Genomic DNA, 72089 nt, shown 5'->3' on the forward strand with positions numbered 1-72089 from the left:
GACCGATTAATAAAAATACTGTCAAGTAAACGTCACAGAGGTGCTGAAGAGGTCTAGATATTTTCATTTTGTTAAACTTTATTGTTAACTGGACTCGGCGCTACTGCGCCTGCGCCAAGCCGTCTTTTTCCGCGCATGCGAAGTGGGCCGGAATTTTCTGCTACCTTCAGTCGTCTTCTTCGCGCATGCGCAGTGGTGTGAACGCGCCGAAGGTAGCATAAAATTCTGGCCCACTGCGCATGCACGAAAAAGACGGCCGAAGGTAGCAGAAAATTCCAGCCCACTGCGCATGTGCGAAGAAGACGATCGAAGGTAGCAGAAAATTCCAGCTTCGCGCATGCGCAGTGTGCCGGAATTTTATGCTACCTTCGGCTCCTACTGCTCTTGCGCCGAGCCGTCTTTTTTAGCGAGCCGAGGGTAGCGGAAGATTCCGGCCCACTTCGCATGCGCGGAAAAAGAGGGCTTGACGCAGGCGGCTGTCTTTTTCGCGCATGCGCAGTGGGCCAGAATTTTATGCTACCTTCGGCGCGTTCACACCACTGCGCATGCGCGAAGAAGACGACCGAAGGTAGCAGAAAATTCCGGCTTCGCGAACTTGTTGTCTGGTACACGAGAAGCAGGAAATGTAGCATCGAGGAAGTTGTGGACGGAAGTGTTGACATCTGACGGCGCGGACCCGGGATTATACACGGTATATAAGTGTGTGACGTATGTGTGGCGGTGAATGGTGACATGTAGATGTCTGGAGCAGGTGACCGGGTGCTCTGTGTATGGTGGCACCACTTGTGCTGCACTCTGCCCCCTGTCTGGAATACTCTATGGATGAGGAGACCATGATAAACTAGTCGTGTACATTATTGGTCTGTAACTTTAGCTCTCCAGCTGATGCTGAGTGCAGTTATCCCCTGCCCCAGCAGTAAGACCCCCACTGATCAGGAGAATGGAGATCCTGTACCCATTGGAGCCCTCTGAAATGAACCAAGCAGCCTGTGGGGCATGCACCCTGGCACCGTATCTATGGGAGTTCTGGAGATTACTGATAGAAATGAATAGAGCAGCAGCACGCATGCCCGACATGTCGCTCCATTCATTTCCAGGACCCCCACAGATCTAATAGTTATCCCCTATCCTGTGGACAAGGGATGACTTCACACAAGCGGAATACCTCTTGACTCCCAACATGGATGGCATCGATTGTCAAATAGTAATATTTGAAAATAGGTAAAAATGTTCAGTGGGGATTAGTGCGCCTACGAAGGTTCCCATTATGTCGGTGGTGCCAAACATCTGCCATAACATTGAAACCACCGACCCGTGATATAACATTGATTGTCTTGCGACAGTGGAACCTGAAGTAAAGTAGAACTGCCTTAGTAGCCCATAGAAACCAATCAGATTCCGCCTTTCATTTTCCAGAGCTCCTTTGGACAGTAAAAGGATCAATCTGATTGGTTGTTATGGACGACTAAGGCTACTTTCACACTAGCGTTTTTTTGCGGATCTGTCATGGATCTGCAGAAACGCTTCCGTTACAATAATACAACCACATGCATCCGTCATGAATGGATCCGGTTGCATTATGTCTTCTATAGCCATGACAGATCCGCCTTAAACACCATTGCAAGTCAATGGGGGGCGGATCCGTTCTCTATTGTGCCAAAGAAAACCGATCCCGTCCCCATTGACTTACATTGTGTGCCAGGACGGATCTGCAGGCAGCTTTTTGGTGTCCGTCTCTAGAGCGGAATGGAGACGGAACGGAGGCAAACTGATGCATTCTGAGCGGATCCTTATCCATTCAGAATGCATTAGGGCAAAACTGATCCGTGTTGGACCGCTTGTGAGAGCCCTGAACGGATCTCCCAAACGGAAAGCCAAAACGCCAGTGTGAAAGTAGCCTAAGCCAGTTTTCCTTTATACTAGTTTTTCTAAATCTCCCTCTCAGTTCCTGAAGTTGATTGAACCAGGAAAAATAGGCAAGTGTAAGGATCTGGGCAACTTGGACAGAGACCAGATTGCCATGGCTAGATGTCAGACGTCTCTAAAATGACAGGTCATGTTAGGTGACCCTGGCATGCAGAGATTAGTACCTACCAAAAGTAGTCCAAGGAAGGAGAACAACTAGTGAACCCATGACAGTTCCATGGACACTCTAGGCTTATTGATGAGTGTGGGGAGTGAAGGCTAGTGCATCTGATAGAAGTGGCTGTAATAGAAGAGTGCATTGCAGCTTTCAGTGTGTGTGGGGCAGAGTGGCGGCAGACTGGTCAGAGTGCCCATGCCAGCCCCTATCTGCTGCCCAAACATCATATAATGGGAACCTAAGCATCAGATCGGAACCATGGAGCAATAGAAGGAGGTGTCAGGTCTAAAAAATCATGTGTTCACCTGAACACCTTCTGGGGCACTTCAATACAAACCACTCATTTAAGGCTACTTTCTCACTCGCGTTTTGGGCGGATCTGCAAAAACTGATCCGTTACAATAATACAACCATCTGCATCCATCATGAACGGATCCGTTTGTATTATCTGTAACATAGCCAAGACGGATCCGTCATGAACTCCTTTAAAGGGAACCTGTCATCAAGATTTTGTGTATAGAGCTGAGGACATGGGTTGCTAGATGGCCGCTAGCACATCCGCTGTGCTTTTATTGTGTAAAAAAACAGATTTGATACATATGCAAATTAACCTGAGATGAGTCCTGTACGTGAGAGGAGTCAGGGAAAGGATTCATCTCAGGTTAATTTGCATATGTATCAAATCTGTTTTTTTACAGAGTAAAAGCACACAGAGCTATGGGGACTGGATATTGCGGATGTGCTAGCGGCCATTTAGCAACCTATGTCCTCAGCTCTATACACAAAATACCGGTGACAGGTTCGCTTTAAAAGTCGATGGGAGACGGATCCGTGTTCTATTGTGCCAGATTGTGTCAGAGAAAACGTATCTGTCCCCATTACATTGTGTGCCAGGACGGATCAGTTTGGCTCCACTTTATCAGGTGGACACCAAAATGCTGCAGGCAGTGTTTTGGTATCTGCCTCCAGAGCGTAATGGAGACGGAACGGAGGCAAACTGATGCATTCTGAGCGGATCTTTTTCCATTCAGAATGCATTAGGGCAAAACTGATCCGTTTTGGACCGCTTGTGAGAGCCCTGACGGATCTCGCAAATGGAAAGCCAAAACGCCAGTGTGAAAGTAGCCTAAGCCACATTCCTATCAGCTTGATATGAGTTTAGCCTAAATGAGTGTTTATGAGCTGTCAGGAGTTCAGAGATAAGAGCTACACATCCAAGCGTCAGAGCAGCTGCCTGACGGATTCTCTGTAAAACAGAAAGCAAGATAGTCTGCAGATAAACTGTGAAGGCTGTAAAACAGAAACGGTTGAACATTTTTAATAGAGACCACCGGAAAAAATTATTTTATCTCAAAATGAGTAAAATGCATTGCTAAAAGATATTGCTATGTGTTCACAGCTAAGGATTTCTATACACTTAGTTGTCGGCAGGGCATACAAGTGTTTCAATTGTAAAAGTAGAAGTGGAGAATTAATCAAATTTATTTAATTAATCTCCATTTTGATCACTCTCCATTTTGGTAACTATCAATTCTGATTTTATCAAAATTGTGAAATTGGTATTAGCCCCGCCCCTACAGATGGGGCTGATATCAAGCCGTACCAACACTTATTGGAGCCTGACTGAAGATGGGAATCATAGATAACTCCAGTCCCAGCCGTTTAACCTCCTAGATGCTGGGGTGAATAGTGACTGCAGCGTCTTTCCAGTTGGAGGAGGCTCCCTCCGTCCCCATTGCTTCCCCACAAACGCAACCCCAGTGGTGTTCATGCGTTGCCATGACAGCCAGTGGCGGCCCCTAGACCCGCCATGACTGTATGCCTATTTGTCTTACAGGTACAGCCTAAGGGCCCATTCTCACAACCGTATACTTCTGTCCGCATCCGCTCTGTAATTTTGTGGATTGGATGCAGACACATTCATTTCAATGGGGCTACAAAAGATGCGGACAGCACACCGCATGCTGTCCATTCCGTGGCCCTGCAAAAAAGATAGAGCATGTCCTATACTTTCCAGTATTTGCGGACAAGTATAGGCATATGGAGGAGGATGTTCTAGTAACATAGTAACATAGTACATAAGGCCGAAAAAAGACATTTGTCCATCCAGTTCGGCCTGTCATCCTACAAGTTGATCCAGAGGAAGGCAAAAAAACCCTGTGAGGTAGAAGCCAATTTTCCTCACTTTAGGGGAATAAAAAATTCCTTCCCGACTCCAATCAGGCAATCAGAATAACTCCCTGGATCAACGACCCCTCTCTAGTAGCTATAGCCGGTAATATTATTACACTCCAGAAATACATCCAGGCCCCTCTTGAATTCCTTTATTGTACTCACCATCACCACCTCCTCAGGCAGAGAGTTCCATAGTCTCACTGCTCTTACCGTAAAGAACCCTTTTCTATGTTTGTGTACAAACCTTCTTTCTGTTCCGCAAAATGGATAAGGTCGTGTGAAAAGCCCTTTAGGCTAATTTCAGATGAGTGGACACTGGTTGTTGTGCAGGACCACACGTCTTTCTAGCGACTTATAATGCTGCGTGTTGTCTGAGTGTGTCACAGAGGCATGTCCAGTAGTCAGCAATCTCCCACCAAGAGGTACACTACCCAAAAGTAGCTTCTGAGAGCCTTTTGAAGCACTTTTACACCCTCTTGTGGCAAGACTAATCAGACCACACCTCATATAGATAGTACCACGGCACTCGTAAATTTATATTATTAAAGAGCTTTTACTGGTGCATATAGTCACAAAAAGTCCGGACAAAAGTAGGTGCGTAATTGCCAGAAATACTCATTACAAATGAACGTTCCGGTCATAAGACCTTTATTGGCTCAATGGGGGAGATTTTAATACTGGGGTAAAGGAAAACTGGCTTAGTTGCCCATAGCAACCAATCAGATTCCATCTTTCAGAGCTCTTTTGGAAAATGAAAATCTCTCCCAATGAGTCTTAGGTCTCAGGCACACGAGTGTGTGTGTCCCGTGCCATGCACTGTGGACCGCAATTTGCAATTCAGGTCAATGGGTCCGCATTCGCAAACGGAGTGCACACGGCTGGTGCCGCAGCACAGGCACTGAGCCATTACGCTCGTGGGCATGAGCCTTAATACGGTACCTGCAAAGTGAATGGGATTTACCAAATGTCATATACAACTTGCAGATTTTTTACGTTTGCGGTCTGCAATACGGGCACTGAGCCATTATTTTCTTCACAAAAATCCACTCAGAATAAACGTGAGTAATCCTTCAAACATGTTGTGGACCTGAAAATCAGCTCCTTTCAGTGATGCTTGCAGAAATCCATGTGCTTGCCAAAACATCCCTATTCAGAGGAATGGAATGGCAGTTACAGAGAGAGCGGAGCCTCTAGGTGTAACGGTAACGCCCTCGCTGTCCTAGAGGCTCATTTGCATATATTAAATTGTACTTTTTCTCAGCAATGCTGCACATATGAACATGGGACCAACACAGACGCCTTCAGCTGCCAAGTGCACATGTAACAGGTCAGCCAGTTTGCGGACAAGAATAGGCATTTGTATCACAGGGCTGGCCGTTCCGCTCCGCAAAGTGCGGTATGCACACGGCTGGTATCCATGTTTTGTGGATCCGCAAATTTGAGGGAGGACCGCAGAATAGATACAATCATCTGAATGTGCTCTTAGAATGATTGGCCAGTGTAAGCATAACAAGAGTGATTGGAGTAGGGCTTTTTATATGTATTTTTAATATTATTTTTTATATTTTTTTTATTTTGTCTGTCTCCTGTCCTAAATGAGTTTTTCAAGTTATCTTTATTAATGACCTATCGTCAAGATGGGTCATCAATATTGGATCGGTGGGGGTCCAACACCTGACACCCCCGCCGATCAGCTGGTTGAAGAGAAGGCGTGCGCCTTGCCAGGATATCCTTCCCTTCATTGTTTACCTGCTTGCTGTCGCAACCACAGCAGTGAGCAGGTGTAATTACAAGAAGCCCTCCCATTCACTTTAGTGGGACCAGGGCCGTTTCTGCCATGAGGCAAGATGAGAATCTTGCCTCAGGCGGCAGATTTTAGTGTTTTTGAGGGGGCGGCATCCACACAGCAGTTAAACACTGCTGGTGGATGCCACCAGTGATCCCTTGAAGCTGTGCGCCCCCCCCTCCCACTTGGAGCGATGGGAGCTGCGGTCCTGTCACTCACTCTCTGCGTTCCTCTCCTCCTTCAGGCTTTACTACTGTGAAGGGGCACAGTGGGCATTACTACTATGAAGGGGGCACAATAGGCATTATTACTATGAAGGGGGCACAGATGTGTCTGTCCCTGTGTGTGTGTGTGTGTGTGTGTCACCATCACCATGCCCACAGTGTTCCTATGTCTTGACGCAGCTGCACCAGGACGTTCTGTGTGGGGGAAGAAGAAGAAGAAAGAGGAGGCAGCGCCACCAGCACTAAGTCCCGTGGGAGAGGCACAGGGAGGCACACTAAGGACGTAGGTAACACTACCACATGATCACACTAGTGTTATCTGTGGTTTTACATAGGACTGCAGGTAACACTACCACATTATTAGCACTAGTGTTATCTGTGGTTTTACATAGAACTGTAGGTAACACTACTACATTTTCTGTACACAGATTGCCATCACTGTGTTATCTGTTCTGTTACACAGTTATCTGCAAGTAACATCTACTATAGTATCTGTACTCAGAGATTTATCACTGTGTTAGGCCTCATGCACACGGCAGTTGTTTTTCGCGTCCGCAAATTGTGTGTCCGTCAAAAAAAAGTATGCGTTTTTTTTGGAGGATGGTTTTTTTCCACAGATCCCTTGTACTAAATGCCTATCCTTGTCCGCAAATGTGAAAAAAGTAGGACATGCACTATTTTTTTTTCTGACGCGGAATACAAACGGATGAACTATCAGCATTTTTTTGCTGACCCATTGAAATGTATGGGTCCCCATCCTATCCGCAAAAAAACCGGAACGGAGGCCGAGAAAAACAACTGTCGTGTGCATGAGGCCTTAGGCTACGTGCATACGAACGTTGTTTGTTTCCGTGTCCGTTCCATTTTGTTTGCGGATAGGATGTGGACCCATTCATTTCAATGGGTCCGTAAAAAATGTGCTATCCGCATCCCTATGCCTGTTCCGTAGCCCCGCCAAAAAAATATAACATGTCCTATTCTTGTTTGTTTTAGGCGTTGTAACAATGGATCCGCAAAAAAAAAAACGGATCTCATACGGATGTCGTCAGTTTTTTTTTGCGGACCGCAAAACATACGGTCGTGTGCATGTAGCCTTACCTGTAGTGTTACATAGGACACAGATCTGAACAGTCTCGGAGTTCAGTGACTACTTGGCTTTCATACTATTTTTTAATGGGAGGGGGGCACTATTTAAATTTTTGCCTCAGGCAGCAGAGGAGCTAGAATAGGCCCTGAGTGGGACGGCTCATTCCTATTCAAGTGTATAGGAAGAAGCCGTCCAATTGAAGTCTTGTAATTACACCGGCTCACCGCTGCTGTTGTGACGGCGAGCAGGTAAACAATGAAGGGAAGGCTGTGCTGGCACGGCGCGCGCCTTCTCTTCAACCAGCTGATCGGTCCGGGTGCCGGGTATCAGCAGAGAAAACAAAAGCGGTAAAACTGTTTCTGTCTTCTTTCCAGGGTTCACGGACGTCTATGAAAGTAGGAAACCTGACATTCGGCTGCCTGGCTGCCTAGGCAGAGGCCTCAATCCTGTGCTAGATATACATTATGCATGGGTTTTAAATATTAATTGATTCTAAATATATTCCTAAATACCTTTCATTAGTTAAAATGGCTTGTTTCGTCTAGGGAGCAATCATCAGGGGAAATAAAATGGCTGCCATCCTATTAATACACACAATACGTGTCCTAATCACACAGCAGGACAAGTTACTTCACAACACTGAGGTACGGAGCTCCCTCATCCTCCTCTTGAGCTGAATCTCTGTGGGAATGGAGGTCATGAGGAGACATGAAGTACAGAGAGGACAGACAGGACAGACTGTGGTAAAGGAGACTACCTACAAGTGCTGCTGCTCATTATCCACCCCCCCACCTCCTCTCTGTACTTCATGTCTCCTCATAAACTCCATTCCCACAGAGATTCAGCTGAAGATCTTATCAGCTGTATTCAGGATCATAATCCCTGACAAACAGAGCAGAGAGGAGGATGAGGGAGCTCTTAGGCTACTTTCACACTTGCGTTTTGGCTTTCCGTTTGTGAGATCTGTCTAGGGCTCTCGCAAGCGGTACAGAATGGATCAGTTTTGCTTTTGCCCTAATGCATTCTGAATGGAAAAGGATCCGCTCAGAATGCATCAGTTTGCCTCCGTGGTGAGCGCGGGGATGTCAGCCCAGGTCCTACTGAATGAAGATAGAAGGTCCTTTTCCAGGTCCTGAGAGAAGACAATGCCGGCTGCGCGATCAAGTGGATGAGGTGAGTTAATTTTTTTAACCCCTCAAGCAACATTTTACTAAGCATTCTGTATTAAGAATATAACCTTTTTATAAGGGAAAATAATAATATCTACACAACACCAAACCCGAACTTCAGAAGTTCGGGTCTGGGTACCACATTCAGTTTTTTATCACGCGCGTGCAAAATGCATTGCACCTGCGCAATAAAAACTGAACAAAGCAATGCAATCGCAGTCAAAACTGACTGAAATTGTGTGCGCACTCGCGCGGGCTTCCCGCAATGCATCCAGGACGCCTCCAGAGCAAATCTGGGATGCTCGTCGGAAAGAGGCCTTAAAGAGATTTTTTCTGGGATTTTAATATTGATGACCTATCCTCAGGATACATCGTCAATATCAGATCAACAGGGGTCCAACTCCCGGCACCCTAGGCAATCAGCTGGTTGAAGGGAAGGCCGCGCCCCGTGCATTAAAGGGGTATTCCCATCATAGACAATGGGGACATATTGCTAGCATATGCCCTCATTGCCTAATAGTTGCGGGTCCCACCACTGGGACCGCACCTACCATATCGAGAACGGAGCGGGGAGCGCTGTGGCTGGAGGACCCCAGATTTCCCGGGGTCTGTTCACCATCAAGTGCTAATCCCCACCTCTCCCATAGAAGTGAATAGGAGCGTACCGCGCATGTGCGGCCCATGCTCCCATTCATTTCTATAAGGCCTACGGGCTCGGCTATTTTCGGTGACCCCATAGAAATGAATGGAGGGCGTCTGCGCATGCGCAGTGCACCCTCCTTCACTTTCGGGGCTCGGTTCTTGATATAGGTGCGGGACCCGCACCTATCAGACAATGGGGGCATATCCTAGCGATATGCCCCCATTGTCTGAGATAGGAAACCCCTTTAAGTGAATGGTACGGCTTGTAGTTACACCTGCTCACCACTGCACTATCGGCCGCAAGCAGGTAAACAAACAAGGGAAGGCTGTGCACACACGGACCGCCGTCTTCCCTTCAACCAGAGGATAGGTCATCAATATTAATATCTTGGAAAACTCCATTAAGCTCAGTGTTGTGAAGTAACTTGTCCTCCTGTGTAATTAGACAAACACCTACAACAACCTCATAATCCTCAAACAACACCCATAGATCATAGATTGCTTCACAAAAACGGATCAATGGGACTAATATCATAAAATATATAGAAATCTTTATTAATCTAAATTCATAATATAGATCAAACATTAGACAGAAAGACGACACAATGGCAAGTTGATACAGAAAAATACATGTGGCACATTACCAGACAATGTCTATCAGAATCATTATTGTAACATTAATATGGTTCTAAAGATACACTGTCCTATGAGGAAATGTCTCAATGAAAGCCTACTATATTATTAATGGGCAGTGCACCAGACCAACAATGTAAAAGGCTGCCAAGATTATACATGGATAATACGCAGGTGTGCCTTGAAAAATTGCGCAATTAAATAAGAAATGCCACCTAGATAGGTGTATTAAACTAGATGTAATATCAGTCCTAATCCGCAGCCTCTATGCAATACATATCTTTATATAGCCATCCCTAGGTATGGACATGACCATAATAAGTCTAAAACATACCCGGAATCATGATGCACAGAGACTGGAATGTCGCCCCACGTACTGACGCCTCGACACGTGTTTCGCCTCACCAGGCTTCGTCAGGAGGTGATTAGGTGAATAAAAAGAGGGGTATATATAGGAGGAAGAGGCGTGTAATAACTAAATTCCTAACTAGGATCACCTGAAGAGTGTCAGTTTCTGATGGACATTGCCTGGTAATGTGCCCCATGTATTTTTCTGTATCAAATTGCCATCGTGTTGCCATCGTGTCGTCTTTCCTCCTGTGTGATTAGGACAGGATTTGTGTGAACTAATAGGAAGACGGCCATGTTATTTCTCCTAATGATTGCTCCCTAGACAAAACAAGCCATTATAGCTAATGTAAGGTATTTGGGAATATATTTATAATAAAGTAATATTTAAGTATTTTTATTTTCTTAATTCTGGAGAACCCCTTTAAGGAACTGGCCACCCTACAGTATATACTGTATGTTGAGAGCGGGCGGCAAGCAGTTAATTACAACAGTGGTGCTAGCAAAAACAAATAAAAATACTTGAAAATCTGAATTTTATGTGTTTGATGAGGCGGCACAATTTATTTAAACTATCTACTGCAATTAAGTCATTTGGCAATACACCCGAGTTATTTGTGAATACAAAGCTGTACGGAAAGATGCAGAAAGCGTTTATTGTCCAAATCTCTTCTTGAATACTTTTCTATGCACTGCTGGGAACTCGGCAGGTGTGTACTTATCCAGAAGTACAAAACCTCTCCTCGCACATATAAAGCATCTCAGCTGAAGATAAAGCAGCATATTCAGTAGTAAAGGGACAGACATGATATCTTCAGAATTAAAATTGCAGCATGTTTTTGTGGAATTTCCTGTTAAATTAGAAAGTTAACGGGGTTATCCAAACCCTATAATGACCCCCCCCCCCCCCATGCCTGGGCACCTCGATAAATTATACTACCCTGCTCCCCATCGTTCCTGCACGGCCGCCGCTGCGTCTCCTTAGCGTCACCTGCGATGCTCAGGAGAATCGTCCCCGTCGCTGGCTGCTATTGGCAGACCCGATTATGTTTTGATCCGCGTGATGGGGAGATGCTTTGGTGGCCGCGCGGGGAGCAGGAGCGACGCGGGTGCCGGGGATCAGGGTAAGTATAATCTATATGATGTGCCCGGGCATTGGGGGGTCATTATAGGAGGTTGGATAACCCCTTTAAGTATAATCCCCAGTGGACAATTGTCCATATTAAAGGGGTTTTCCCGGGAGTTCGATACTGATGGCCTATCCTCCAGGATAGGTCATCAATATGTAATCACTGGAGGTTCCACACCTTGCACCTTCCCCTCTAGCAATCAGCTGTTTGAAGAGGCCAGTGACGTTGCATTCATTGGTTGCATGGTCTATTTGCAGCTCAGTCCAATTCATATGAAAGGAGTCCAATTCACCAGAGTGCTTTGACCTCTTCAAACAGCTAAATGGCGGGGATACCGGGAGTCGGACCCCCACTGATCAGATATTGATGACCTGCCCGGAGGATAAGCCATCAATCCTGAATTTCTGGAAAACACCTTTTAAGACCTTTATTTGCAGCAACACCATAAAAATACCATATACAGGGTTTTTACTCTTGGTTTGTTTTTTTGCATGAGGCTTGCAAGCTTTAGGACGGTCTAATGGCACTGTTGTTTTAACAAATTTTCATAAATACAAGCAAATATATGAAAACTTGTAATATATCTTATTGGAGAAAAATGCCATTGTTCTACACGTTTCAGCCACTTCTCCTCACGCACCTGCTTCCTGCACTGCTCATTAACTCTCAATTCACTGCTAAAATTCTACTTTAGATACAAAATGGACTACGAGCTCACAGGTTTTAGGCTACACGCTGCTCGTAGATGTCTATGGAGAGGGGAGGAGTGAGCTGCAGGATGGGGACAGAGACACACAGAAAATGTCAGTGATGGATTCACAGCTACACTGCTCAGAACTGCTGTATAATGTCATCTACAGTATACTGCTGCTTCTTCTGAGAGAATGCCACAAAGAGATAAGGGAGCAAGATCTGTTCTCTGTGTGTGCTGTGTATTGGAGACATTATAGCAGCTAATTTCTGCCTCTTCTGGAACTGAGATGAGGGAGAACTGGTTATAAATGCAGATACAAGTTGGACTTTTTCTCGGTATAATGTGTAAATTGCATAAAAGTTCCTTTGTTGAAAATAATACAGTATATTAAAAGAATGTCTAAATACTTCATAGGGAATGCCTAAAGCGTCTGCCCTGTATGTCCCACCCGGGACAGACTCTCCAAGAGTTCCAGATTATTGGCTTTACAAATGTCTGCGGAGATTCAGCGGCTTTGTGGCGCACATTATTGCACTTGGTTTCACCATCTTCTTAGTCATTCTTGCACGGCCTGGAACTAGTGAGTACTATTTTTAATTGGTTAAACGTATTACTAACCTGACACTTTTTATATACTGTTATATATTTTATAGTACTAAGCATGTCTTATACTCATAGTCTGTTACAAATAAGTAGCTGTGCCTTGTAAAAGAATTCTCTATCAGTCCGTCTGTCTACTGATGTACCAATTCCTGTCTTGATACTTAAAGGGGTTCTCCAGTCTACGCCAGCCTGTAGCTGGCATAGACTTCAGTTTCTGGCACACGGCAGGACAGCGATGCCCCTGATTTGTTAAGAGGCTTCTGCTGCTGAACAAATCAGGTGCATCTCACGTTTATCATGTAGAGAAAGTTAATACAAGGCACTTACTAATGTATTGTGATTGACCATATTGCCTCCTTTGCTGGCTGGATTCTTTTTTCAATCGCATTATACACTTCTCGTTTCCATGGTTATGACCACCCTGCAATCCAGCAGCAGTGGGCGTGCTTGCACATTATAGGAAACAGCACTTGTCTCTCTGGTGGCCTCGTGGGAGCGCACATAGGCATGCAAAATCAGCAGCACCTTGTTTCTGCGCTGCAGCAGTGGCCGTAATCACTGGAAACAAGCATGTATAATGTTCATCACAAGTGTATAATGTGATGGAAAGATTTATCAAGCCATCAAAGGAGGCAATATGGACAATCACAATACATTAGTAAGTGCCTTGTATTAACTTTGTCTACATGATAATTGCCATTTGCAGAAGTGACACAACCCCTTTAAAGGGGTTGTCTCACTTCAGTAAGTGGCATTTATCATGTAGAGAAAGTTAATACAAGGCACTTTATAATGTATTGTTATTGTCCATATTGCTTCCTTTGCTGGCTGAATTCATTTTTCTATCACATTATACACTGCTCTTTTCCATGGTTACAGACCACCCTGCAATCCATCAGTAGTGGTCGTGCTTGCACAATATAGGAAAAAGCACTAGCCTATGTGCGCTCCCTTGGTCCTGGCCAGCAGAGAGGCTAACGCTTTTTCCTATAGTGTGCAAGCACGACCACCACTGATGGATTGCAGGGTGGTCTGTAACCATGGAAAAGAGCAGTGTATAATGTGATGGAAAAATGAATCCAGCCAGCAAAGGAAGCAATATGGGTAATCACAATATATTAGTAAGTGCCTTGTATTAACTTTCTCTACATGATAAATGCAACTTACTGAAGTGAGACAACCCATTTAAGATCAGAACTGAAACTTGGCCTTTGCGAAACATAAATTTTCTTAGTTTTTTTTGCCATTCTATAGTTTGTACTTGTGTACTTTGGGTCATTGTCTTGTTGCATCACTCAACTTCTCTTCAGCATGAGGTCACCGTCTTCTGCCCTTACATTCTCCAGTAAAATGTGTTGCACACCAACATCTCATCCCAATTGTGAAGTGTTGCGGAGGGAGTATCAAAGATTAGGCCTGTTTGCCTCCTTAGGGTCTGGACACCTTGCAATAATTGAGGGAATAATGAATTTAAAGATCTCTTAATCATTTTTGTGGAGAATTTAGAAAATGAACAGATTTTAATAAGAATTTAAAGGGTATGGACACCTTTGAAGGCATTGGTCGTTATTATTAAAAAATGTGGAGCCCCATTCTCTGTACAGCCTTGAGATTGTCTAGTAGCAGGCTCTGTACTTTTTGTAGTTTCCTGTGGGGTTGCTCAGCACGGCTCCTTATTTCTGATCCCGGACATCCTAAACATTTATTATAGCTCATTCCTTATCTTACTGATAAGAATGTGGCTTCAATAAGTGTTCATGACCTTTTAATAACTTAGAGATAAGGTTTATTAGATGAACTGCACAAAGTGAAAGTACCAGTCACACAGCTAGACAGTTAATTCTTTATGACAGAACGCCTGAATATTTTTAATAAAGACCATTTGTAAAAGTGATTTTAAGCCCAAAATGAGTAAAATGCAAAAAGAATGCCCCTGAAGGTGTACATAGCCTTTAAATAACTTAGGAAGTCAAAAGTTAAAAGGAATGTGTCATTTGAAAATGATCTGCTGTTTAACCCTTTCACGCCCAATGACGTACATGTACGTCATCGGGCCGGTCTTTAAACATGGCGCGGGTGCCATAGCCGCCGGGTTTCTGCTATATTAAATAGCAGGGACCCGCGACACATGTATGTGATCAGCCATAAGGCTGATCGCATACATTTTCCCCTTCAGATGCCGTGGTCAAATGTGACCTCAGCATTTTCGCAGTCCAGAAGCGGAAGTTGCGCACTTCCACTCCGGTCACAGAGTTCCCCTGACTGAGATCAGGGAATCTGTTATATCTATTAAATCACCCGAAGCCTCAAGCAGGCTTCGGAGCTTATTTCAGGACTGTACCAATACAGGCCAGTCTGTGGCAGCATTGTATTGGTATAGTGCAAATGAAGTGTTCAATGATGTCTATATAGACATCAATGAACACAATGGTCAATCTAATGATTGCCAGTTATTGTCACCCAAGGTGACTTAAAAAAGTAAAAAAAGTTTTTACAAATCTAAAATAAAAATAAAAAAACATAACAGTTCAAATGACCCTCCTTTCCTTAAAATAAAAATACTTTTCCTTAAAAAAAACAAAAAAAAAACATGCCCATACTATTAAAATATAACAATATTAAAGGGCTGACGGCAAATGGCGTAACGGGAAAAAAATAAAAACAGCCAATTTGCCATTTTTTGTCACTTCAACTAACCAATCATTTTTTTTATAAACAGTGATGACAAAGTCACACACACTTCAAATTGGTATTACTGAAAAGAACAGATTGTCCCGCAAAAAATGAGCCCTCAGACAGCCCCTTACACATAACTACAAAAAAGTTATAGGGGTCAGAATATGGTTATAAAATGTATTTTTTTTCCCCTCAAAGGTTTAAAAAAAATACTCAGTATTAAAATGCAAGAAAAATTATACAAGTGTAGATAACAGGTCAATTTTACCGCATAGTGTACAGTGTAATAAAAAATTAAATAAAAACCTTTATCAGAATTGTGTTTTTTCCCAATTCTACCCCATTTGGAATTTGTTTTCCACTTCTTACTACATGGTATGCAACCGTAAATGGCGCCATTAGAAAGTAAAACTTGTCCCTCAAAAAATAAGCCCTCATAAGGCTATGTGAACGGAAAAATAAAAAAGTTTAGGACTATGGGAAGGCGGGGAGTGAAAAGCGAAAATGAAAAATGGCCCGGGCCTGAAAGAGTTAAATTAGGGTTGGACGATATCAAAAATTTTCCCACGATAACGATATTTTTATCGCGATAACAATATATATCGCGATAAATGCCCATTTAGAAGAAAAAAAAACACTTGGGGCCACAAGGAGACATTATACTGTATGGGGGCAGCCACAAGGAGACGTTACACTGTATGGGTGCAGCCACAAGGAGATATTATACTGTATGGGGGCAGCCACAAGGAGACGTTATACTGTATGGGGCGGCCACAAGGAGACGTTATACTGTATGGGGCGACCACAAGGAGACGTTATACTGTATGGGGCGACCACAAGGAGACGTTATACTGTATGGGGCGACCACAAGGAGACGTTATACTGTATGGGGCAGCCACAAGGAGACGTTATACTGTATGGGGCAGCCACAAGGAGACATTATACTGTATGGGGCGACCACAAGGAGACGTTATACTGTATGGGGCGGCCACAAGGAGACGTTACACTGTATGGGAACAGCCACAAGGAGACGTTATACTGTATGGGGGCAGCCACAAGGAAACGTTAATTGTTATACTTTTATATGTAATTTTTCACCATTTCGGGTATCTGTAACTAGTCAATTGACTTCTTTTAACAACAAAAACATTACAGGGTTAATTCATCCCCCCAGCCTCTGATCAGCCCCCCAGCCTCTGATCAGCCTCTCATGTGCCCCCCAGCCTCTGATCAGCCTCTCCCTCTTATCAGCCCCCTCTGGTAACTCAACCCCCCACCCCACCCCCTAGTATTAATCATTGGTGGCAGTGGCCACAGGGTCCCCCTCCTCCCCCACATCATTAGTGACAGTGGGCAGTGCCCTCCCCCCCTCCCTCCCTAGTATTAATCATTGGTGGCATTGGCCACAGGGTGCCCCTCCCCTCCCATCATTGGTGGCAGTGGGCAGTTCAGATCGGAGTCCCAGCAGTGTAATGCTGGGGCTCCAATCAGTTACCATGGCAGCCAGGAGTCACGCTACTAAAGTCCTGATTGCTATGGTATGTTAGTGAGCAGCATTATACTCACGTACGCCGTGGCCGCCGGTCGCTCCTTCTTCTGTCTGTGCGGCGCATTGCTAATGCTTATAGCATTAGCAATGCGCCGCACAGACCTATGAGAAGAAGGAGCGGCCACGGCGCACGTGAGTAACATGCTGCTCACTGCGGGGTTAATTGTGCGGATCACAGCGTCCTCTCAGAGGTCGGGTGCCGGGAATGCGAGTCACAGAATTCCTTCCCCCACGCTGAACTGCTAAGAGCGCTGCCGCAAGCGGCCAGCAGGTATCGGCAGTGGTATCGGGAACATTTGCACGAGTACAAGTACTCTGCAAATGTCCAGTATCGGTTCATGCTGGGGCGGGCGGCCGCGGCAGCAGATTTAGAAGCGGTCAGCGCACATGACCGCTTCTATGGCGTCACGAAATACCGCGGTAATTAGGAAACAGCGATATCGCCATATCACCGTTTTTTTAATACCGCAGTATATCGTGATACCGGTATATCGCCCAACCCTAGGTTAAATCACTTTTTTATGTTTAACACATTTTTAAATAATAATTTTGGTCATTTTATTTTTAATTTTCCATGTCACTTTTTATATTTAAACTAATACCAAAAATCCTGCCGTTTTCGCACTGGCCACTATGTCTAATAATTGGCGCCCCTTCTTGGTTTGTACAGATCACTTTACTGCAGTTAACTCATTCTAAACCTGCCTGTAACAACAAGGAGATATCGCCTCTGTATAGATAAGACAGAATCCTGCATTCACAATAGGTGATTGCCAGAGCTTATGTATTCTTTCCTTCTACAATGACCCCTGCACAGGTCACAGAACATGCCCAAATAACTCTTCGAAAGAAGTCAATGAGATCCACTCCTGTCCATCGTGTCTATGGACCATGGGACTGCCTTAAAGCAATGTTCTTAATGCTTTGTAAATGCTGTTAAAGGGTTTCTGTCATGAGAAAAATCATTATGTAGCTGACTGAGTAGTACATAACAGTATGATTTATAACTTCCTGACTGCCGCCGTTCTCTTAAATTAAAGACTTTTATAATATACTAAAGAGCCTCTAGGTGCTAGTGGGGCATTGCTGCAGCACCTAGAGGCTCCGTCTTCTCACCGTTTGGCACGCCCATGTACAGTTGATTGACGTCCGAGTTCTCCTCAGTGTCCCGTAAATCCCACGCTCCTGCTGCCAGCTTCCTCACTGCACCTGCGCTGAAGGAAGCCGACAGCAGGAGCGCGTCCTTCACTCACTGCGCCTGCGCTGAATACTAAACGGGACACTAAAGAGAACTTGGACGTCAATCAACTGTACATGGGCGTGCCAAAGGGTGAGAAGACGGAGCCTCTAGGTGCTGCAGCAAAGCCCCACTAGCACGTAGAGGCTCTTTAGCATATTATAAAAGTCTTTATTTTAAGAGAACGGCGGCAGGCAGGGAGTTATAAATCGCACTGTTATGTACTGCTGACATTAGCACTTCGCTAATGTCAGTCATCTACAGTCGTGGCCAAAAGTTTTGAGAATTACATAAATATTGGAAATTGGAAAAGTTGCTGCTTAAGTTTGTATAATAGCAATTTGCATATACTCCAGAATGTTATGAAGAGTGATCAGATGAATTGCATAGTCCTTCTTTGCCATGAAAATTAACTTAATCCCAAAAAAAACTTTCCACTGCATTTCATTGCTGTCATTAAAGGACCTGCTGAGATCATTTCAGTAATCGTCTTGTTAACTCAGGTGAGAATGTTGACGAGCACAAGGCTGGAGATCATTATGTCAGGCTTATTGGGTTAAAATGGCAGACTTGACATGTTAAAAGGAGGGTGATGCTTGAAATCATTGTTCTTCCATTGTTAACCATGGTGACCTGCAAAGAAACGCGTGCAGCCATCATTGCGTTGCATAAAAATGGCTTCACAGGCAAGGATATTGTGGCTACTAAGATTGCACCTCAATCACCAATTTATAGGATCATCAAGAACTTCAAGGAAAGAGGTTCAATTCTTGTTTAGAAGGCTTCACGGCGTCCAAGAAAGTCCAGCAAGCGCCAGGATCGTCTCCTAAAGAGGATTCAGCTGCGGGATCGGAGTGCCACCAGTGCAGAGCTTGCTCAGGAATGGCAGCAGGCAGGTGTGAGCGCATCTGCACGCACAGTGAGGCGAAGACTTTTGGAAGATGGCCTGGTGTCAAGAAGGGCAGCAAAGAAGCCACTTCTCTCCAAAAAAACCCATCAGGGACAGATTGATCTTCTGCAGAAAGTATGGTGAATGGACTGCTGAGGACTGGGGCAAAGTCATATTCTCCAATGAAGCCTCTTTCCGATTGTTTGGGGCATCTGGAAAAAGGCTTGTCCGGAGAAGAAAAGGTGAGCGCTACCATCAGTCCTGTGTCATGCCAACAGTAAAGCATCCTGAGACCATTCATGTGTGGGGTTGCTTCTCATCCAAGGGAGTGGGCTCACTCACAATTTTGCCCAAAAACACAGCCATGAATAAAGATTGGTACCAAAACACCCTCCAACAGCAACTTCTTCCAACAATCCAACAACAGTTTGGTGAAGAACAATGCATTTTCCAGCATGATGGAGCACCGTGCCATAAGGCAAAAGTGATAACTAAGTGGCTCGGGGACCAAAACGTTGACATTTTGGGTCCATGGCCTGGAAACTCCCCAGATCTTAATCCCATTGAGAACTTGTGGTCAATCCTCAAGAGGCGGGTGGACAAACAAAAACCCACTAATTCTGACAAACTCCAAGAAGTGATTATGAAAGAATGGGTTGCTATCAGTCAGGAATTGGCCCAGAAGTTGATTGAGAGCATGCCCAGTCGAATTACAGAGGTCCTGAAAAAGAAGGGCCAACACTGCAAATACTGACACTTTGCATAAATGTCATGTAATTGTCGATAAAAGCCTTTGAAACGTATGAAGTGTGTGTAATTATATTTCACTACATCACAGAAACAACTGAAACAAAGATCTAAAAGCAGTTTAGCAGCAAACTTTGTGAAAACTAATATTTGTGTCATTCTCAAAACTTTTGGCCACGACTGTACATAACGATTTTTTTCATGACAGAAACCCTTTAAGAACAACTCGGGCAAGATGACTGCCCCCATAATCATGTTCAGGAAATAGAATAAACAAATCCACAATCAGAAAATAAAATCAGATTAGAAAAAGAGGTGTTACTATTTGGTTTTAAAGAGGACCTTTCACTACTCATCAAACTAAAAACTAACTAGATCAGTGGGCAGAGCGGCGCCCAGGGGTCCCCCTGCACTTACTAGTATGTCTGGGCGCCGCTCCGTTCGCCCGGTATAGGCTCCGGTGTCTGCGCTCCCTCTGCTGTACTGGAGTGATTTTTTGTATGAGGCGTGTCCCTTGCTGCAGCGCTGGCCAATCGCAGCTCACAGCTCATAGCCTGGCTATGAGCTGTGCGCTGCGATTGGCCAGCGCTGCAGCAAGGGACACGCCTCATACAAAAAATCACTCCAGTACAGCAGAGGGAGCGCAGACACCGGAGCCTATACCGGGCGAACGGAGTAGTGAAAGGTCCTCTTTAACTGGCAGATAAAATTTTGGTGACACATTTCCTTTAAAAAGATAAAAGTATCCAGTGTAATGTGTGCAGGGCATTTGCCCAGGCTTCACAGGCAGCTTTTGATGATCAGCTATATACAGTTATTCTCAGCTAGGTTTCCCCAGAATCTAGTCTAGGTTTCCCCAGAATAGAGCAGCAGGAGGACCTGTCACTTTTCTCATAAGGTTCCCCCATGCGAGGAACGGCTGATTTGTGCAGATTCTGATCCTGCAAACTCCATTGAGTGTGAAAGCGTGTTTACAGCAGACTGATGGCTTGCTTGGTAGCGACTGAAGGCTAGCTATGATGAGGACCATTCAGACGGCACGCATACACACTGCATCTTTTCAATTATACTGGATGGTCATAAAATGACGTTAACCCCTTCCTGACATATGACGTACTATTACGTCATGGAAGTTAGTGACTTCCCGCATCTTGACGTAATAGGACGTCATGGTGATCAGGCGGGCACCTGAGCGGTGCGTGCCCGATCACTGCAGGGGCATGGCAGTCACTAATAGCCAGGCCTCTGCTGTATCCGCCGGCATCGCTGTAAAAGCCGATGTAGGCGGATTAACCCCTTCTATGCTGCGGTCATCGCTGACCGCGACATAGAAGTGGTTTGTGGCGGGTGAAGGAGCGCATCGGGTCTCTGCGCTGTTGTGGCATGGGACCCGATGTGTGACAAGGCAGCCTGATGCCGTGCAGGGACTGCCCAATGCTTTGCACGGCATCGGGACCTGCCTTCTACGGGTGCCCAGGAGATCCAGCCTCTGGATGGGTCTCCTAGGCAACCTGTTAGTGTATTATTCAGTGTAATACACTAACAGGCAATGCATTACTATACAGATATATTGTAATGCATTTCAGAGGGTATCAGACCTCCAAAAGTTAAAATCCCAGAGTGGGACAGAAAAAAAAAAGTAAAAAAAAATAATAATTTTTAAGAAAAAAAAGAAAAAAACACCCCTTTCCCCAGATTTTGTGATAAAAAAAAAAAGAAGAAAAAACACACATATTAAGTATCGCCGTGCGGTTCTATAAATATATCACATGATCCACCCCGTCCGATAAACACCATAAAAAAAAAAAAACTGTGTTAAAAAAAAGCCATTTTTGTCACCTTACATCACAAAAGTGCAACACCAAGCGATCAAAAAGGCGTACATTCCACAAAATAGTACCAATCAATCGGTCAAAAAATAAAAAAGCTATGGCTCTCAGACTATGGAGACACTAAAACATCATTTTTTTTGTTTCAAAAATGCTATTATTGTGTAAAACTTAAATAAATAAATAAGAAAAAGTATACATATTAGGTATTGCCACATCCTTAACAATCTGCTCTATAAAAATGTCACATGACCTAACCCCTCAGGTGAACGCTGTAAAAATAAATAAATAAAAATTGTGCCAAAATTACCAATTTTTTGGTCACCTTTTTTGGTACCAATAAAAACGTCAATTCTTCCTGCAAAAAACGAGCCTCTGTACAAGATAATCGGCAGAAAAATAAAAAATATAAGGCATTCGTTCAGAAAATGCAGACACAAAAACATTTTTTTTTTTCAAAAATGCTTTATTATGTAAAAATGAAACAAACAAAGTAAAGTAGATATATTTGATATAATTGCGTCTGTAACAACCTGCTCTATAAATATAGCACATGATCTACCCTGTCAGGTGAATGTTATAAAAAATAAAAACGGTGCCAAAACAGCCGTTTTTTGGTTACCTTGCCTTCCAAAAAACATAATATAGAGCAATTAAAAATCATATGTACCCCAAAATAGTACCAATAAAACTGGCACCATATCCCCTAGTTTCCAAAATGGGGTCACTTTTTGGGAGTTTCTACTGTAAGGTGCATCTGGGGGGCTTCAAATGGGACATAGCTTCTAAAAACCAGTCCAGCAAAATCTGCCTTCCAAAAACCATATGGCGCTCCATTTCTTCTGCGCCCTGTCGTGTGCCCTTACATCAGTTTACGACCACATGTGGGGTGTTTCTGTAAACAGCAGAATCAGGGTAATAAATATTGAGTTTTGTTTGACTGTTAACCCTTGATGTGTTAAAGAATTTTTTTTATTGAAATGGAAAATCTGCCAAAAAAGTGGCAAATTTAGTAATTTCATCTCCATTTTTCTTTAATTCTTGTGGAACAACTAAAGGGTTAACAAAGTTTCTAAAATCAGTTTTGAGTAACTTTAGGGGTGTAGTTTCTACAATGGGGTCATTTATGGGGGGTTTCCACTATTTAAGCCCCACAAAGTAACTTCAGAACAGAACTGGTCCTTAAAAAGTGGGCTTTGGAAATTTTCTTAAAAATTGTAAGAATTGCTTCTAAAATTCAAAGCCTTCTAACGTCCTAAAAAAATAAAATGACATTTACAAAATGATGCCAACATAAAGTAGACACATGGAATGTTAAGTAATAAATATTTTATGAGGTATCACTTTCTGTTTTAAAAGCAGAGAATTTACCACATGTCAGATTTGCAAAAAATGGCCTGGGCAGAAGGGCGAAAACTGGCCCGGGGTTAAAGGTGCTAAACACAATATTTATTAAAGTGGATGTGTGGCACACAGCCAGATATTTCTCAGAAAGACTGCAATGTTAGCTCAAGAACTTGTAGAAATCAATCCTGTCATTATTAGAAGTGGTGGAAGAAGTCAGATGGGAGATATTTGCTATGAGCTCTGGATGTAGTCATCCTCTGCTTCCCCTAAATGAAGCCGACATTGATTTGTTTTCTACTTTATCTGAGAGACTGAAGCCGGAAACACAATGCAGTAGTGGTGCAGCAGAGATCAAGTTTGTTAACGTCGTTATGGCTACAGACCACACATTACGTTGTGCCGCACACAAATGGTACAGAAAGACAAAGCTAAAAACACTAGGGAAAAGGAAATACTGTGGTTAGATACTCCACTCATCACTAAAGAGGGTCATACACATTAGGCCTCATGCACACGACCGTATTTTTTTGCGGTCCGCAAAAAAGGGTTCCGTTGGTCCGTGATCCATGACCGTTTTTTCGTCCGTGGGTCTTCCTTGATTTTTGGAGGATCCACGGACATGAAAAAAAAGTCGTTTTGGTGTCCGCCTGGCCGTGCGGAGCCAAACGGATCCGTCCTGAATTACAATGCAAGTCAATGGGGACGTTTGACACAATATGGTGCAATTTCAATCGGATCCGTCCCCCATTGACTTTCAATGTAAAGTCAGGAGTTAATATACCATAGGATCAGAGTTTTCTCCAATCCGATGGTATATTTTAACTTGAAGCGTCCCCATCACGATGGTAACGCCTCTATGTTAGAATATACCGTCGGATTTGAGTTACATCGTGAAACTCAAATCTGACAGTATATTCTAACACAGAGGCGTTCCCATGGTGATGGAGACGCTTCAGGTTAGAATATACTAAAAGAACTGTGTACATGACTGCCCCCTGCTGCCTGGCAGGTGCCCCCTGTAGTTAACACATTGGTGGCCAGTGCGGCCGCCCCCCCCCCCCCCCTCCCCTGTAGTTAACTCATTGGTGGCCAGTGGGCCCCCCCCTCCCTCCCCTGTAGTTAACTCGTTGGTGGCCAGTGGGCCCCCCTCCCTCCCCTGTAGTTAACTCGTTGGTGGTCAGTGGGCCCCCCTCCCTCCCCTGTAGTTAACTCGTTGGTGGCCAGTGGGCCCCCCTCCCTCCCCTGTAGTTAACTCGTTGGTGGCCAGTGGGCCCCCTCCCTACCCTGTAGTTAACTCGTTGGTGGCCAGTGGGCCCTCTCCCCTCCCTAGCGTCCTGGTTACCGATCGGAGCCCCAGCGATTAAACTGGGACTCCGATCGGTACTCTCCGCTGCCACCAATGATAGGGGGGGAGATTTTAATTGGGAGGGGAGAGGGCCCACTGGCCACCAACGAGTTAACTACAGGAGAGGGAGGGGGGCCGGCCGCACTGGCCACCAACGAGTTAACTACAGGGGAGGGAGGGGGGCCCACTGGCCACCAATGAGTTAACTACAGGGGAGGGGCGGGCCGACCGCACTGGCCACCAATGTGTTAACTACAGGGGGAGGGGCTGCTGCCTGGCAGCACCTGCCAGGCAGCAGGGGGCAGTCATGTACACAGTTCTTTTAGTATATTCTAACCTGAAGCGTCCCCATCACCATGGGGACGCCTCTGTGTTAGAATATACTGTCGGTTCTGAGTTTTCACGAAGTGAAAACTCAGCTATGAAAAAGCTTTTATGCAGACGGATCTTCGGATCCGTCTGTATAAAAAGTAAACTACGGCCACGGATCACGGACACGGATGCCATACTTGTGTGCATCCGTGTTCTTTCACGGACCCATTGACTTGAATGGGTCCGTGAACCGTTGTCCGTCAAAAAAATAGGACAGGTCATATTTTTTTGACGGACAGGATACACGGATCACGGTCTCGGCTGCAAAACGGTGCATTTTCCGATTTTTCCACGGACCCAATGGGTCCGCGAAAAAAAACGGCACAACGGCCACGGATGCACACAACGGTCGTGTGCATGAGGCCTTAGACTGATGATTTTCAATTTGATGATCTAATGTGTATGGAGGCACTCTGGAATTTCTGCATGCTTGATTCCTTGTTTATCTGGGAGATCAGCGCCATCAGAGGTGTGAGTAACCAGTCATCAAAGCACCCCATCAAATGTCTACATGCGCCAAAGTCGTGCACACAGCACAGGTTTCCTACAAGAGAGGAGACAAGAGGACTAAGATGCCTGGACCCTTCAGCCAAAGGGAAGTGGAAAATGGAGGAGCTGAAGTGCACCAAGAGGTTAGGGTACGGAAGCCCTAATTCACATACAGAAGAAAACTCTGTTTTCTCTGGAATGGCGATTTCTGTTCTCCAGGTAATGTTTTATTCAGCAGGATTAACCCTACCAAGCAGTATGCCTTGTTTGATAAGATTATAGACAGGGCCTCTTTAAGAGGTTAATGAAAATGTTCTTAAGAACTAAGGACAAGCAGAATAACACAAAATGAGAGCACCAGGTGACAGGAGAACTGTTTTGTTGGGCCTGACATACAGTATATGTTGGAGAGATCTGGCCTTACGACTACTGCACTCATCAGGTTAACAGAAGACCATGTAGGCAACTGAATGGAGGCTATTTGGAATGATTTTCCAGCTCAGCCTGACAAAGGTTTCAGGAATGTAATAATTAGGGCTCATGCACACAACCATGTCCGTATTGCGGTCCACAAATCACGGATCTGCAAAATGCAGATACCTTCCGTGTGCAATTCACATTTTTCTCACTCCCTAGAAATGACCATTCTTGTTCACAATGTGAACAAGAATAGGATATGTTCTATTATTTGCAAAATGGACATGTGGATGCGTTCAGCAGACGGATGACATCTGTGTGCTGGCCCTTTTTTTCTTTTGCAGACCCATAGAAATGAATAGTTCTGTATGGAATCCGCAATAAATGCAGATCAAACACAGATGTAAAATACGTCTTGTGCATGAACCCTTAGGGTCCATTCACACGTCCGTTGTTTCTTTCCTGATCTGTTCCGTTTTTTGCGGAACAGATCTGGACCAGATCTGGACCCATTCATTTTCAATGGGTCCTGAAAAAAATCGGACAGCTCAATGTCCAGAAACAACGGACGTGTGAATGGACCCTAAGTCTACTGAAATATATTTTCATAAAAACGAAGGATGCAAACGTATGCCCAATAACATTTACTATTTTATTACTCTGTGCAGGTCTCTTCTCGTGGCATCCAGTGTTCATGGCTGCTGCTGTAAGTATATCAATAATGCTAAAAATCTGTAAATACACTGCTCAGACATTAAGGGGTAAAGAAGCACTCCCGCAAAAAAATCTATTTCCTGGCCTGTTAGAAAGTGCATGATGTAAACTGTAGTGAAAATAATTTTCTTACCAGTGACTATTTGTGAGTTATCCCTTCCCTTCTGATCCTCAGCTGTGTTATGTGACCAGCACTCTGACTTTCCAAATAACACACCATCTTATATGTGGACAGGAAGCCAGTCTCATAGGCATGAAGAGAGAAGTAACGGACTTCCTGCCCAGTATCAGTTGGAAAGTCAGAGTGCAGGTCACATGACACAGCTAAGGATCAGAAGGGAGGGGATAACTCCCAAATACGGTCACTGGTAAAAAGATTACCTTCACTACAGATAATATCATGTACCCTTCTAACAGGTCAGAGAATATAAATTTTTGTGGGAGTTCTTTAAATTACACGTGAGATCTCAGTGAATGAAAATTTTATGTTGAAAATCTGATATAATCAGATAAATCTAATATAAATTTAGTAGTTTGTTAAGAACAAAGTGATGTTTCAAGATCAATGTAAACCAAAATCATCAATCAATAAAGGGCTGGGTACCAAATCACCCGGAAAATCAGAGTAAAAATTGAAATCACAGACGCAAAGTTCATTACAGCAACTCATAATGTGACCCAGTAATGTGCCTGTATGCACTGCCGACAACATCTGGGCATAGCTCTGATAAGATAGCTAATGGTATCCTGGGTATCTTCTCCAAGACCTAGATCAGAGCATCAGTGAGCTTCTGAACAGTCTGTGGTGGTACTTGGCACTGTTGGATACAGAATTTCCAAGAGGGTCTTAATTGGATTCAGCCAAGCACCATGCAGCTCAATTGGCATTGAACTACACTGTGCAGCTCAATGCCAAATGAGTTGAAAGGTGCTGGGCTGTGAGCACAGGTCTCACTTTAGGATGTTGAGCCCTCATGCAGTCTGTTTCTGAGTGTTGAGAGACATGTAGTGCGCCGGAGGTCATTTAGTAGGGCTCTGACGGTGCTCCTCCTGTTAAAGGAGAAAGGAGCAGGTACCATTCCTGATGCTGACTTGATGCCCTTCTACAGCCCTGTCCAGCTCTCCTTGTGTCCTCTTGAGTGTGCATGGCTACCTCTGCGGCCAGATTGGACTGCAGGTACCTCCTCAGGGTACCAGACCTGACAAGGATGCTAGCAAAAAGTAATTGTCTGTGGTCACCACCTGTAGACCCATTCCTTCTTTGGAGCTTATCTTGCTGTTGCTTCTACAGTTCACTTGTTGGCAGTTTCCTTTGCACCAAAGCAAGTGAAATAGATTCACAGTCGCTTGGACATCTAATGGTTGCCGCCCAACATTCCAGTTTTTGAAGCCAAAATCAGGATTGAGTTAAGAAAAGGAGAAGTATAAATGTCTGATACGTTGTCTTCTCTTTTTTGAATCCACTCCTGATTTTGACTCAAAACCTACATCAGAAGACCTGAATGTATGAGTGTACCCTTAGGTTTGGATCATGGTTTCAGATGCAATTTTGAAGCAAAAAATCAGGTGTGGATTTACACAAGAGGAGAAATTTAATCTGCCTTTACATTATCTGTCCCTTTACCATCCACATCTGGTTTTAGGTTCAGAGATGCATATTAAAACCTGACCGTGTACATGCAGCCTTACTGGACAAATTGATATCCCTGACATTGAAGTGCCGTGAGGTTTTCCTGGAATGTCTTTCCTTAATTTTTTTAGCAGTCTTCTTTTCCTTTCCAGTTCCCTATTCCTTTGAGATAAAAAAAATCACCCCACCCTAATGTATTTGATAAAAAATCACTTACAGTGGATATAAAAAGTCTACACACCCCTGTTAAATGTCAGGTTTCTGTGATGTAAAAAAATGAGACAAAGATAAATCATTTCAGAACTTTTTCCACCTTTAATGTGACCTATAAACTGTACAACTCAATTGAAAAACAAACTGAAATCTTTTAGGTGGAGGGAAGAAAAAATATAAAAATAAAATAATATGGTTGCATAAGTGTGCACACCCTTAAACTAATACTTTGTTGAAGCACCTTTTGATTTTATTACAGCACTCAGTCTTTTTGGGTATGAGTCTATCAGCATGGCACATTTTGACTTGGCAAGATTTGCCCACTCTTCTTTGCAAAAACACTCCAAATCTGTCAGATTGCGAGGGCATCTCCTGTGCCCAGCCCTCTTCAGATCACCCCACAGATTTTCAATCGTATTCAGGTCTGGGCTCTGGCTAGGCCATTCCAAATCTTTAATCTTCTTCTGGTGAAGCCATTCCTTTGTTGATTTGGATGTATGCTTTGGGTCGTTGTCATGCTGAAAGATGAAGTTCCTCTTCATGTTCAGCTTTCTAGCAGAAGCCTGAAGGTTTTGTGCCAATATTGACTGGTATTTGGAACTGTTCATAAATCCCTCTAGCTTAACTAAGGCCCCAGTTCCAGCTGAAGAAAAACAGCCCCTTGGCATGATGCTGCCACCACCATGCTTCACTGTGGGTATGGTGTTCTTTTGGTGATGTGCAGTGTTGTTTTGCGCCAAACATATCTTTTGGAATTATGGCCAAAAAGTTTAACCTTGGTTTCATCACCTTTTCCCACATGCTTTTGGGAGACTTCAGATGTGTTTTTGCAAAATGTCGCCTGGCTTGGATGTTTTTCTTCGTAAGAAAAGGCTTCTGTCTTGCCACTCTACCCCATAGCCCAGACATATGAAGAATACGGGAGATTGTTGTCACATGTACTACACAGCCAGATATTCCCGCAGCTCCTTTAATGTTGCTGTAGGCCTCTTGGTAGCCTCCCAGACCAGTTTTCTTCTCGTCTTTTCATCAATTTTGGAGGGACGTCCGGTTCTTGGTAATGTCACTGTTGTGCCATATTTTCTTCACTTGATGATGACTATCTTCACTGTGTTCCATGGTATATCTAATGCCTTGGAAATTCTTTTGTACCCTTCTCCTGACTGATACCTTTTAACAATGAGATCCCTCTGATGCTTTGGAAGCTCGTTGTGGACCATGGCTTTTACTGTGGGATGCGACTAAGAACATTTCAGGAAAGACCAACTAGAGCAGATGAACTTTATTTGGGGTTAATCAGAGGCACTTTAAATGATGGCAGGTGTATGCTGACTCCTATTTACCATGATTTTGAATGTGATTGCTTAATTCTGAACACAGCTACATCCCCAGTTATAAGAGGGTGTGCACACTTATGCAACCACATTATTTTAGTTTTTTTTTTGTTTTCTTCCCTCCACCTAAAAGATTTCAGTTTGTTTTTCAATTGATTGGTACAGTTCATAGGTCACATTAAAGTTGGGAAAAGTTCTGAAATGCTTTTTCTTTGTCTCATTTATTTACAGCACAGAAACCTGACATTTTAACAGGGGTGTGTAAACTTTTCATATCCACTGTATGTCTTGGTATTTTTGTGTAGTCTGTATATTTGTTTCTTTATCTGGTAGACAACCAATGTTGTTACTGTTACAGCTTCCTTCAAGGTAGCCTGCAGAGCAAAATTGCCTAGTTTGCAGTGAGATTTGCCCTGTTCCCATACATCTACAATCAGATGTCAGGGAATACTTTGGTGACAAATCTGGTGCAAGAATAATGGAAGTCATAGGTTGTGAGATAGCTCTCACTAAAACATATAACTAAGGCCTTATTCAGACCTTTGGATTAAATCACTGTTTTGCATCTGTGTTTACTTCAACCCATTCACGCAGTGCCTTTTAAAAAGCAAATTTCAGCTTTATTCTGCACTGAAATCCACGCGAAATCTGTGTCCCATTCTTTTGAAAGCATCCTGTTTACCACATGCAGGTTAGCCCCATGGAATGGGGATAATGCGCATGCAAATCTGTGGCAGCTTCAAATGGTCACTTTCTCATTGGATTTTTCCGCACAGTGGATAAAGTTGTGTGAACGCAGCCATAATGTGGTATCAAAACAGAACCAACATGGTTTCATTCTTTTATAGGCACGTAGAATTTTCTGACATGTCACAGTGACGTTTTGTTAATTCTGATTGGTCGGGGTCCGGGTGCTGAGATACCCTCTGAGTGTTGTGCCCCTTTTTTTCAGCTCTGCATGGCTCTCGGGACATTTGAACAGTTAAAAAAAAAACATAAAAAAATTAGTCCAAAGTCCTGCTTTTTCCGCACCGCTGCCCTATCCCCGCCAGACCAGAAGGGTCTTTGTTCTGTGACCACTGCAGCCAGTCACTGGCCTCAGCAGTCACATGTTCTAGAATGGCACATCACTGCTTATGACCTGCTCGTGATTTACCATTCTAGCACGTGTGACTGCTGAGGCCAGTGATTGGCCGCAGCAGTCATGCAAACCAGACCACAGCAGCTGGACAACCCCTTTAAGTTTTATATAGGGAAAAGCTGCAGTGAAGTTCTTACCTGCCAGATCCCTCGCCACTGCTCCTGGACAGGCCCTATTTAAAAGCTGCAGTGTGAGGTCACGTCGACAACATATGATCAGTGCAGCAAATCCCTGGCCTCTTCGAGTGCACCACTGAGGCCAGTGATTGGTTGCAGTTATCACGAGTGGTCAACAAGTCATTAACACTTCAGTCAGAAAAATAGAGCCTCGCCAGGAAAATGGGATCTGGCAGGTAGGTTCTTACCAGTTTATCATTGCAGCTGGATTAAGAGGGTTGTCTGTATTTATTCTGAAACCGGACAAACCCTTTAAGTAGATTTACACGCATGGGGACCTGGCCACTACACAGTGGATCGAGCTCTCTGCTGATGCTGTCCACTGTGTCTTTTCTGGTGCTGGGTCGGTGCTACAGAATGTTTGAATATTGTAATGGATAAAATTCCATTATTTTATACAGATCGCAATCTAATGACTGCATGTTGGGGGCCCAAAAAAAGGTTAGTTTTTTATATATATATATATATATATATATATATATATATATATATATATATATATATATATATATATATATATATATATATATATAAATAAAAATTCTAATCACCTCCCTTACCCCAAAATTAAAATAAACAATAAAAAATAAACATTATAGGCAACGCTGCGTCTGAAAATGCCTGTACTATTGAAATATAAAAAATTTATCCCATACTTTGAATGACATAACAGAAAAAAAATGTAACGGCTAATTCGCTTTTTTTTATCTTTGTTTCTTCCCCCTCCAAAAAATGTAATAAAAAGTGTTCAAAAAGTCATAATCACCCCTAAATGGTTTCAATAAAAACTACAAATTGCACACTGCCACCCTACCTTTGACACTGGCTGACCTGTTACATGTGTGCTTGGCAGTTGAAGGCATCTGTGTTGGTCCCATGTTCTTATGTGCCGCTTTGCTGAGAAAATGAAGTTTTAATATATGCAAATAAGCCTTTAGGAGCAACGGGGGCGTTGCCATTACTCCTAGAGGTTCTGTTCTCTCTGCAACTTTCACGCCCCCTGCACTTTGATTGACAGGGCCAGGCGTGATCACGTTTAAACTGCCGTTACTCCTAGAGGTTCTGCTACTGCCATGCCCTCTGCACTTTTAGACAGAGCCAGGTATGATGATGTTTTCACTGCTTGTCCCTGTCAATCAAAGTGGAGGGGGTGCAGAAGTTGCAGAGAGAGCAGAGCCGCTAGGTGTAATGGCAACACCCCCGTTGCTCCTAGAGGGAGGCTCATTTGCATATATAAAACATTGCTCTCAGCAATATGGATACATATGAACATAGCCTTCAGCTGCCAAGTGCACATGCCACAGGTCAGCCAGTTTTATAGGTACATATCTGCTGACAGATGCCCTTTAATAGGCAGCCTGTCAACATCTCATAGGCTGCAGTAAGTCAATCACACGTTCTAGTCCTGTAGGGGGACCATCACTGCTTTCAACTATATCCAAACTATTTTTTGATTTTGTTTTTGCACTTAATTACTGACTGTACTATTTCAAGTATCCTTCTGCTCATTATCCTGTGATAATTGTCTCTTCTTTTTTGCAGTATTGCTTATGTATGACAGAAGCTGTGCTGCTGTTGTCTCCAGAGACCTCCCCACTCTGCCCGCTCTCCCGCAAGTCCAAGACTCGTTTGCACTGGCTTATACAACTCTGTGTACTAGTTTTTGCTGGAGTAGGGATTTCCTTTATTATATGCAGCAAGAACCGCATTGAGCAATCCCATCTAACCTCTTGGCACAGCATGCTGGGTGTGCTCACTTTGGTAACTACATGCTGTCAGGCTGTATGTGGCCTGGCACTGCTTTTTCCACGTCTGGCGCAAGTCACTGCAGTCTCGCGACTCAAACTGTATCATGCCACTTGTGGCCTTTTAGTATACCTTCTTTCTACATCCACTGTCCTCTTAGGAATCTGTTCTCACTGGTTTCAAGCACAGATCAAAGGACCTCTATGGTATATTTGCATTGCCTTACCTCTATATCCCGCACTGGTAATTATGAATCAGGTACTGGACATATATCTTCCCAGAAAGAAAGCTCAAATACACAAGGACCACCTTCATGTATTTCCCATGTGAAAGCAGGGCAGGTTAAGGGCACTTCTATCAGCAGATTTGTACCTATGAAAAATTATGACCTGTTGCATTTGCGTTTGGCAGTAGTGTTGAGCGAACTTCTGTTTTCAAGTTCGGCGTACAAGGTTCGGGTAATCTAAGAATTATGGTCCATGGTAGCCAAATCCATAACGGAATCCTTAGATTACCCGAACCTTGTATGCCGAACTTGAAAACAGAAGTTCGCTCATCCCTATTTGGCAGCTGATGCCATCTGTGTTGGTCCCATGAAAAATTATGTTTTAATATATGCAAATGAGCCTCTAGGAGCAAGAGGGGCGTTGCCTCTACACCTAGAGGTCCTGCTCTCTCTGCAGCTGCCACGCCCTCTGCACTTTAATTGACAGGGCCAGGCAGTTTAAACGTGATCACGCCTCACGCCCCCTACACTTTGATTGACAGGGCCAAAGTTGCAGAGAGAACAGAACCTCTAGGTGTAACGGCAACGCCCCCGATGCTCCTAAAGGGTCATTTGCATATATTAAAACTTCATTTTCTCAGCAAAGCGGCACATAAGAACACGGGACAAACACAGATGCCTTCAGCTGCCAAGCGCACACGTAACAGGTCAGCCAGTTTCATACGTACAAAACTGCTGACGGATGCCCTTTCAAAAAGCACTCAGGATATTTATACTAGATTTATTGTTTTATTGGGTTTTACTTGCACTATTTTATTCTTGCGTTTTTAAAACTTTTATTTTTACATTCCAGCACTGTAAACTGAGCTGTGTGATCAAAAAGGGGATTGTTTAATTTCTACCTGTACCTCAAACTCCTAGTATGGATACGAGAACTACATGTATTATACATCTACATTTTGGGTTGTGCTGCCTATTCATATTCTTTTGTTGTATACTTGAGTCTGAAACATTGGCTTTCTGACAACGTCTGCTCTATCCTCCAGGATTATGTCTGCGCTTTCTGACATAAACCAAGCACTAATACTTGTGTTTGTTACTCTACGGTGGGATCACTGTACAGTCTGAGGGTTGTCTTCTCCAGAAGCTAGAACACTAACAAAAGGGTTCATCTTTTCCATCTCCTTGTGGAGAGCACCTTGGAGTAAGGTGTAGATCCGAAGGCCTGTTTAAAACGGTCGAACATTGACTCTAGGATAGCTGTCTTCCAACTGGTGACACCAGAGGCACAACTTTCTTTTCTTTTTTGGAAAGAGAGCAAATGTGGACATCTTAACATAATATATGGAACTGAGATTATCCTGCTTGGACTTGATTACTTCACAGCACTTAATATATTAGAGATCTTACAGGTACCTTTGCTTTTATAGTAGGTCTGTTTTGCACTTAAGACGTAAGGTGGATTTAGACAGGGCGATATTCGGGCAAATTATTGGGGATGAACATTCCTGCGAACATGTAAAGGTGCAGCCACCAGGCTCATTGATCGTTTCTGAGCATCAGATTGTGCTGTCTAAATCCGTCTAAATCCTCATTAGGCCTACTTTAACATTTTCTTAGTGAATTTTATTTATGTGGTTATCAATATTGAGTTAAAAAAGGAATGAAAGATTTATTACTTATTATTATTAACTTAAAGAGGACTTGTCCCCTCTCCCGACATGTTTAGTAACTCCTTGCATACTCCATATAATAACAATTCTGGAGCATCTATCCTTATGACTCTGTGTTTTGCCATTTCTTTATTATTCTTGGTAGAACATATGAATGAATGGCCAGCAGTTTGCAGTGAAGGTTCAGATGGGTGTTACCAGTTGGGGGTTGTCCCTGCACAGTCTGACTGGAGAGTATCATGCCATGCAGGGACACCCCTCAAGTGGTAACACCCATACAGACCTTTATTACAAGCTGCAATAGTTCATTTATAACTGCTAGCAGGAATAATAAAGGAATAGCACATCATGGGGTCATAAGGACAAATGCTTCCGAATTGTTATTTATAAGGGGGATGCAAATAGTTACTAAAATAGACATGTCAGGAGAGGCTGCATATCCTCTTTAAAGAGGACCTTTCACTTGTAAAAACAATGTGAACTAAGTATGCTGACATATAGAGCGGCGCCCGGGGATCTCACTGCACTTACTATTATCCCCGGGCGCCGCTCCGTTCTCCCGTTATCCCCTCCGGTACCTTTGCTCTGTAAGTTATAGTAGGCGGTGTCTTCCCTTGTCCTGTGGGTGTCTCCTTCTCCTAGGCTGCAGTGCTGGCCAATCGCAGCGCACAGCTCACACCCTGGGAGGTTTTTTTCTCCCAGGCTGTGAGCTGTGCGCTGCGATTGGCCAGCGCTACAGCCTAGGAGAAGGAGACGCCCACAGGACAAGGGAAGACACCGCCTACTATAACTTACAGAGCAAAGGTACCGAAGGGCATAACAGGAGAACGGAGCGGCGCCCGGGGATAATAGTAAGTGCAGTGAGATCCCCGGGCGCCGCTCTATATGTCAGCATACTTAGTTCACATTGTTTTTACAAGTGAAAGGTCCTCTTTAAAGGGGTTTTCTGGGACCCATCATGCCCCTAAAAAGCCACCATAATTGTACAGCACACACGTGTTTGTAATATACTTACTATTCTAAAGTTATGTCGATTGGCCTCCCGGGACCCTAGTCACACGAAGTCACATCCTTTACCAGGTTTTCAGCCTGGGCCATGGACGGGACCAGAATTATTCCTGCATGTGGCAGGGAGAGGAATAGTTCTGGCAGTAACCTGGTAATGGACTCGAGAGAAGCGTCGCATTACTGGAGTCCTGAGCGTCTAAAGATAAAAGTTTAAAGGGAACCTGTCACCTCTACTATGCTACCCTCACTGAGCGTTTCTAAATGTTCATTGTGTTACCCTAAACATAGAAATGACACTTTTCATTTCATTTGCAGACGAATTCAATAAGTATTATGCATTTTTGTACTTCCCGCCTTTTATACAAATTAAGATAAAAGAGTCATATTTTCAAGTTCTGACTCATCTCAGGTTAATTTGCATATGTATCAAATCGGTTTTTATACACAATAAAAGCACACAGAGCTATGGGGACTGGGTATTGCGGATGTGCTAGCGGCCATCTAGCAACCCATGTCCTCAGCTCTATACACAAAATACCGGTGACAGGTTCCCTTTAATACAAGGCACTTACTAATGTATTCTGATTGTCCATATTGCCTCCTTTGCTGGCTGGATTCATTTTTCCATCACATTATACACTGCTTGTTTCCATGGTTACAGGCCACCCTGCAATCCAGCAGCGATAGGCGTGCTTGCACACTAAAGGGAAAAAAGCGTCAGCCTCTCTGGTGGCCGGGACTATGGGAGCGCACCAACACCACTGCTGGATTGCAGGGCGGTATGTAACCATGGAAACGAGCAGTGTATAATGTGATGGAAAAATGAATCCAGCCAGCAAAGGAAGCAATATGGACAATGACAATACATTAGTAAGTGTCTTGTATTAACTTTCTCTACATGATAAATGCTATTTGCTGAAGTGAGGAAACCCCTTTAAATTGGCATCGGTAAAAGGAGAACCATGTACTTTGGATCTCCTCTTTTTCTGTGGCTTACATGAACATAGCAGCAGACACTGCAAAACCCATATCAAAAAGAGAATTCATTTCTATCGTTAGGCTTGTGTGCACACAAGCATCATGGCTTCCATTTATAGCAGCTCCATTGTCCAGTGCATCTTAGGAGTCACTGATAGATGCCATTGGCCTTAATGTATTCTGATGGGAAGAATAGCTCTGCTGGCTGTGCTATTGTTGTCATAAGAATATTGTGATGGCCAATGGAAATCCCCTAACGTGTGTGAATGGAGCTCTAAGCCATTTTCATTTTATGTAATACCCTGCAAGTACTGGGTAAGCTCTAAGTCTCAGTGATCTGATGAAACAATGCAACGTGTCTATGTATGTTTTGTATGTGTAGAATGTACTGGTATATTTTACCTTTATAATGTAACATATATGGCATATATGCAAATTTGTGCAGCAATATATGAATGTATGAGAGGAGCATATAGTGATGTGCACTTTTCAGTGTTTCTTTGTATTTGCAGTTATGTGTTTAGTGCTCTTTTGGTATCGGGTGTCTTACTATATAAAAATAATAAGTCTATGTATGTAGAAGCCGGTGTTCAGATGACACAAGGCTAGGTCTTCTGCCTGTAACTGTTACTTAATATTTATTACATTTTATCAAGTCTTTGAATCTCCTGTCATGAAATTACATTATTTTTATGAATACACTGACATTTGTGCTGTTTTATTTATTCTGTATGGGATGCTGCTCTGCAGTGCTGTAATATACTTTGTGTAACAATTCCTCACAGTATTAGCTTCTCGAAGATCTCCGCTTGTAGACATTGTCATGGTGTAGATCCAGAACATGGTCACACAGTTGCATGGTTTAGAACTCCTCTTGTAATGGGCCATACAGCTATGTGATCATCTCATGACCAGGACAAATTTTCATCCTGACGTACACAATGAAGGTTCATCCAAAAATATACAAGCTGCACCTACTGAAACCAGAACACACTGTAAAGGGTTTTTCCAAAAATTATTTTTATGCCATGTCATAAATGACTAATTGCACTTGGCCACCCGTTGGTATCTTGAAGATCCTTTAAGGCTACTTTCACACTCGCGTTTTGGAGATCCGTCAGGGCTCTCACAAGCGGTCCAAAAACGGATCAGTTTTGCCCTAATGCATTCTGAATGGAAAAGGATCCGCTCAGAATGCATCAGTTTGCCTCCGTTCTGCTTTGAAGGCGGACACCAAAACGCTGCTTGCAACGTTTTGGTGTCTGTCTGACGAAACTGAGCCAAACGGATCCGTTCTGACACACAATGTTAGTCAATGGGGACAGATCGTTTTCTCTGACACAATCTGGCACAATAGGAAACAGATCCGTCCTCCATTGACTTTCAATGGTATTCAAGACGGATCCGTCTTGGCTATGTTAAAGATAATACAAACGGATCCATTCTGAATGGATGCAGACGGTTGTATTATCTGAACGGATCCATCTGTGTAGATCCATGATGGATCCACACCAAACACAAGTGTGAAAGTAGCCTTACTCAGACCGATAATCTGGCCAGTTATTGTGTTGTAGAAATGCTTGTTCCTAATAACTGCCTTGTGTAAATGTGCCAGCGATCACCTGATGAACGAGCAAACAGTAATTTCTCGTGTGATCCTGTCTTTTATCCGGCACCAAGAATTATAGTTTCTGGGCAGCAGATCGTCCTGTATTAAAAAGTATCTGCTGCCCAGGAACAATGATACTCTATGAGGACAAGAGACTGCAATAGTGATCAATTACATACAGTTGAGTTGGAACTGCAGCTTCATCTCCACTGACAGTCAGGCAATTGACATTTGGTTTGTTCCCGATAATTGCCTGAAACATCCGTCCATGTAAGAGCACTACCAAAATTACTATTGAAATTAATTGAAGATACATGCGTATTCATTTTCATTTCAAAAATTCATAACATCATGACCACTTTTAAAATTCCACCAGTCATCATCTTTGGTGTATATTTTGAGTATGAAACCCATCATATCAGCAGTTGATATTATTATCGCATCTGGCCATCTGTTGTTATTTCGTTATAGTGAATTGAAGATTCACGTGTATTCCCTTCTAGTGTCAAAAAGCAACCGATAAATGTTTTTGAGTTGTCTCCTTCAATTAAAGGGATTGTCTTTAAATGACAGTCCCAGTCCATATGCCGTATTATTATATATATATATATATATGGACGTCATAGGTGTGGTCTGTCACTTGGGACCCCCTCTGTGAAACATAACAGAGCTGCTTCACTGTGGTGAATGGAAAAAGTGAATTGAAAGGGAATCAGTAAGTTATCTGCATCCCAAGATGGTGCCATTGAAGAATACAGCTCAATAACAAGCCCTCATTCAGCTAAGTCGATGGCAAAATAAAAAAAAGTCATTTCTTTCAGAAAGTGGAAAAAAAGAAAGAATATTCAGAGCATCATAAAGTCCAAAACTGGCTCTGGTGGCAAGGGGTTAATGGATGTGGGGCTAATTGTGGCAGCGTGTCATTTTATGGGCCTGTTTCATGGTAATCTGCTGCTTAATATCCACACTTGCTTATAGTAACCCCTAAGTCAATGTACAAAATATATTATCGTCCCCAAGGGTGACAAAAATAGACACAGGTTTGGTCACTATGCGCTGAGGCAGCTTTAATAGTGTCTTAAATGTGATCACTGCTTCTTGACTTTCTATATTTACCTCCGGACAGTTGTCCCCAAAGAAGGCAGATTTTCTGCAGCTGTTCCCTCATTCTCATAACAGATGGGACTATTTTCAGCGGTAGTGCGCTCTCAAACGTAAAGGTAATCTGTAGCTTCTCATGTAAGTAACAATGTTATTATGCAAGTATAAGAAATAAAAACAAAATACATGGGGGGGGGGATTTCTGATGAAAAAAAGTAGCACACACTGTGATTGCGACTTTTTGAACGCCACAAATTTTGTCGTAGTTTTTACTCTACACTTTTCTGAAAAGGGGGAGGGACCAGCAGGCCCAACACATCTTAATTTGCGCCAGTTTTCTGACACGTACGAAGGGCTGCTCCGAGCTGCCGTAGATTTCTTTCTGGAGAAAGGACTACCGGAGGACGCACTTAATTTATGACAAGGCACGCACCTTGTGAAGACAAAATCAGGAGTGGATCATAAATGGAGAGAATGTATTGAGGACAGAAACTACTTTTCTTTTTTTAAATCCACTGGTATTAACTTCAAAAACTGCATTGTGCATGTGGCAGCACCTTAATGTGTTCCCAAGTATTAGGAGGACCTGTCAGTATCATTTAGTGGAGTAGGGGTCACTCAGGTGAAGAGTTCATTTGGCATACTGTGTACAATGTTGCCTTTTAGGATCTTAACTTTAATGGGGTTGTGCGGTTTGTATGTTGTGACATTTCACCACTGAAGCCAGTGGTTGACTGCAGCTGAGCAGGTGACCATCTCCATGCCGCGGACTGGAAGATGGAAACGCGGGTGCCAGCATGCAGGACCAGAGCAGGCAAGTATGATTCTTCACCTAGTGGAAGCAGGCATTAGGGAAATTTTTTTTATTCCTGAACAACCACAACAGCCATTTTAGGACTTCTGCTTCACTTGCTTTTTAACCCTTTCCCAACATTTGACATACTATCATGTAACAGCGGGAAGTGACCTTGCATATTGACATCATGCTGATCAGGCGGGCACAGGAGCTATGTGCGCTCAATCAGTGTAGGGACCCGGCTGTTACTAATAGCTGAGCTCCTGTTGTATCCGCTGGCATGGCTGAAAATGCAGAGTCTGGCGAATTAGCCCCTTATATGCTGACCGCAGCCTATAGGAGTTTCGCAGAAGCAGAGAGAGCTCCCTCTGTCCTTCCATCGCCCCCTCCCCTTCCCCCACACTTTAATGACAGGAGACCAATGGCTACCATGGCAAACCCAGGCTTTGCAAAAGCCTTGGGGGCTGCCATGTACAGCCCACAGACTGAGTCTCATAGGCAACTGTCAGTGTACTGCATTGAAACATTGATCAGACCCCCAAAGGTTGAAGTCCCATAGTGGAACAAAAAAAAAAAAGGTTTCATAAAAAAGTAAAAAAAAAATGCCCCTTTCCCCTCATCAATCCATATTTACTTAAAAAAAATGAATCAAAAATAGACATTGGCGTCTGTAGCAACTGGCTCCATAAAAATATTACATGATTTACCCCATCAGGTTAATACCGTAAAAAAAAAAAAAGTGCCCAAACAACCATTTATTGGTCACCTCACACAAAGTGTAATATCGAGTGATAAAAAAGTACTATGTACCCCAAAATGGTACCAATGAACACATCAACTTATCAAAAAACAAGCGAGCACGCAAGATTGTCTCCAGAAAATGGCGACACAAAACATGATTTTTTTTTTCAAAAAAGCTTTTATTGTGCAAAACTGAAATGAAAAATATAGATATCTCTAGTATTGTTGTGTCCGTAACAACAGGCTCTATAAAAAATATTACATCATATATCCTGTCAGGGGAAAACTGTAAAAAAAATTAAACGGTCAGAAAAAGCAAAAACCATAATATTGAGCGATCAAAAAATAGTTTGTACTCTAAAATAGTACCAATGAAACCGTCACCTCATCCCACAAATAATTAGCTGCGCTAGAGCTATACTTTTTTTCTAAAATACTTTGTGTAGTAGCAGAATAAAGATAACATGTCATTTTTCTCACACTGTGTACGCCGCAATAACAAATCTGAAAAAGCAATGGCAGAGTTACTGCATTTTCTTTATCATGCTTCCCAAAAAGCTAAATAAAAAGCAATCAAAAAGTTGTATGTACCCCCAAAATAGAACCAATGATAATGGGATCTCATCCCGCAAAATATAAACCTTCACACAGCTTCACTGAGTGAAAATTAAATGTATAGTTCTCAGAAAATGGCTGTACTACTACCCCATAGGCTGTTCAATAGCAACATGGTGCCTATAAACCAATTCATCCCTTTTGAAACTGCAGCATACTCAAACAGCATTTTATATCCACATTTATGGCATTTCCTTGCCCAGTAGAACCCACCTAAGAATTTACTAGGGTGTGGTGTGTCTTAGATGGCACACGCTGGGCACAACATATTGGGCACTGAAATGCCATATGTGTAGAAAACTTGCTATTTTAATTTTGCATCATCCCCTGCTCATTCATTTTTTAAAAACACCTGTGGATGAAAATGCTCAGTCCACCTCTTAATTAATACATTAAGGGGTGTAGTTTCCGATACACTTCTGGTTCCATTTATTATTTCACCCCAGAACCTCTACAGTTATCAGCACAAGCTGCGTAAATCATCATGATGGACCTCAAATGCCCATCCACGCCAAGGGTTTCTGAATTCTATGAAATGCTTGTTGGACCAAAGTGCTTACTGCACCCATTCCAAAAATTCCTTGGGAGTATAGTTTCCAAAATGGACTCATTTTTAGAGGGTTTCCCCTGTAGGAGTACCTTTAGGGCTGTTTCACACGAGCGGATGCCGTTCGTGGCATCCGCTCCGTGAAAGAGTGCCAAGACCCGATGCAGACTGCAGAGGCACGGAGCATTAACATGATTGATAATGCTCCGTGCCTCTCTGTGATCTCTTTACTACGAAATCACAGTGACAACTTTATCTCCCTGTGATTTCGTAGTAAAGAGATCACAGAGAGGCACGGAGCATTATCAGTCATGTTAATGCTCCGTGCTTCTGCAGTCTGCATCGGGTCTTGGCTGTCATTCACGGAGCGGATGTCACGGACGGCATCCGCTCGTGTGAAACAGCCCTTAGAGTCTCTACAAATGCAACAGGGCACCTTAAAATTATTCTAGTGAAATCTGCCCTCCAAAAGCCATATTGTGCTACTTCCCTTCTGAGCTCTGCTTATGTCTATACAGCAGTTTGTGACACATATTGGGTGTTGCTCTGTTTAGGAGAAAATAGGTAATAGATTCTCTCCAGGTTCCATTATGGTCTCTACATTTTGCTGTCTCTCAACACAGACATGTTACCGCTGCAGCCAATCACTGACCTCAGTGGTGTATGAATCAGGATTGCTGAGGCCCGTGATTAGCTGGTAGTGGCTATGGAATGTCAGGTGAGAATTGGTTGTTTTGTTATTTTATCACATTGCCCGACTTTGCCCATACGTTGTATGATCTAGAACAGAAAAAATGTTTTTTGTTTTTTTGGGGGGATTCTTTATAAAAATATGAAGCATTGACTTTGTCAGAATAGGTTATGTTGCATATCTCTTCATGCATTCACAAAAAAACAGGCTGCAGAGAATGTAATCATATGCTGAAATGTTTATTTCCAGAATTCAGACCATCCTAACAATTCAGCCATGTGTTGGATTTAAATAAATAAAGTAAGATCTATATTTATTTATATATGTATATATATATTTGTATCTATATTTCTTACAGGGAGCAGATCTCTTCTGCTTACAGGGGAAGACATACAACAAGACGTAGAAGTTGTAAGGAGAAACAGAGAAGGCAGATAATGTATATGGCATATCTCCAGTTTTCAACATTAACACACAGATATCACTGATAAAGTGCCTGAATTCTCTAGCTGTGTTTAAATTTTACAATTGACAAACACCGTAAAAACATTGTATAAATTAATATTGTGTTTTGGTTTTTTTTCTTTAGCTATTTCTGTCAGGGCCTAAGGGCTGATTCACATGCCCCGTCTGGAAAACACGGTCCACATGTCGGCCAGACCAACTATGGCTCCCCTGACCGGAACTATTTGCATGTGACTTATAATACAATCAGTTCCTATGGGATCGCGGATACCGTACTCACATGATCCAGTCAGTTTGGATCAAGGGAGCCGCGGTTGGTCCGGGAAATGCAGCAGACACATAAGCCGTGTTTCCCGGTCAGAGCACGGTCCTGTGAACCAGCCCTAATTCACACATCAGTGGAGGCTACACAGAGATAAGGTGTAATGTTAAGATTTTCACTACTACTGTGTGTTTGACCCGCACATCATTTTGGCTTAGAATTACTGATTAAAATCACTGTTGTGTTTCCTACACCCGTACAACCCATTAAATATGGAAAAAAACTATTTCATGTGTGACTTAGGGCTAATTCACACACAAAACTGTTTCTTCCATATTTAATGGGTTGTACAGGTGTAGAAAACACTGCTTCAAAAAACAGCGCCACATCTACCCATAAATTGTGTCTACACCTCAACTCTACTGAGGAGCTAAGCTTCAATACCAAACTCAACCTGTGGACAGTTATGGTGCCGCTTTTTGGAAAAAAGCAAAAATATCTTTCTAATCCTGGACAACCCCTTTAAATGTTCAGATAATTATATTTATGTAGAAATTAAATGAAAAACCTGGAAACAATAGTCCATTTTCAGAATAAGGTCTTAGAAATTGCTCTGCTTCCATGTTGGGCAGTGGTCTCTGACTGTCAGTGATAATTTTGCTATCAGTCCTCCATGCGACTGACATGACTTTTTCATATGAAGGTTTGTATTGTATTAATCATAAATTGTTGCAAAATCATTTCCAAAATCGTCCAACAGTTCCTGCAACAACAAAAAAAAAGCACACTATTCCCTGCATGGCTGGCATTTCTCATAGGAGGCAATCCGGTCTTGAATGCATCATGCAGCTATAAGCTTAGACAGAGACCAAGAAAATGATATGACACATCAGACAACCAACCTGGATATATATATATATATATATATATAACACCATAACTATGTTCTCAAACATCTAACTTACAAAAAACACAGAAGGCCCAGATTCTATAGGACATAAAAGAATCAACCTTTCTAACTAAAAAATAAGCCATTTTGAGATGAGACGTGTGTTTGGCCTCCTACACAATATTAGAATCGAGGATGACACCAGTGTATGTCCATCAGTATTGACCACATCTATGGATTGCTTTAGCAATAACAGAAGCTTGACTTCATACTTATATTGTGCTGTTTAATCTGGCCATAACTGAACCAGGTTTGTACTTGTGTACCAGTTATATGGGAGATGAGATCCTTTTATTTGCATTGGTTTGTTTCTACCAGTCTACCTTTCCTGAGTATTTAAATGTCATAATCATGTAGATCCGAAGTGTGACTATAGTATTGTATATGTAGTAATCATTCTATTTCTGTGGATTGCTCTTTAGCTAAATGTGATTGATTTACTTTTAAAGAGGTTGTTCACTCCTGGGGGGGCTTTCAGCCAGACCCCTGCACTCCAGCATGGCCGCACCAGTGGAGGAAATCATACTCACCTGATCCCCTGTTGAGATCCGTCTCTTTCACTCCCCTGGCTTTGCTGCAGCTTTCAGGTTGCCTTGCATTAACATCTGGTTTGACATGGGTCATATGGGCACGTGAGATGTCCTCAATGCATCATGTGACCCATTGGAATGACACATTTGGGTGCATGTCATCACTGCAGCCAGTCATTGGCTGTACCGGCCACGTGACCCATGTCAAACCGGATGTTGATGCAAAGGAGCAAGAACCCTGTGGCGGCGATCAGGTGAGTAACAATTCCCTCTGCATGTCTGGTCACGCTGGGCGGACTGCCCAAAAGGCCTCCATGGATCAACAACCCCTTTAAAACGTGCAAAACGTAAAGGTTTGTTTTCTAAGGCCCCTTTCACACGAGCGAGTTTTTCCCGCGCGGGTGCAATGCTTGACGTGAACGCATAGCACCCGCACTGAATCCTGACCCATTCATTTCAATGGCTCTATGTATCATCAGTTCTGCATTGCGTGAAAAATGCAGCGTGTTCTATATTCTGCGTTTTTCATGGAGCCCTGGCCCCATAGAAGTGAATGGGGCTTTAGTAAAAAATGCATGCATCCGGAAGCAAGTGCAGATGCGATGCGTTTTTCATTGATGGTTGCTAAGAGATGTTGTTTGTAAACCTTCAGTTTTTTATCACAAGCTTGAAAAACGCATCAAAACACATTGAACCCGTGTGGAAACAACTGAATACAATCGCAGACAAAACTGACTGAACTTGCTTGCAAAATGGTGCAAGTTTCACTGAACGCACCCTGAACACATCCGGAGCCAATCTGTCATGCTCGTGTGAAAGAGACGTATGTGTTTTGAATAGTATTACAATTGTTGAGAACTTGAATAGTACCTTCCAAGTATGATCAAGGCTACACCGAGACTTTGTAGCGAAATAGCTGCAGTCCAAATAAATTAATTAAGGGTACTTTCGCTCTGGTACCAAGTGTTCCGGAAATTGCCGCCGGATCCGGTTTTCCAGTCTGCGCATGCGCCGGGATATTGGAGCAGCGGGTTTCTCTTTTGATCTTTGAAAACATTTACATACCGGGTCCGTTATTCTGGATTATACCGGATGAGATGGTTTGTATACGGTTTGCCGGAACTGCCTGCCAGATTCTAACAATGCTAGTGTGAAAGTACCCTAAGTTGCATACATATCTTGCGAATTGTAGTTGTCACTCAACAGTTAAAAACAATCAGCGGTACTACAAAAGGTCATACAGGGTGGTAGTGATGTGGCCCCAATGTGGGTGAAAACTGTGGAGACATGCAGCCATTGTGGTTAAAGGGCTTCATTATTTTGCTGGAAAACGGCTGTTTTACCAGGAGAATAACGTGGCATCGTGGCTGCTTCACTACCACCCCTGTAGCCTCACCCTCATTGTAGCCCTGACTTAAAGGTGACATGTCCACGTGTTTTATAAATGTGTGGAATCAACCTGGAAGGGTTAAAGGTGTTTTCCAGTATCTTTTTTTTATTTCACTGAAGTGCCTGGGGCCTCTTAATATAATATACAACCTTACGGTTACCTTCCCACCTTGCTCTGATCCGCTACTCCCTCTTCCCTGAGCTGCAGCCTGTGACGTATTGTTGTGGCTGCAATGGTGATGTCCCATACTCTGCTGCAGCCAGTCACTGGCCTCAATGGTCATGTGCTATAAACAGCTGAGGCCAGTGATTGACCGCAAGCGGTGTATGGACTGGCTGCAGCCGAGGTAAGAGGAGGGATCAGAGCAGTCACAGGCAGGTAAGATTGTTTAATATTTGATAGGCCCACGACAATTTAGTGATAAAAATACCTTGAATTCGTTCAGACAGAAAGTAAGATCTGCTAGAAGTGTCTTGCAGTTTGTCTCCATCTTCCATTTGTGATTTGATATTTCTGAGGAAGTCGGGGAAGATGGTTACTAACTGAACAAATGTTTGCCTTATGACTATCTTGTGTGTACGGCAAATTGAAGGTAAGTTGCTACATGGAACTATGGGTATGATGGCCAATCTCCATTTGTTACTAGTGTGCACGAAGCAGCAGATAAACAGACGATGAATATTGTCTTCAATTTGACAATTCAGAACCTATCCACCCCTTATAATGGCAACTAATGGTTAAAGGTACCCATACACCTTAGGAAAATGTCAGCCCAAACTGCCAGTTTAAGCAGACTGAATCTCCTCTGAAATGGCAAATGTCAGTGGAAAGAAAGATTGAGCATGTTGGATTTCCTGTGTGTAGAAAGGTCTGGTAGCATCTCACTCCCCTTCTCCTCATTGAGAACACATGCTCACTCGGCAAGATTACATGGGTATAGTAGAGGCCGGTGCTATGGCTCAGGGCTGAACAGATATCTAAAGTGTATGGACAACTTAAGATCTTAAGCATCAAATAAAGTACATTATTTTGTGTAGGCAATTTTTTTGGCACATTCAGATTTTGAAGCTTAAAGCCTCAGGCAGATGTCCGTGGATCAGGGTCTGTGAGATACCGGACTGGCATTGCAGGAGTGCACGGCCTCATTGGTTGCTATGATGCCGTGCGCTCCTGCAATGCCAGTCCGGTATCTCACGGACGTCTGCATGAGGCTTAAGGTGGGGGAATAAGGTAATGAAGGAAACAATACTGAATATTGGTGGTACTAATGACTGAGTATCTGGCATGCTAGACTGCAGTCACCTGGTATAAATAACAATGCGGGCACCTGTGAGCACCTGTAGAAAAAAGGGCACCACATATAGAGAAGCGATGGAACCTGGCAACAGTTTTCAGCCAGTCTTGCACCAGTAACATCAAATTCCCAGAACTTCAAATTCAAAAGGACTACAGACTGTCACTTAGGCCTCGTTCACATTTCCGTGTCCGTTTGACATTTGTAGAAAATCTCTGTTTTATCTGTGAAGAATTTGTGTTTGGTCTGTGTATCTGTATTTTGCCCTCTGTATTTCAGCAGAAAATTAATTTCCAGAGCATCTCCTATCAATGGTCCATAAAAAACCACTGACAGAAGACAGATGCCATTTGTGTTGTGCCAGTGGTTTTTGACAGACCCCTAGACTTCTTTGGTCCGCATCACCAACCAAAGTAGTGTATGCTCCTGTGATGTTTTTCACTGACCCACAGTGTGAACAAATACATTAACAGCAATGGGAACATGTGCTGTCCATGAGTCACTGAAGTGTGAACAAGGCCTTAATGGGGTTCTGAAGCATGAGGAGCATCTTCTAGAGATTTGGATGCATGTGTGCTAAACTACTATACTAACAAGTGAAGCGTTTATGAGTTTTAGTAACTTTATATTCCTTCCAAGCTACTGTGGAGGCTTGTGCTTTTCATTACTGACATCAGCCAGAGTCTATGGTAACTGATCTGTGCTCTCAGTACAGACTCCAGTCTATTGTAACCCTCTCCAGGGGCAATGTGCCATACCCTCCCTTTGGAGTTTCTTTCCATGTGTCAGCAGCACCTAACAGCTATGGTGTGCAGTTCGATTGTATTTGACAAAGCAGTTATGGCGTATAATGTAAAGAATAACTTTTCTGCATTGAATTTTTTGACTAGTTGGTAACTCCTATTAGTTAGAACTGTAGATTTAATTGTATTCTTTCTCCCATTTGTTTAGATTGCTGACGGCTAGACTAGATCTAATACATGTAGTTCACTCAAGCCTCTTGTGATCTCCATCTGTATTCTACTTGTGTTTGATACTTGTCTACATTATCCTTACCGTACTAACATTCCCAATTCAACTTTGAAATCTCGCCCCTCTCGCCTCTTTCCTGGTCTCTGAACACTAACCTGACATGCACATGCACTTTCAGGAGATTTCTAATAAGAATTCTAGAGTTGGAGGTTACTTAGAGAGCTTTGCAACCATTCATGAGATAGTATTTACCGCTCACACTACAATAGGGGTATCAGAAAACACAGAACTTATGGACCCAGGATCTGACAACTTCCTTTGTGGAGATGAAGGTTGTAGAAAGTTGTTCTTTATCCCAGGTGCACCCTGTGAGCCATTTGGTTTAAGCTTTCCATTTTGACCCCGAAGGTCTCCAGGGGGCTCCAGAAAAGCCACATGACGACTGAGAGCTGCTTTCTCACTTGTAGTCTCGTGGTTAGGTGTTGCACTGAGGACTGAGGAACGGATACTGTCCCTGTCCTCTCCTTGACCTCGATCACCTGTCCTACAGCAGCAGCGGCATGGTGTCAGATATAGATAGATCAGGACTAGGATGACACTAGCCACACAGCCCACAAGAGTAGTATATGCCGTATTAAGTGTATCTTGGTGCACTTGTCTTGTTACATTAAACACACTGAGAGTGACATACAGTGTCTCATTCAATGCCACACCTTGAGCATAACAAGTATATGTGCCCCGGTCCTCCAAACGGATATGTCTTATTTGCAGACTACCATTATTCAGCACAGATATGCTGCTATTTGTCTCTTTCTCAGCATACGGTCTGTGGATCTCATTTCCAGGCGTCATCCAAATCTGGTTTACATCTCTTTGTTTAGAATCACAGTTTAAAACGACTGTATCCTGCAGGTATGCCTCCATGCCACTCTCTCGCACAATGCTGCAGTTCATGAATTCACTTTCATTCAGGGAAAAAACATTTATAGAAACAGTCCTTTGCTGGGATGGTGGGTAACACTGTATCTGTTCTCTGAAGTCCACCGTGGAAGCCAGCTGTCGGACATGCCAGTACCAGTACAGTCCGTACACTTCACAGTTGCAGGTCAGTTGATTTCCATGTAAGTAAAGCCTGTTGGACAGCCAGGCGGGCAGCACCCGCAGTTGTGGCACCGGGAGGCTCTTTATTTTATTGAAAGAGAGATCAAGTAATGACAGCTCTGGCAATTTTTCCCCATCCCTCACCAGTTCAATGGGGAAGCGGGTCACCAAATTGTAGCTCAGGTACAGCTTCTGCAAATGAATCATATCATCGAAAGCACTGCGATCAATATCGACAATGGCATTCTTAAAGAGAACAAGAACCTCTAGGTTTTCCAAAGCACTAAATGCATTCTCATCAAGTGCTCGCAGTTTATTACAGGAGAGGTCGAGGTAACGCAGGTTTGGGGTCAGATGGAAAGCCTCCGATGATGCAAAAGTGATAAGATTGTGTGATAGCAATAAAGTGTGTAGCCTCTGAAGTGGAGCTGGAGTCCATTCAGCCCGCAGACGTGACAGGTGGTTGTGAGTGAGGTCCAGCATTGCTATATACTTAGGTAGACCACTTGGGATCACTGCCAGCTCCTTCTTGGAGCAAGTGATGACATCGCTTGCACAAATGCAAGTATCTTGGCAGTTTAGTGGAGATGCTTCTAACACTGTCATAATTTCCCCAAGAAAGCAGAGACTGAAGGCCCAAAACAGTTGTGGCCAGAAGACACAGGATAGCCACATAGTGAGAGGTGGGTCACAGGTAGCAGACACTTAATCCTGTTGCATTGTACCAAACCGTGGGTGGCAGATATTCACTGGCACAGGACAGTGAAGACACTTCACACATATTTAAAGGTCTTTTAACTTAAAGAGTGTAATGAAGGAGAGTCTTTGGAGAATACTGAATTAGCCCATACTCTTTGTGTTGAAAAAGCAGGCTTTAAAATATTTGTGTGTCCAGCTCCATGTTGGCACATTGGGAACCAAAGACGGATTCATAAAAGAGACTAAAGGGTCATAACTCCACGAAAAGAAATCCCTGTGAGAAAAAACAAAATATACTGTAAACGTTGAAACAGCACAAATTGCAATAATTACAATACAGACCATATTTCTATGCTGTCACTCTTCTGTATTGTGTATCACTTTTTCTGTGTTAAGAGGAACAGCCTGCCAGAGTTCATCGTACCCAGCATAGCCAGATAGGGTCAGAGTACCGCCAGGCCCCATTGACTAGAACAGACCTGGCAGGGATCTGGCCTATTTCCGACATAAGTGCCAAGAATCGGCCAGACAAAAAAATGGTTCTTTCTGGTGCACATGGTAGTAAATGAGTCAGGCTGCAGAGCTCACGCTTTCTAACATACTTTGGGAGGAATTTATCAATGTGGGTGTATTTGAAGTTAGTTTTTAGATTGGAGTTGCTTTACGCACATGAGCCAAATCTATAGGTGGCGCTGGAAGGCATAATTTTGCATATTGATTAATTCCACCCTTTCTCTTTCAATATTGAGCCATTTTCAATTATTAGTAGTCTGCCAGAGAAAATGAACACCATTTTTTACATTCAGATAGCTAGCACTGTGGCCCAGTAGCCCTGGAGCCTTCTAAGGCTGGGGTCCTAGGTTTGAATCCAACCAAACACTACATCTGCATGGAGTTTGCATGACTTTCCTCTGGGCACTCCTGTTTCCTCCCCTTTCTGGCAGAACTTGGGTGCAAAGGTGAAGCCCTAATTGTACCATAGATCATATTTCTCGGGAACTCATCCTCAGACCAACAAATGAAAAACACTGTTTTAATATACTGTGAGCTTTGTGTTTGCCGTGTCTTGACGTTTTATCTTTTAAAGATAGCTTTTCAGACTCTATATGTTAATAAGTGGTTTATTCACTGACTGCAAGCAGAGATTTTGGACTGATGACTTGAAATACATAACATATCACATAGTTTTGTAATTTGATAATACACTGATTAAAAGGGGTTTCCAACATTTTAATCCTGATGACCTATCCCCAGGATAGGTCATCAGTATCTGATTGGTGGGGGTCTGACACCCTAGGACTCCCACTGATCAGATGTTTGAGAAGGCACTGGCGTTCCTGTGAGCACCGCGGCCTTCTCCGTGCTTACCAAGCACAGTGCCGTACATTGTACAGCAGCGGTGCTTGGTATCACGCTTAGTCTCTTTTACTTCCATGGGGCTGAGCTGCGCCTCGGCCATGTGGCTGATGAATGTGTTATCACACGGCCTAGGAGAAGCTGAGAAGGTCGTGGTGTTCACAAGAGCGCCGGTGCCTTCTCAAACAGCTGATCAGCGGGGTTCCGGGTGTCGGACCCCAACGATCAGTATTAAAGTCTCGGAAACCTCTTTAACCTTCATTTATATAAAACTGGAAACCCCTGTATTACCTATGGTATTACCGATCTTGTGCTATCTCTTCTTATTGACCCTGGAGACATTCACCAGTTCCTTCAAGTCTTATAAGATTATATAACATTGTCAAATACCTTTAATGGGTTTTAAACTAGCGGCATAAATACTTCCTATTACATAACTAAATTGTGTCCCTAGAGAGGATGTTGAGATTATGATTAATGGACTTGATGAATACATTCTGGATTATTTCTTCAGATGCAATAGCTTTAGTTCCACACAAACTAGTGCTAGTGCTATATATTCTAGATTAGGAAAACCCAAAGTGACTGACAGATGATGGGGATGATCTGATGATGCAGGGGCCAGGAATTACATTTCTTGTAGTTGCATTCGAAACAGTGAACTTTAAATCAGGAGAAGGATGCTTTGTTTTTTGAACAGGGGCAGAAGCTAATATCTTTTATGAACATAAAAGGTCCACAACCCTGTGGAAACTGCAAATGTGCCAGATGATGCAAAAACAGGCCCACTTCCATATTTGAAACCGGGTTTATTGTTCTTCACAGCAAGTGACTCACCTATTTTGGCGGCAGACATATAACTGATGAGTATGACTAGAATGGTTCGCTTTGACCATGTAACAGCTACGTTCCTATTCAGTATGAAATATCAGTGTGTGTGTGTTTTAAATATTTCTTATTTTTTACATTTTTATGTGCATGTAGCAGAAGTCCTAAAGCAGGCATCCTCAAACTGCAGCCCTCCAGCTGTTGTAAAACTACAACTCCCACAATGCCCTGCTGTAGGCTGATACCTGTAGGCTGTTCGGGCATGCTGGGAGTTGTAGTTTTGCAACAGCTGGAGGGCCGTAGTTTGAGGATGCCTGTCCTAAAGTTTTAAGCTGAGTTCACGTCAGCGTTTAGCTTTCCGTTCTTCTGATCTGTCAGAAGAAGAAAGAGAAAAAAAACTAACAGGTCCTGTTGCATGACTTGTCATCCGTTTGATACATTTTTGTCTGAGATCAGTTTTTTTAGATGGGGAAAAAAAAGTCCTGCACGCAGTACTTTCTTTTCCGTCGAAAAAAAACGGATCTCAGATGGAAATGGCTTAGGCTACTTTCACACTTGCGTTTGGGGTTCCGCTTATGAGATCCGTTTGAGGGCTCTCACAAGCGGCCCCGAACTGATCCGTTCATCCCCAATGCATTCTGAATGGATAAGGATCCGTTCAGAATGCATCAGTTTGGCTCCGTTCCGCCTCCATTCCGCTCTGGAGGCGGACACCAAAACGCAGCTTGCAGCGTTTTGGTGTCCGCCTGGCCGTGCAGAGCCAAACGGATCCGTCCTGACTTACAATGCAAGTCAATGAGGATGGATCCGTTTGACGTTGACACAATATGGTGCAATTGCAAACGAATCCGTCCCCCATTGACTTTCAATGTAAAGTCAGGAGTCCCTATTAATATACCATCGGATCGGAGTTTTCTCCAATCCGATGGTATATTTTAACTTGAAGCGTCCCCATCACCATGGTAACGCCTCTATTTTAGAATATACCATCGGATTTGAGTTAGATCGTGAAAACTCAGATCCGACAGTATATTCTAACACAGAGGCGTTCCCATAGTGATGGGGACGCTTCAAGTTAGAATATACTGAGAACTGTGTACATAACTGCCCCCTGCTGCCTGGCAGCACCTGATCTCTTACAGGGGGCTATGATTCGCACAATTAACCCCGGAGAGTTCCGATCGGAGTCCCAGTTTAATCGCTGGGGCTCCGATCGGTTACCATGGCAGCCAGGCCAAGTTTATTGTGCGGATCACAGCCCCTGTAAGAGATCGGATGCTGCCAGGCAGCAGGGGGCCGTTATGTACACAGTTCTTAGTATATTCTAACTTGAAGCGTCCCCATCACCATGGGAACGCCTCTGTGTTAGAATATACTGTCGGATCTGAGTTTTCACGATGTAAAAACTCAGTTCTGAAAAAGCTGTTTATGCAGACGGATCCGTTCTGAACGGATGCAAGCGTTTGCATTATAGGTGCGGATCCGTCTGTGCAGATACCAGACGGATCCGCACCGAACGCAAGTGTGAAAGTAGCCTTAAACGGATGACAACTGATGCAACAGGATCCGTTTTTTACAGGATCCTGTTTTTTTTTTTCTCTCCTTCTGACGGATCAGAAGAATGGAAATCTAAATGGTGATGTGAATTTACAGTTAGAGGTCACCAACTATTTTTAAATGAAACATGGTAAACCACACTGAATATTAGGGTACATGCACATGAACATATGTGTTTTGCGGTCTGCAAAAAAAAAAAAAAAAAAAAAACAGACGACGTCTGTATGGCATTTGTTTTTTTTTGCGGATCCAGACAAGAATAGGACATGCTCAATTTTTTTTGCGGGGCTACGGAACGGACATACGGAGGTGGATAGTACACAGTGTGCTGTCAGCATTTTTTGCGGACCTATTGAAATGAATGGGTCCGCATCCTATCCCCAAAAAAACGGAACGGACGCGGAAACAAAATACGTTTGTGTGCATGTAGCCTTAAAAGGTACAAATCCTACCAAAGATAAGCCCTAGTGATATTATATTAACCTGGTAGGACATGTGGAGGTTTCTCTGTGCTTGGGGCCCCCCTCACTATGAGCCAGAATGTTTCACCTACTGTGACCTTATCTGGGGGAGATGCCTACCTGGCTGTGGCTTCTCTCTGCAAAATCAGCGTTCTGCCAGGGGTGCCAGGAGCAAGACCAGTAGTGCCCAGCTGTTCACTGCACCGCATGTATTTATCTAATGAGACAAGTCCTTTCCCTGTCAATGGTTTGGACCACCCGCACACAACTACAGTCAGGTCCATAAATATTGGGACATTGACAATTCTAAATTTTTTGGCTCTATACACCACCACAATGGATATAAAATGAAACGAACAAGATGTGCTTTAACTGAAGACTGTCAGCTTTAATTTGAGGGTATTTACATCCAAATCAGGTGAAAGGTGTAGGAATTACAACAGTTTGCATATGTGCCTACCACTTGTTAAGGGACCAGTAATGGGACATAATAATCATAAATCAAACTTTCACTTTTTAATACTTGGTTGAAAATCCTTTGCAGTCAATTACAGCCTGAAGTCTGGAACGCATATACATCACCAGACGCTGGGTTTCATCCCTGGTGATGCTCTGCCAGGCCTCTACTGCAACTGTCTTCAGTTCCTGCTTGTTCTTGGGGCATTTTCCCTTCAGTTTTGTCTTCAGCAAGTGAAATGCATGCTCAATCGGATTCAGGTCAGGTGATTGACTTGGCCATAGCATAACATTCCACTTCTTTCCTTTAAAAAACTCTTTGGTTGCTTTTGCAGTATGCTTTGGGTCATTGTCCATCTGCACTGTGAAGCGCCGTCTAATGAGTTCTGAAGCATTTGGCTGAATATGAGCAGATAATATTGCCCGAAACACTTCAGAATTCATCCTGCTGCTTTTGTCAGCAGTCACATCATCAATAAATACAAGAGAACCAGTTCCATTGGCAGCCATACATGCCCACGCCATGACACTACCACCACCATGTTTCACTGATGAGGTGGTATGCTTAGGATCATGAGCAGTTCCTTTCCTTCTCCATACTCTTCTCTTCCCATCACTCTGGTACAAGTTGATCTTGGTCTCATCTGTCCATAGGATGTAGTTCCAGAACCGTGAAAGCTTTTTTAGATGTCGTTTGACAAACTTTAATCTGGCCTTCCTGTTTTTGAGGCTCACCAATGGTTTACATCTTGTGGTGAACCCTCTGTATTCACTCTGGTGAAGTCTTCTCTTGATTGTTGACTTTGACACACATACACCTACCTCCTGGAGAGTGTTCTTGATCTGGCCAACTGTTGTGAAGGGTGTTTTCTTCACCAGGGAAAGAATTCTTTGGTCATCCACCACAGTTGTTTTTCCGTGGTCTTCCGGGTCTTTTGGTGTTGCTGAGCTCACCGGTGCGTTCCTTCTTTTTAAGAATGTTCCAAACAGTTGTTTTGGCCACGCCTAATGTTTTTGCTATCTCTCTGATGGGTTTGTTTAGTTTTTTCAGCCTAATGATGGCTTGCTTCACTGACAGTAACAGCTCTTTGGTTCTCATCTTGAGAGTTGACAGCAACAGATTCCAAATGCAAATAGCACACTTGAAATGAACTCTGGACCTTTTATCTGCTCATTGTAATTGGGATAATGAGGGAATAACACACACCTGGCCATGGAACAGCTGAGAAGCCAATTGTCCCATTACTTTTGGTTCCTTAACAAGTGGGAGGCACATATGCAAACTGTTGTAATTCCTACACTGTTCACCTGATTTGGATGTAAATACCCTAAAATTAAAGCTGACGGTCTGCAGTTAAAGCACATCGTGTTCGTTTCATTTCAAATCCATTGTGGTGGTGTATAGAGCCAAAAATGTTACAATTGTGTTGATGTCCCAATATTTATGGACCTGACTGTATTTCTGGGGAACCACGTGTGCATGTCAGTATGCTGATAAAATGGAAATACACAAGCTATTGGGGGAATTATCATGAGGGGAATTGTGGAACGGGTGCGCACCCCACTCTATGGGGCAGGAATGGATGCGGACAGTGCACAGTGTGCTGTCCGCATTCGCATTTCCAGATCTTCTGGAAAAAAATAGAACATGTCCTATTCTTGTCCGCAATTGTGGACAAGAATAGGCAGTTCTATGAGTGCCGGATCCGCAATACACTACGGACGTGTCAATGGACCCTAAACCTAACACTTCTGTGTCCAGAAAAGGTCCTCCAGTTCTCCTACTCTACCCTCCTACTGGAGTGAGGCCTCGTTCACATTTCTGTGTCAGTGTCACGTCTGTAAAAAAAAGCGCACGTGTTTCATCCATGAAGGATCCGTGGTTGGTCCATGTCTGTTTTTACCATCCGCGTGTCATCCGTAATTCACAAAAGTTGCTCAGCTAAAAATCTAATTTCCAAAGAATCTTCTATTAGTCTTCAGTAAAAAACGGACACAACACGGATCCCATTGATTTTCACAGACCTATGGACTTCAATGGGTGTGCTTGGTCCTCATTACGGATCAAAGTGCATGTTCCTTTTTTTTTTTTTTACTAAAAACATACTGAAATGTGAACAGACACACTTAAATCAATGGGTACGTTTCGCATTTTTCACAGACAGCACACGTCAGTGAAAAACTGAAATATAAACGAGGCCTGAGATTATGACTTTTTAAAGTCTTTTAAGTCTCAGTGATAAATCTGGAGTGAAACTCATTATTGATAGCTAACCATACCCACTTTTACCCATATTTCTAAAGTGTAGCCTCATTTTATGACTTTGAGGCCAGAATCCAGGAGTAAAGACATGATAAATCAGGGCCTATGTCTACAGTATATTGCCAACAGGTAACATAATAGTACTATTTGCAGAATGCTGAGTAGTAAGAGACATCTCTTTCTAACAAAGTCTATGAGAGCACATAATACCTTCTGGCATGCATGTCTATAAGTTAAAGGGAAACGGACATTACTAATGAGTATAAACTGCATGGACCCCCTCATATAAAATGATGATATCAGTCAGTGGATCATTTCTCCTTCTGGAACATAGTGAAGTGCTCCCAGAAAGTGCTTTGTTAGCAGATTTGTAACGCCTCAGCTGATTCTGAACATGTGCACGATGTTACCGTCCTTCTAAGACGGTTTTAATAAAATAGTGTCTTGCCTCCCCATTACATACATATTGTACTTACAAGATGACTATGGCATATCTTCCATCACCGTGCTGGATGATGGCTAGTGATACATGTTATATGGCTGGAGTCTGAAACACTACTCCAAGATTTCTAGCGTCAGCCTGATTCATTCTTTGTGCCCTCCATAGATTGGTCAGCGGTCCCCATACACACAGACATATCCTGTGGGTGAGTGTGTACAGTAAGTGCGGCTAGGAGGGGGGTGCATGTTTACCAGGATGATGCAGATAAACTGCAGGTCCTTGGGATGGATGTCATTGTGCTGCTGATGACAGATGAAGGTGTGTTTGTATACATACAGTCGTCTGGCGAGAAAGCCTGTGTATACTCACGGTCTGACCTCTGGTGATTATGTCCTCTGTGTGTCTTTATAACTCATCGCTGCATGTAATCCTTGGTGTTCATTTTCCCTCCTATGTAATTGGTGCCTGAACTAATGGCAGGACGCCTGCTTCACCGTGTCTGTGCCTGGTTTCAGGTTCCATGGATTTACATCTGGATGTAAGCATCCTGGCTCTAGCTGTAGTAGTGTTCCTCTGGTCCACCCCATCTGCAGCACTCTTGGTATGCCCCTGGCTCTTTCTGCACTTGTAAATGTATGTCATTCACTGTACCTGTCTTTTTGCTCCCGTCTGTCCGTGTCGCAGGCAAGGTGCAGTTCTTCTCTGTCCTCTGCATGCAGAAAGCTTCGTCCGCTGCTGATCTCCCTCCTGTTATTGGTGCCAGAGAGCTGGGGGAGGAGAGAGAGAGCGTGAAAAAGGACAAAAAAGATAGAGAGAAGAGGGTGGAGGAAGGAGGGAGAAAGAAAAGACAAAAGGAGGAGGGAGATAAGGGGTATAGATAATAAGGGAGGGAGGAAGGCAGCAGTGAAGGAGGAGGCTGTGTTATGAAGCCGTCCTGTTTGATGCTCACTGACTCATTGCCCTTGTAGACTGAATTGGCTTTGTTGCCTCTTCATTGACACTTGGTGTAGATCTGAAGAAATGTCAGCTCATTTTTAGCATCTGTATTCAGCGGCATTCCTTCTGCATTTTTCTGTGGCTGCCGCTTCTCTAAACCTTTCAGCCATGTCCTTGAGTCAAGCATTTCCATTTCCAGTCCATACTTTTTCTCCTTTCCAGCACACTCATCCATGATCTTGCTCCCCCCACTTGTTTTGCATCATTCATTTCCGTGCCTTAAGGATCACATCTGTGCTGTATATTGCTGGTATTGTGTCATGAATTATTTGTGGTTGTCTTTATAGAATGAATAGAACTTTCTGCAGTGCAGGATCCTAGGGTCCTGCTCCCATGGATATATGCCAGCAGTTTGTATGGCTCCCTGCATATGCACCACCTGCAGTATATTCACTAATAGTACTTCATGGTACACTTCTATAGGTCAGAGGATTTATCTTACACCACAGTATTTTCTTTTTCTACTCCTCTTTAAAGGTGGTTCTGCTTAGGGCGTACTGTATTAGCAGCATGTAGAAAATTATTGCCAATGCATCTCCCTGGCTATAGTAAGAAGCTCCCTGTAAGTCAATGTCTGAGTCTTAAAGGGATTTTCAGAGTGTTTTATACTGGTATCCTCAAGATAGATAATATCTATCAAAAACAGGCAGGTGCACTCTGCGGCCTTACTAAGCCCTCAAACTGGTGTTAAAATTGAGAGATCAGCCAACATGTCCTACGTGAGGACATGTCTGAGCCCGAGCACCGCGCCAAGGTTTCTCAAGTAGCTCGGGACTTAACACTAAACCTACCTGGGCCCTGTGGGCAAAACCAGGAGCCAGTGGGCGAATTACAGGAGCGCAAGGTCCGACTCAAAGCAATCTCCCAGTAACCTCCAGCATGTGACCATGCATACAATGGGAGGAGGCAGAGAGCTCTGAGCCCCACCCAAGACTGGCTGATATAGCCCGGCCTCACATGTGCACCAGAATGCTGCCTGTGGATGGAAATAAAGGCACATTCAGACTAGGAGTTTCTACACCTTCAAAATACAAACTACAAATTGGCGTGGTATTAAAAAGCAGGAAGTGCTCAACCCCGTATGCAGTGGTGCATCTATACCGGGGGGCAGATCCTGCACTTGTGGCCCGTTGCTAATGGCAATCCCCAGCAAAAATACATACAATGGAGGATGCCTGCAGCGGACCACAAGTACCACAATGGACATCCTACACAGCATAGCAAATGTGTGGATGTGATAGACAGTAAAAATAATATAACAAAACAAAGACAGGTGCACTCTGCAGACTTACTAACCCTCGTACTGGTGTAAAATTGGGAATTAGCCAACATATCCTGCTTGGAGGACATGTCTGAGCCCGAGCACCGCGCCAAGGTTTCTCAAGTAGCTTGGAACCTAACGCTAAACCTATCTGGGCTGTATGGGCAATACCAGGAGCCAGTGGGCGAATTACAGGAGCGCAAGGTCCGACTCAAAGCAATCTCCCAGTAACCTCCAGCATGTGACCATGCATACAATGGGAGGAGGCAGAGAGCTCTGAGCCCCACCCAAGACTGGCTGATATAGCCCGGGCCTCACATGTGCACCAGAATGCTGCCTGTGGATGGAAATGAAGGCACATTCAGACTAGGAGTTTCTACACCTCCAAAATATTCAAAATACAAACTACAAATTGGCGTGGTATTAAAAAGCAGGAAGTGCTCAACCCCATATGCAGTGGTGCATCTATACCGGGGGGGCAGATCCTGCACTTGTGGCCCGTTGCTAATGGCAATCCCCAGCAAAAATGCATACAATGGAGGATGCCTGCAGTGGACCACAAGTACCACAATGGACATCCTACACAGTATAGCAAATGTGTGGATGTGATAAACAGCATAAATAATATAACAAAAACATGTCTGAGCCCGAGCACCGCGCCAAGGTTTCTCAAGTAGCTCTCTGCCTTCTCCCATTGTATGCATGGTCAGATGCTGGAGGTTACTGGGAGATTGCTTTGAGTCGGACCTTGCGCTCCTGTAATTCGCCCACTGGCTCCTGGTATTACCCACAGGGCCCAGGTAGGTTTAGCGTTAGGTCCCGAGCTACTTGAGAAACCTTGGCGCGGTGCTCGGGCTCAGACATGTCCTCACGTAGGACATGTTAACTAATCTCTCAATTTTAACACCAGTTTGAGGGCTTAGTAAGACCGCAGAGTGCACCTGTCTTTGTTTTTGTTATATTATTTATACTGTTTATCACATCCACACATTTGCTATCCTGTGTAGGATGTCCATTGTGGTACTTGTGGTCCGCTGCAGGCATCCTCCATTGTATGCATTTTTGCTGGGGATTGCCATTAGCAGCGGACCACAAGTGCAGGATCCGCCCCCCCCCCCCCCCCCCCCCCGGTATAGATGCACCACTGCATATATGGTTGAGCACTTCCTGCTTTTTAATACCACACCAATTTTTAGTTTGTATCCTCAAGATAGGTCATCAGTATCTGATCGGTGGAGATCTGACACCCAGGATCCCAGCTAATCAGCTGTTTGATGATTGGGCGAGTGGCCTCTTTGCAGCTAACTAAGCACAGCGCCATCCATGGGATAGTGGCTGTGCTTGGTATCACAGCTCAGCCCTATGCACTTGAATGGGACCAAGCTGCACCTAGACCATGTAGAAGAATGTGATGTCACTTGCTTAGGGTAAACTGAGCGGTGGGGCTGCCAGGTGTCAGACCCCCATTGATCAGATACTAATAACCTATCCTTAGGATAGGTCATCAGTACAAATCACTTATAAAAGCCTTGAAACATGACTAGGAAAATAACCACACCATACTTCCAATCCTTAGGCAGTTATTCAAGGGCACTTGTCCCGCATCAGTATGGACTAAGATTCTGGCTGGCAGTCCGTGCAGCGATCCCTAAGATGACACCTGCAGACGACATCGAAACCTACCTGGCGATGTATGAGAAAGTGGTCACAAGGGAAAAGCTGCCCCAAGACCAGTGGGCTGAGGTCATCGCTCCTTTCCTGGCATCAGAGTCCCAGCGGGTGTATTTCGACTTGCCGGACGATGAAGTGGCCGACTAACTGAAGGTAAAGGGTGAGATTTTGTCAAGACTGGGGATAAATGTGTTGGTCCGGGCCCAGCGGGTACATCAGTGGGGGTTTAACAACGCAACAACCTGGGGCCGAGTTGATGTTTCCTTGTTTTGTCGTTGACCAGTAGATGCTATATCGGGTAAACCAGCTGTGGGGTGAACCTGTTGAACAGTTGGTGGTGCCCGGGGCCTATGGAAAACTAGTGCTAGAGTCAGGGGCGTCGCTAGGTTAAAACATTCGGAGCCTGGGCCCCGGATGTTTTGTCCCATGCCCCGAATGTCCTGCCTGCCTGCTAGATACAACTGTATTGCCGTACACAGAACGGCAATACAATTGAATCTAATACACTGGGAAGAGATGAAGGACCTGTGGTGACATCACAGGTCATGTGATCAGCAAAACAGGCTGTGATAGGATGACCTGGATGATGTCATCATCATGTGACCAATGCAGGATTGGATCGGAGTGAAGAGGAGAAGGAGCCTAATGGTGATGTCTGTACTTGAGAAAAGGTAAGTGAAGGGAGAGGCAGAGCAATGCTGGGAGTTGTAGTTATGTAACTGGGATGTATGTTAGGGCTGAAGGGAGGGATGTTATTGACATGGAACTGTGTGCTTGAGGTGGCTGGAGGAGGGAGTGAAGTTATTTACATGGGACTGTATGTTGAAAGTGGATGATGGGGGGGAATGATGTTTATGTACATGGGACTTAATGTTTAGGCTACGTTCACACTTGCGTTTGGGGATCCGCTTGTGAGATCCGTTTCAAGGCTCTCACAAGCAGCCCCAAATGCATCAGTTTAACCCCAATGCATTCTGAATAGATGCGGATCCATTCAGTATGCATTCGTTCGGCTCCGTACGGCCCCCAGTTCCGTTTTGGAGGCGGACCCCAAAATGCTGCAAGCAGCGTTTTTGTGTCCGCATGGCCTTGCGGAGCCAAACGGATCCGTCCTGAGTTACAATGTAAGTCAATGGGGACGGATCCCTTTGCATTGACACAAAATGGTGCAATTGTAAACGGATCTGTCCCCCATTGACTTTCAATGTAAGTCAGGATGGATCTGTATTGGGACTTCAAAATTCAAATCTAATACAAACGAATCAGTCCTGAACGGATGCATTCGTTTGTATTATCGGTGCGGATCCGTCCTGTACAAGTACAGGACAGATCCGCACGAACGCAAGTGTGAAAGTAGCCTTAGGAGGTGATGTTTAAATGGGATTGTGCGTTGGAGGCGGCTGGGGAGGAGATGATTTTATTTACATGGGACTGTATGATGGAGGGAGGATTATAACTGCAGGGGGCACTGCAGATCCAGGGGACATTATAGGCGGTCTTATTACTACTGGGGGCTCTATAGGAGGGTCTTATAGATCCTCCTTATTTCTACTAAGTGCACTATGGGGGCCTTATTACTACTGAGGGGTCTGTAGGGAGCTTTATTACCACTGGGGGAACAATAGGGGGCCTTATTTCTACTGGGGACTCTGTGAGGGTATTATTAATATGGGAGGGCTCTTCTAATAATGGGGGCATTGTTGAGGAGCATTATCACGGTTGGGGCAGTGTTACTAATGAGGGCATTCTAGAAGGGAAATACTATTGGTGGGACTATGAGGAGCACTATTACTATGGGGGGCAGTAATGTTTTTTCAGGATAGTATTTGCGGTTATTGGGGGGGCAGGGGTGTAACTAAAGGCTCATGGGCCCCGGTGCAAGAGTTCAGCTTGGGCCCCCCTTCCCTCGGTGCTTTGTGTGTCTTCTTATGCGGCACAAGTGTCTTTGGGCCCCTTCAGGCTCCTGGGCCCGGTAGCGACTGCTACCTCTGCCCCCCCTATAGCTACACCCCTGGGGGGGGCACAGTAAGCAGCAGGATAACACTGTGGGGACTCCAGTTGGGGGATAATGATAGAATGTGAGGAAGCTAAGATGTCTGTGTGTCACACTCTGCAGAGATGAAGCGGCTGAGAGATGTTGTCCAGACCGAGTGGAGAAGATGATGAGAGAGAAGATCTACAGAGAAGATGATGACAGAGAGGAGACGTCACCTGGAGGCCCTGGATGTGACAGGTAAGTACTGCTGTATAGCAAGTACAGCAAAGTGCGGGGGGCAACATATTTATTGGGGCTTGTGCCCCGGATCTTTCGAGACCCTAGCAACGCTCCTGGTTAGAGTTAGCCCACCAACATGTTCTCGGAGGTCATCTAGGACTGCAGAAGACACAGGACCGGATACTACAACGGTTTCACTGGCCCAGTGTCTTTAGAGAGATGGATGACTTTTGTAAGTCTTGCCCGAACTTCCAAACCACTAGCCCCCAGCACCTATTCCGCAGTCCCTTAGTGCCCCTCCCGATTATTGAGGTACCATTTAAGAGAATCGCTATGGATCTCGTAGGCCCAGTACCGAAGTCCGCTAGGGGGCACCAACACATCTTGGTCATCCTGGACTACACCACTCGGTACCTGGAGGCGGTGCCACTGCGACATACAGTACAGACCAAAAGTTTGGACACACCTTCTCATTCAAAGAGTTTTCTTTATTTTCATGACTATGACAATTGTAGATTCACACTGAAGGCATCAAAACTATGAATTAACACATGTGGAATTATATACATAACAAACAATTGTGAAACAACTGAAAATATGTCATATTCTAGGTTCTTCAAAGTAGCCACCTTTTGCTTTGATTACTGCTTTGCACACTCTTGGCATTCTCTTGATGAGCTTCAAGAGGTAGTCCCCTGAAATGGTTTTCACTTCACAGGTGTGCCCTGTCAGGTTTAATAAGTGGGATTTATTGCCTTTGAATGGGGTTGGGACCATCAGTTGCGTTGAGGAGAAGTCAGGTGGATACACAGCTAATAGTCCTACTGAATAGACAGTTAGAATTTGTATTATGGCAAGAAAAAAGCAGCTAAGTAAAGAAAAATGAGTAGCCATCATTACTTTAAGAAATGAAGGTCAGTCAGTCAGCCGAAAAATTGGGAAAACTTTGAAAGTAAGGGCTATTTGACCATGAAGGAGAGTGATGGGGTGCTGCGCCAGATGACCTGGCCTCCAGTCACCGGACCTGAACCCAATCGAGATGGTTTGGGGTGAGCTGGACAGCAGAGTGAAGGCAAAAGGGCCAACAAGTTCTAAGCATCTCTGGGAACTCCTTCAAGACTGTTGGAAGACCATTTCAGGGGACTACCTCTTGAAGCTCATCAAGAGAATGCCAAGAGTGTGCAAAGCAGTAATCAAAGCAAAAGGTGGCTACTTTGAAGAACCTAGAATATGACATATTTTCAGTTGTTTCACACTTGTTTGTTATGTATATAATTCCACATGTGTTAATTCATAGTTTTGATGCCTTCATAGTCATGAAAATAAAGAAAACTCTTTGAATGAGAAGGTGTGTCCAAACTTTGGTCTGTACTGTACATCGGCCAAACTCATGGCAAAAGAGTTAATGGAGATGTTTTCCCGAGTGCGGATATCCAAAGAGGTTCTAACTGACCAGGGGACTCCTTTTTCCTGTCCAAGGTCATGAGGGAGCTCTGTAAGTTGCTGAATATCAAACAGATACGGACATCCGTCTATCACCCGCAAACTGACGGCTTAGTAGAAAGTTTTAATCAAACTTTAAAAACTATGTTAAAACGAGTAGAAGCTAAGGATGGAAAGGACTGGTACCTCCTTCTGCCCTATCTTATGTTCGCAGTGCGAGAAGTGTCCCAGGCCTCTACTGGGTTCTCGCCCATCGAACTACTATATGGCAGACATCTGTTGGAGATAGCCAAAGAGGTGTGGGAGCAACAGCCCACACAATATAGAAGTGTTGTTGAATACGTCACCCAGATGCAGGAACGTATGGAAACAGTGTTGCCGCTGGTAAAGGAACATATGGAGGCAGCTCGGTGAGATCAAAGTCGGGTGTATAATCGGCAGGCTTGGGTCCGGATCTTTAACCCGGGAGATCGGGTTTTGGTTCTGGTACCAACAGTGGACAGTAAGTTACTGGCTAGGTGGCAGGGACCCTACGAGGTACTCAAAAAGGTTGGAGAAGTAAACCACAAGGTACACCAGCCAGGGCGGCTGAAGCCGGAGCAGGTGTACCATGTGAATTTACTCAAACCGTGGAAGGATAGGGAGACCAGTACTGACCATAGTCCGCGGCCGAGTTTTCTAGGGGGAGAGGTTTCGGCCCCTAAGTCTGATGTAAGGGAAGGGGTTGCAACAGTGAAGATTGCTAACAGCCTCTCCTCTAAACAGACTCAGGAGGCCAGGGAGTTCGTCAGCAGGAACACAGATGTGTTCTCAGACCTCCCTGGACGCACTTCCATAATCCAGCATGACATTGTCACTGAGCCTCAGGCCAAAATCCGGTTGAAACCATACCGGGTGCCTGAGGCTCGGCGACAGGCCATCTCTGGGGAAGTACAACTAATGCTGCAACTAGACGTCATCGAGGAGTCTAGAAGTGAGTGGGCCAGCCCTATAGTACTGATACCCAAATCGGACGGGACGTTGTGGTTTTGTAACGATTTTCGAAAATTAAACGAGGTATCTAAGTTCGACGCGTATCCCATACCCTGGGTAGACGAGTTGATTGAGAGGTAAGGACAAGCCCGGTATTTTCCTGTTTCGGACCTCACCAAAGGGTACTGGCAGGTACTCTTAACAGAGGCTGCCAAAGAGAAAACAGCCTTCATCACACCAGAGGGGCTATACCAGTATAAGGTGTTACCCTTTGGTCTGCATGGTGCCCCCGCCACTTTTCCAAGGCTAATGGACATTGGTCTGCGACCACATTGTCTGTACGCTTCGGCTTACCTGGACGATATTGTCATCCACAGTACCGACTGGGAAAATCACTTGCCCAAAGTGCAGGCTGTAGTAGACTCCCTTCGAAAAGCTGGACTAACTGCTAACCCAAAATAAATGCGCAATAGGGTTAGAGGAGACAAAATACCTGGGGTATGTCATTGGGGGTGGAGTGATCAAAGCCCAAGTAAACAAAATAGAGGTGTCACGGCCATGCCCATGACCGTGACTCCTTTACCGCATGCGGTTGCCTGCGGTTTTGTATGGGCGTTCAACCACGGGTGAGGGCTGCTTGTCTGTGGCCTCACTTGTGGTTGCCGCGGGCAACCAGTGTTGTTGTTAGCAGCAGAGCAGCCTGAGCGTCGCTAGGCAGCTTGCTGCCCTGGCATGCGGTCTCACCTGACGTTCCTTTTGTTAGGTGTGTTTGTTGTGTGCACTGTGTTGTAAGTTATTGTGTGCACTTTCCCTTTATGTATGTTTGTTTTCCCTTCTGTGTTACTGGAAGGGTTAACTTCCTTCCCAGTGTGTGTGTGATGTCACTGGGTGTGTCCAATCCTTGGGTGTGGCCACTTGGGCCTATAAAGACCCTCTCTCTTGCAGAGCTCAGTAGGTTGCTTCAGCATGCTTGCTGATAGCAGCCTCCTGTGTTTGTTCATCCGCCAGTGAGAGCCACCACTGTGGTCATAGATTTAAGTTAAGGTTTTATGTATGCCTATCTCTTTATGTGTGTGTTGTAGCAAGTTTGTCTGTTGGGATTTTCATATGTGTTTGTGCAGCATAACGGTTCTGGATCCCTGTCTGTTTAGGGATCCAGTCAGCAGGGCTGTGGCAGGTTGGTGAATGTCTGTTCACCTGCCATTTCCGTATTGCTGTTTCTGTTCCCCTTTTCCCAACAGCTTGGCCATTGAGGCTCCTGCTCCTCCGTGTCAAGGAGGAGTAGGTTGCCTTACCCAGCTCCTAGCTCAGGGATCTGCGGAGGGTAAGATAGGGCTCCGAGGTTCCGGCGCATGGGCCCTCCTACCTTAAAGGTCGGCCCATGCAGGTTAGGAGTTAGGGTCAGGGTAGGGACGCTGTAGGAGGTGACCTGCTCCCTGTCCTGTGGCTTCATGGCCGAGTAGCTACTTCAACACCTGGCACCTCACGGCTGAGGGTTTCCCCCATCCTCAGCCGTGACAAGAGGCGATAATAAATTGGCCCCGACCTGTCACCACTAAACAAGTAAAGTCGTTCCTAGTAATGATAGGCTATTACATGATATTTCTTTCCCACTTTGCCACTATAGCCGCGGATGAAAATCCGTGATGGTTCGCTGGGATGAGCGGGAGAAGAGGCTTTTTCCACTTTAATAAGGGAGCTCGTGGTACAGACAGATGCTCCGAAGTAGGCTTTGGTGCTGTACTCTCTCAGGAAGTCAACGGGGAGGAGCATCCCATTGTCTTTTTAAGCCGCAAGCTCATCCCAGCCGAAACCAGGTATAGTATAGTGGAGAGAGAGTGCCTGGCTATCAAGTGGGCACTCGTGTCTCTCCGCTACTATTTGTTGGGGAGAAAGTTCCGCCTGGTGACTGACCACTCCCCTCTCAACTGGATGAGCCAGGCCAAAGAGAGAAATGCCCGAGTCACCAGGTGGTTCCTGTCCTTACAGAACTTTAAGTTCCACACACAGGGCAGGTCGGTTGCAGGGAAATGTGGATGCCCTGTCCTGGGAAAATTGTATGACAGGTGTTCACCCCTTCAGGGTTGAACAAAGGGGAAGGGGGGGTATGTAAGAAGGTACCTGGAATCATAGTGGATGGAAGGTATGTGTGTGGGGAAAAGTCCACACTGAGCACAGGAGGGAAGGGGAACAGTAACTGGGCCTGGAAACTAGGGAAGAAACAGGTCACCTCCTAACCAACCCTAATCCGGACCCTTACTATCTATCAATATGAATAGACCCTGAAGGTAGAAATAGTTATATGCAGGATACCTAGGCCTTTATATCCCTATAAGGCCCTGGAAAAAGGTTAGGACCAGAGACAACCCATTCCTCCCCAGATGGACGAATGGAAGTCTCTGTCTCAGGCCCAGATACAAACAACAGGGAATATAACAAACACAAACACTTGATTTCCTGACATCAGGCACCTGAGGGACCTTGACAATGTGTCACTGAGGTTCCTGGCCTCGGTGAAGTAAGAGCCGGTATTTTATGTGTCAGCAGTAGCTATTGCTAATTGACACCTTGAGATTTAGCATGGCTGTCATAGCTGCTCTGGGACGGCTATTACTGGGAGTAGTCAAAGTGCTGGGTTGGTGACTACTCCCCATGTTCCAGGCTGGGTTTTGCCAGGCATAAATAAAATAAAATAAAAAAACAGCCAGCACTGCCAGGTGTGGTGGATTTACCTCCCTATGACAGTGGAGCTCAGGAGTCTGTGTGCTGTGAACTGAGGGCTGTGCTGGGATTTGAGGTTTGAGCCGGGCTGGAGGACTCAGGCCCCTCTAAAGGCGAACATGGACTTGATGAGGCTGAACTGCTAACAGGGTGTGAATTAACACCCAGGAGAAAATGTGACTTTTATTGTTTATGGACTTTCCTTGTGTATGAACAAACTCCAAGCCATCTGCATTTTGTTATACACCAATGTGTGAATAAACACTGCTGTTTGATTCAAGAACTGTGTGCTCTGCCCCTATACTGCATTCTCTAGTCCTACCTACCAGAGCGAATCCCCACAAATGACATTATATACAGTGACATGATATACAGTATATTCGTGTAGGAATCGGACAGAGCAGCTGACTAGCTACAAAAGTAGGGGTTGCACGTTCAAGCATTTGCTGAGGGGCCGAAAATACTGGTTTAGTTTACCGGTAAATCCTTTTCCAGGAGTCTGACATGACAGCACACATGGAGGTTGGCCTATTGGTCTCTGTAGGGACAGGAAGCGAGAGAGATTAAAAGGCACCCTCCCCTCCCACTCTCCAGTGTTTTTCCAAATTACTACACCGGATAGGATCCAACTCTTTTTATTAATAACAATGTTACATTCACACTGCCATCAAGGTTGGAACCAATATACCAGGGAGGGTAATATGGGGTGCTGTCATGTCGGACTGCTGGAAAAGGATTTACTGGTAAACTAAACCAGTATTTCCAGGACGTCCCTCCATGACAGCACCCATGGAGAACTAACAACTTAATCTCCTAGGGGGGGACTACTGCCTGCAGGACTTTCCGCCCGAAAGCCAAGTCCTGGCTGGCCAACACATCTAGTCTGTAATGTCTGGCAAAAGTTAGGAAGTTAGACCAGGTTGCAGCCTTGCAAATCTGATCAATTGTAGCATCTGCCTTCTCTGCCCAGGAAGTTGCCATGGCTCTAGGAGAATGCGCCTTCAAATTTAAAGGACAGGTCTTCTCCTGAAGTCTGTATGTTTCTTGAATAGTGTCTTTAATCCACAGTGCCAACGTCTGTTTTGAAGCTTTCAGACCTCTATTCTTCCCACCAAATTGGATGAATGAATTACTTGATCTTCTCCAAGTACTTGTTCTGTCAAGATAGGCTAGAATCGTTCTTCTAACATCCAGGCGCTGGAATCTCTTCTCCTGTATATTTTTGGGAGAGGAACAAAATGAAGGGAGTGTTAGCACTTGCTCTCTGTGAAAGGTTGAGACCACCTTAGGTAAAAAGGCTGGATCTAGCTTCAGGATTATGCGATCATCCAAAATCCTTAAGTATGGTTCTTTAATAGATAACGCCTGAATCTCTCCTATCCTGCCAGCTGTGGTTATGGCCAGGAGGAATACCGCCTTGAGAGAGAGAAATCTTTCAGATATAAGATCGATTGGCTCAAAAGGAGGGTCACATAAACCTTCTAAGACTACATTTAGACTCCATGGCGGAATAGACTGCCTCAAGGTGGGTCTCAATCTAGAAGCTGCCCTTAGAAAACTCCTAATCCATCTATGTTCTGCAAGGGGTGTATCTAGACAACAGCTGAGTGCCGAGATCTGTACTTTAAGCGTGCTGGGCTTTAGTCCTGCATCAAATCCCTCCTGAAGAAATTCTAATATGCAACCCACCGAAGGAGGTCTGGTATCCGCTTGATTTTGCGACAACCAGGTCGAAGATTTCTTCCATATTTTATTATACATCGCTCTCGTGGCGGGTTTGCGGCAGCCTTGTAGAGTTGAGATTACCTTATCTGAAAGTCCCCTGTTTCTTAAGGTCTGCCTTTCAGGATCCAGGCTGTAAGATTCAGTCTGTCCAGATTGGGATGTAAAAGTGGTCCTTGTGACAGGAGATCCTGTCTTTTTGGAAGGGTCATTGGTTCTCTGATGGACATGATCTTTAGAACTGAAAACCAGGCTCTCTTGAGCCAAGCTGGTGCCACCAAAATCAGCGTAGTTGAACTCACTCTCAACTTCTTCAGGATTAATGGTATGAGGGGAAGTGGAGGAAAAGCGTAAGCTAGACTCATGTCCCATTTTTGGGATAGAGCATCTACCGCCAATGGACTCCCTCTTGGGTCTAGCGAGAAGAAACAGTCCAGCTGAGTATTGCTGCTGGACGCAAATAAATCCACCTGTGGTCTTCCCCATTCCTGACAAATCATCTGGAATACTTCCTTGTTAAATTTCCACTCCCCTGGTTGGACTCTGTGTCGACTGAGGAAGTCCGCTGTGGAGTTGAGAGTCCCTTTCAGGTGCGTGGCTGTAATGGACAAGTCCTTCTCTTCTGCCCACCTGAAGATGAGATCCTCTAACCACTGGAGTTGAGGGTTCTTTGTCCCTCCCTGTCTTTTTATATAACAGACTGTCGTCATATTGTCCGACAAGACTCTGACATGATGACCCTCAAGGAGATGTTCTGCGGCTTTCAGAGATTCCCAAACAGCTTTCAGCTCTTCGTAGTTTGAGGATCTTAGGGCGTCTGTACTGGACCAACTGTCCTGAAAGAACTGATCCTTTAAGTGAGTTCCCCAACCCCGGCTGCTTGTGTCCGTGGTTATTATCCTGAGAGGTATCATGTTCCAAGAAACCCCCCTTGACAGGTTCTCTGTTACCAACCACCAGGAGAGGGAGTCTACTGCTCTGTCCGAGAGAACTATCCTGGAGTTTAACGATCAGTGATCCTTGTCCCAGGTAAATAGGAGCTCCCCCTGGAGAATTCTTGAATGGAACTGGGCCCAAGGTACTGTCGCGATGCACGAGGTCATCAGACCCAGGATCTGCATGGCCACTCGCAAGTGTCCGCTTTTCCTTTAATCTGAAGGAGTTTATTCTTTCCCTTATGTTGATCTGCTTGTCCTGAGGAAGAAAAGAATGCTGAGCTACCGAATCTAAAAGAGTTCCCAGGAACTTCTTCTTTGTTGCAGGCTGTAAATCCGATTTTTTTCGTGGTTTATCTTCCATCCCAGATTTGTGAGCAAGGATAGAGTCTTTCTCTTGTGATGCTCTAATTCCTGTTCTGACTCTGCAACCAGTAGAAAGTCGTCTAGGTATGGGATTATAATTACCTGAGGAGATAAGGACTTGCTACAGTGGCGCTCAGTGGATGCTATATGTAACAGCAGCGGTATCGCGGCAGAACCACAAGATCTGCCGCACAAGGGTAGACAATGCATTAAATATTATGATACTGTGCTTAAGGACATATTATGATAAGTATTGATGTACAGGTATTGCAGATATATTGTATCTGGCACACGGAGGTATATCAATGTACAGGTATTTAGCTTGTTTTAAACAGTGTACCTGCAATGAAGA

At 44.1% G+C, this 72089-nt stretch overlaps 2 protein-coding genes across 2 annotated transcripts; one reads left to right on the forward strand and one right to left on the reverse strand.

Moving 5' to 3' along the window:
- Positions 1 to 614: 614 nt before the first annotated feature.
- Positions 615 to 32985, forward strand: LOC120993343 (cytochrome b561 domain-containing protein 1). The gene is made up of 4 exons (XM_040421867.1): positions 615 to 691; positions 12386 to 12551; positions 26140 to 26177; positions 32222 to 32985. The coding sequence occupies exons 2-4, from the start codon at positions 12389 to 12391 to the stop codon at positions 32753 to 32755; spliced, it is 735 nt and encodes a 244-aa protein (XP_040277801.1). The 5' UTR covers positions 615 to 691; positions 12386 to 12388; the 3' UTR covers positions 32756 to 32985.
- Positions 32986 to 47206: 14221 nt separating this feature from the next.
- On the reverse strand, positions 47207 to 58171 carry AMIGO1 (adhesion molecule with Ig like domain 1). The gene is made up of 2 exons (XM_040424075.1): positions 58087 to 58171; positions 47207 to 50346 (listed from the first exon to the last, which is right to left on the reverse strand). The coding sequence occupies exon 2, from the start codon at positions 50046 to 50048 to the stop codon at positions 48528 to 48530; it is 1521 nt and encodes a 506-aa protein (XP_040280009.1). The 5' UTR covers positions 50049 to 50346; positions 58087 to 58171; the 3' UTR covers positions 47207 to 48527.
- Between the last annotated feature and the right edge of the window lie 13918 nt (positions 58172 to 72089).

Source organism: Bufo bufo, chromosome 3 (genome assembly GCF_905171765.1).
Source record: "Bufo bufo chromosome 3, aBufBuf1.1, whole genome shotgun sequence".
NCBI classification, from domain to species: Eukaryota; Metazoa; Chordata; class Amphibia; order Anura; family Bufonidae; genus Bufo; species Bufo bufo.

Excerpts from the sequence above, each read along its gene's own strand:
- LOC120993343 (XM_040421867.1), top strand. The coding sequence starts at position 12,389 with ATGCCTAAAGCGTCTGCCCTGTATGTCCCACCCGGGACAGACTCTCCA. Across the intron at positions 12,552-26,139 it reads TCTTGCACGGCCTGGAACTA|GTCTCTTCTCGTGGCATCCA; the intron begins GTGAGTACTATT and ends TACTCTGTGCAG. Across the intron at positions 26,178-32,221 it reads CAGTGTTCATGGCTGCTGCT|TATTGCTTATGTATGACAGA; the intron begins GTAAGTATATCA and ends TCTTTTTTGCAG.
- AMIGO1 (XM_040424075.1), bottom strand. The coding sequence starts at position 50,048 with ATGTGGCTATCCTGTGTCTTCTGGCCACAACTGTTTTGGGCCTTCAGT.